We start from the raw sequence: 60,948 nt of genomic DNA on the forward strand, positions 1-60,948 counted from the left end.
CCAGAATTTGAAGATTATTGTAATTGCCATTGTCCACGGTAGCTTCCACCACCTCCAAAATTGCTTCCATCATTACCAACACCATTATAACTATCCCTGCTGGCATCATATCCACCACTATCATGGCTGCCACCAAAGCTGTCACGACCATTGTAGTTTCCGCCATAATTAAAGTTGCCATTCCCTCTAAAATAACCTCCACAATGACTGCTGAAGTTTTCAGAACCACTTTGACCTAGATAAGGCACTTACAATCTCTTGCTTAGCCAGGGATTTTCCTACTTCACGGTTATGGCCATTCAAGTATGTTGTTTCCGAATGACAATCTTATCCATGAACTTATGGTCACCAAAGTTTACAGAAGCAAAGACTCTCCTCTCATCACTGCCCCAGTCTGTAATGATTTCACTTCAATCAATCTTCCTATACTGCTACGTATTATCTGTTATGAGAATGATAGATGCAGTTGCCTGTGTAAGGAAATATTTAGGGGTCGCTTCTGTAGAGCAGGGGTTGATTTTTTTTTTTTAATGAAGATTGAGATAAGGGGATGGAACTTAGGCTTAGCCTGTAATTCCATTAATTTTATTGTCCCTAGGAAGTTTACCTCCATTAACAGGATTTCTGCCTAAATGAGTCATCATTCAAGAACTTTCAAAAAACAACAGTCTTATTTCCCCAACCATTATAGCTATTGTTACCCTACTCAACCTATACTTTTATATATGCTTAATTTACTCTGCCTCAGTGACAATATTCCCCACATCCAATAACATAAAAATAAAATGACAGTCTGAAAACACAAAGCCCACATTATTCCTCCCCCCACTTATCTCTTCTACCCTCCTTTTACCCATTTCCCCATTAACACTATCTATGATCTAGAAATTTAAGTTAAACAAGACCAATGGCATTCAAAGCCATTGAACATCACCTGTCCAATGAATCCCCCCCACGAAAAAATCTTTATGTTTCTATATTAATTATCCCACAGATTTTTTAAATTATAACATTCACAGCCACAGAACTAATCATATTTTATATTCTCTTTGAGGCTACACTTATCCCTACACTAATCTTTATTATCTGCTGAGGTAACCAACCAGAATACCTCAATGCAAGCTCATATTTCCTATTTTGTACACTAGTAGGGTCTCTCCCCTTATTATACTTATTTATACCCAAAATACCTTAGGTTCACTAAATATAATAATGACATTCACTACCCAGGAACTATTAGTCTCCTGATCCAATAATCTCATATGACTAGTATGTATCATAGCTTTTATAGTAAAAATACCCCTATATGGACTTCACCTGTGACTCCCTAAAGCTTATGTAGAAGAAACCCCCATTGCCGGCTCAATAGTACTTGCAGCAGTACTCCTAAAATTAGGTGGCTACGGTATAATACAGCTCACCCTCACCGTTAGCATTGACTTAATGGGCAGAATATTATGCTTTGTTGTTTGGACTTATGTAGTACAGGAATAACTGCTAGAATGAGAATAGAGAATAGAAGGGCCAGTATAACTCCTAGTTTATTAGGAATGGATTGTAAGATTGCATGATCTTCCTATACTGCTCAAAATAATCTCTTACATGTTGTTCTTCAATGTCTTCCTTAATGCCACAAAGATCTTTTTCATAGGTAACTGGGCACCTGGTCTTTGGTAAAATTTTTAAAAAATATCCCTCTTTGATTTCACAACTCTTCCACCACTTTGTGTGGACTTCCAATCATGACTGAATCTGCTTGCACCACCATGGCATATATGACAAACCTAAAGATTCTGGAGTGCTTAGTGTGTGCATCTTTCATTACCACACAATCTGTGTGCATTTCCCATTACTGAAAATGGCTCTTCTATCTCTTATGATTATTTTAATGAAGAGCTTCTGCAGTTCTTTGGGCTCTTTAGGACACTGACTAAGACATGACTGCAACAGGAGGAGACTTTAACTGTGTTTACTCTGTTGTGGCCACAGGCAGAAAATCACAGAGTTTTTCATATCAGTGGTTATATTTTTAATTTCTGGGTAATTCCTTCCTTCCCTCCCTCCTTCCCTTCCTCCCTCCCTCCCTTCCTTCCCTCCCTCCTCCCTCCCTCCTGCCTCCCTCCCTCCCTCCCTTCCTTTTTTTTTTTTTTTTCAAGGTCTTGCTCTGTCACCCAGGCTAGAGTGTAGTAGTGCAAACATAGCTCACTGCAGCCTTGACCTCCAGGGCTCAAGCAATCCTTCTGCCTCAGCCCCCTCAAGGAGCTGGTACTACAGGTGCATGCCAAAACACCTGGCTGATTTTTGTACTTTTTTTTTTTTATAGAAATGGGGTGTCGCCATGTTGCCCAGGTTGGTCTTAAACTCTTGAGCTCAAGCGATTTGCCTGTCTCAACTTCCCGAAGTTCTGGGATTACAGGCGTGAGCCACCACACCTGGCCCTGGGTGTTCTCTTTCAAACATCTTTTAGCTTAATCTTTTTTCTTTTTCTTTTTCTTTTCTTATTTTTTTATTTTTTTATTTTTTTTATTTTTTTTTGAGACTGAGTCTTGCTCTGTTGCCCAGGCTGGAGTGCAGTGGCGGGATCTCGGCTCACTACAACCTCTGCCTTCTGAGTTCAAGCAATTCTCCTGCCTCAGCCCGGCTAATTTTTGTATTCTTGTTAATTTGACCTGTGTAATCAAGTATTAGGCAGGGGCTTGGAGAAAATTCTTAAATTATGACTCATACCATGTCTAAGTTGATACATAATATTTTAGAACCATCATCGACTGTGGATGGATTCTCTACATGACAGAGAAAGCAGATTTTTCATGACCAGAAGTCTCATATTTTCTGCAAGAATCTAAAAACTATTTTATTTTATTTTTTGAGACTGAGTTTCACTCTTGTCACCCAGGCTGGTGTGGAATGGTGCCATCTTGGATCACTGCAACCTCTGCCTCCTGGGTTCAAGCAATTCTCTTGCCTCAGTCTCTCAAGTAGCCGGGATTGCAGGCACCTGCTACCATGCCCAGCTAATTTTTGCATTTTTAATAGAGATGCCATTTTGCCATGTAGGCCAGGCTGGTCTTGAACTCCTGACCTCAGGTGATTTGCACACCTCAGCTCCCAAAGCGCTGGAATTACAGGTGTGAGCCACCACGCCTGGCCAATCTTTTTTCTTTAAATATTATGTACGTTATTTATGCATTGTTCATGTTTAATTTTATGGTTCTAAACAGATTTATTTATATAATCTGTAATAATTTTATTATCTAATATTCTTGGGAGTCTAAGTCTATGATTTGTTTGTTCTATGACTGTTCATCATGGTGGCTTATTTTGTGGTGTGTTTTGTAATTTTGAATTATGAACTCAGGTTTGGTGAAATTTTTATCTGTGGGAATCCCCTTCAACCTGGTTAAAAATGTGAGCTTCAGGGAGGTTTTGCCTTTGCATCTGCTCAATCTAGAAAGTATTTAAAGGTTGATTTCTTAACTAAGCAATTCCTGGCATATACAAATTATGTAAATTCTAACATCAGAATAAGGTGAGAAGAGGATGTCAGCTGTAAATGGTCAGAGGACACATTTTCTCTACTACAATTCTATTTTACAACAGACTAGTTCCTTGCTGATTCCCTGTGGTTGTGTTCAGGTTTTTCCTTTATTAAATACATAGCTCTTTGAAGAGTCTGACTTTAACCTTATTTCCTACACCAGCATGGTCTTCAAAACCCAAACATCTAAACAGAAACATTAGTCAACTTCTATTGGGGTACCGAATCTTGGGTTTTCAGCTTTCTCTTCATTTTGGTCTTTGGAGCTTTCCTATATTAGAGACTGAAGGTTGGGAGAGTTCACTTATACATTTCAAAAGATATTTATTTTACTTTATGCAAAATTTCTAGGCATTTGTAGCCAGGGGCTTTTTTGAGAAATATTTGGTTTGCTGTATTACCAGAAATATTTATGTCTCATTTATTTCATTTATCTTATCCTATGGTGTTTCCCAAACACTAGGGAAAAATGTTTGGCAGATTGTAAATTGTACCAGATATTTGTTGAATAAATAATTGTTGAATTAAGGAATAAAGCTGGATAACATCCACATATTTTAGAAGAAATTTTCAGAAGCTAGATTCTTAACTCCAGGCAGCAGCAGTAAGGATGGGAATTTTAGGCACTATTCAAGGACAATGAAAGGAAAATGATATTTGGAGATGAGTTGTTCCCTGTCATGGGTGTTAATATATTCTACCTAGGGGTCTGATTCTGCTGTAGTTGCTATTAGGAAAAAGGCTTACATGTCCAAGGAATAGAAAAATTTCCTTTGGCCATCATCTCACTCTATTTATTGCTCCAAAAGAATGAATCATTTGAATACAATAAAAGTTGATTAAAAAAAAGAAAGAATCAAATTCTAGGAAGGATTAAACTCCCTAGATTTTATTTACTTATTTAAAGTACCACCTTCTTCATGATCTCACATTCCTTAACAGCTTTCTCACAGATTAAAATGCATATCTAGGGACAGTTTTTTTCCCCATGATGAATAAACATGAGTGTAAATCTATTCCATATACTTTTAGAATAATTATAATAAAAACTCTCCACCCTCTCCTCTGACCCCTTGTTTAAGATTTCATTTATACAAAGATTCCCTCACTTGCCTTCACCCCTCAGATATTCATGTGAGGACTTGTCCTTGGTTCCCCTACTTTCTGAACAGGTTTCCCTTTCATTAATTTGGCCACCATCAGAAACAACCCCAATCACAAGTTTAGACTAAGTGACCAGTCAATTGGAGATCAATTGGACATCAGTGCTGGGAACCTATGTTCATCCCTGCTGGACTGTTTCTAGATTAGAAGGTGTATTAGTCTGTTTTCACGCTGCTGATAAAGACATACCTGAGACTGGGTAATTCATAAAGAAAAAGAGGTTTAATGGACTTACAGTTCCACATGGCTGGGGAGGCCTCATAGTCATGGTGGAAGGCAAAAGGCAAGTCTCACATGATGGCAGGCAAGAGAGAATGAGAACCAAGTGAAAAGGGAAACCCCTTATAAAACCATCAGATCTCATGAGACTTATTCACTACCATGAGAACAGTATGGGGGAAACTGCCCCCACGATTCAATTATCTCCCACAGGGTACCTCCCACAACACATGGGAATTATGGGAGCTATAATTCAAGATGAGATTTGGGTGAGGACACAGCCAAATCATATCAGAAGGGGAGAGTTACCTTTTGTTTCTAGAAGCATTATCCAATAATCTAGTATTGTATAAATCTTCCCAGTTTGCTTTATGAAGAGAAAGAACATCCATACTTCATGTTAAAGGAGGCAAAAATCTTATTGTTAATAGATGCCAATACCATATTTATATGTACTTTTTGCCTTTAAAATATTTTAAAATACATCGTTCCATTTGAAAGCAATTCTGAAAAATATTTCTTAGACATTGTTGCTAAGAAAATTCTTCCTTCTTCAATGAGAGGGCAAGATTACTATGAAAAATATTTTTTAAATTATTGGCATGTTAATTCAACCTGAGTAATCAAGCATTAGGCAGAGGCTTGGAGAAAACTCTTAAATTATGATTCATACCATGTCTAAGTTGACACATAATATTTTAGAACCATCATCAACTATGGACTGACTCTCTACATGACAGAGAAAGCAGGTTTCTCATGACCAGAAATCTCAGATTTTCTGCAAGAATCTAAAAACTATTTTATTTTATTTTTTAAGACTGAGTTTCACTCTTGTCACCTAGGCTAGAGTAGAATGGTGCCATCTTGGCTCACTGCAACCTCTGCCTCCCGGGTTCAAGTGATTCTCTTGCCTCAGCCTCTTGAGTAGCTGGGATTGCAGGCACCTGCTACTATGCCCAGCTAATTTTTGTATTTTTAGTAGAGATAGTGTTTCACCATGTTGGCCAGGCTGGTCTTGAACTCCTGACCTCAGGTGATCTGCCCACCTTGGCCTCCCAAAGTGCTGGGATTACAGGCGTGAGCCACTGTGCCTGGCTTATTTTATTTTAAGGAAAAATGCCTGTTGTGTATAATTCAAAGTTACTTTCTGGTAGAGTTATGTTCAGTATGTACCTACATGTGATTTGCTATCTAAATTTCATATAAATTAAATAAAAATCATGGAAATATTTTGGCCATCCATGTATCCTCTTTTTTGCTTAGAGAATATGATCATTGAACTGGTCATTTTCAATAGCCAGTTGGATGAATACTCATTGAGTTCTAATCACAGGGAGCTCTGGTATACTAGAAAGGACACTGGAGCGAGAGTTAGAAGACAGATACTTGAGTTCAGGCTGTGCCTCTTATATGCTTATAAGTCTTTTATTACCTGGAGCAAATTACCATATCTGAAACTTGCCTCATCTCAATATCCATATCTAAGGGTGGTTCTAAGCACCAAATCCAATCCAAGTACATTACAAAGTGCTTGTCAAGTAAAAGGAAAGGTGTTTGGTGTTAGTCCTTCCAGAAGGTTCTGACCAAGTGTATGTCTGTCTTAGTCACCATTACATTTCCAGTACATAGCACAATGGTTGACTCATAGGAGATGCTCAATACAGCCTTACTGAATGAATAATAACTGTTCTTCCCTGAAGATGATTCAGAGTGTCTTGCTCATATCACAGTTCAAATCATGAAGTTTCTTTTGTTTTCCCATGAATAACATCCGGAGGTTGGAATAAATAATCTGCAAAGTTCCTTCCAAATGTGACATTCTGTGATGCCAGGAATTTTCACTCTCGGGATCCTGAAGTGTCATGTAAACTCACTGCTCTGTTGAAGTCCCATATCCGTATGACAGAACAATAATAATTTTCAGAAACTGTTTAATTATCTGTCTACAATATGTAGACCAGAGAAATCATCTTGACTTGCTCATTCTGTTGGTTCAGAAAAATTAAAAGAAATTTGCCAATGAATAGTTAATAGCCAAAGGAAATATTCAAATTCATTTGTCTGTATAGACAGTCTACTGACTAATTCTTACTCCAGTTACTAAATTCTGTAGAAGAGGAAAATTTCTCATCTGTGAATCATGATTCTAATAAAATCTCCAAGGGCTGGTGTAAATACTTTTAAAAACACAAGTGCTTATTATTTCATGAGAGTTGCTGAGAAGATAAGGTATTGTTTATAGTTACAGCAATATATAGGAAAATTAAACCCGTACTCCCTTCTCCTTCTACTTGTACTCTTAGGCTGGGAATATTTGTCTTGATTAAGCACGATTCCAAAATGACAATTCAGGGTTCAAGGCCTTTCATGAAGCCTTCATTACTATTGGAGAATAATGATCCCGGGGCAGATGCCAAAGATTATATGGGTGGGTAGACTTTTGGAGACACCGAGTCAGATTTTGTTTTCTGTTTTTCCTGCTATTTCTTCGGCTGGTGGGCGACCTCCACCTGTAACCTGAAGCACCTAAACGTTTACAGATGGGTTTGCGACGCTCCCCAGCCTCTGCTTAAGTCACCAGTGTGAGCAGTCCAGCTGAGTGAATCCTGGTTGCATCTTCGTCATTTAATTATTTGAACTGGGTTTACGGGCAGTAATGTGATTCCTCTCGTCTGTGGAACTTAGGAAAGCCTACGATGCTATTAAAAGAGGACTGGGTGAACTGCCTGGGGAAATCCAGGGCCTATGATTCAATTACAGGGGCTTTCATGGGGTCAGTCACTACCCGGAAATTACAAAATCAAGTTAAGGGTCCAAAAATAGTCTGCACGTTAAATTGATCATGTTGATCAGATTTTAATCATGCTCTTATCTAGAACTAGATAATACCATGAAGGAACAGATCACGAGCTATTTGTTCATCCAAGCGGTTCTTGTCTGGTCGTTACTTCATTGGGCAGCATAAAATATAAATTCAGTTTTGCCCATGAATTGTCATGGCAAAGACAAGCTTTCTGATTACTTCTGTCAGTCAGTTGTCAACTGCCCCAAATTCTCCAGCCAGCTGGGGTTACCCTTCTTTTTTTCCTTTGAGACAGTGTCTCCCCCAGTTACCCAAGCTGGAGTGCAGTGGTGCAATCTCGGCTCACTGCAACCTCTGCCTCCCAGGTTCAAACGATTCTTCTGTCTCAGCCTCCTGAATAGCTGGGATTACAGGCTTGTGCTACCATGTCCGGTTAATTTTTGTATTTTTAGTAGAGACAGGATTTCACCATGTTGGCCAGGCTGGTCTCAAACTTCTGACATCAAGTGATCTGCCTGCCTTGTCCTCTCAAAGTGCTGGGATTACAGGCATGAGCCACTGCGCCCAGCCTAGGGTTACCCTTCTTGTTGTCCACCACCTACACTGTTTTTTTTTGTTTTTTTTTTTCTGCACTCTACTTCATTTTACCTCCGGCGTGTGCTGCCCCTTTCCCACCCTTTACTGGTACACATTAGACAGTATTTCAGTTTGTTCTCTGCTAAAATATCAGGTGGACCACACCAAGGGTACATGTGGTGGGGCAACTGGCAGTGAGGAGGGGGGTTTCAATGAACAAACTGCAAATGAGACCCATCCTGACCTTAAACTTGAAATTCTCTCCACTTGAAACCCAGACTTTCCTCATTTTGCAGGGTCTCCTCCTCATTATTACTCTCCCTGCCGATTATCTTGAGCAACTCAAAAGTGTTTAATTATTTGCTGCAGAGGTCTGCTGTTCTCACTCCTCCACCTTTCCGGGCATATGTATCTTGGGGATTTGGGGTTTTCTGTTTTTGTTTTTCCCACTGAGAGTATTGTGAAACTGAAGAATTCCTAAGGACTCTGCCTCCAGCTTCTAAAACCACATTATTGTTTCTCCTTGTTACCCTTCCATCCTTTGTCTGACTCCCCACAGTTAATGCCCATCCTAGAAACCCAGGAGCCTCACGCTTGCACAGACTCCAGGGACACACAGTGCGGGTCTACAGGAGCTTCCAGTCAAGTCTTAGCCTTTCTTATTCTGCCCCATGATGCTGAGGGGTTTCACAACTACCCCTTTTCCTAAAGATTCCTTCCTAGCAAGCCTGACACATTAATACTAAGAAGGAATCCCATTCAACTAATGTTCCTGATGAGGTGTTCCTAACCGAAAGTGGCTTGCATTTTAATAGAGGGCTTAACCCAAAGTGTTAGACCAGTGGTTCTCAACTGGGAACAATTTCGCTCTCACCCCTCCTTCCTTTCCTGGGGAACATTTGGCAATGTCTGGAGACATTTTTGGTTGTCACAGCAGAGTCAAGGGAGTTACTTCTGGCATATAGTGGGGGGGTAGAGATTAGGGTTGCTTCTAAACATCCTACAATGTGTAGGACAGCCCTCTCACTCGAGAAGTTAGCAAACAGGAAAATTTCATTGACAATTTCATTGACAATTTCAGGGCAAAAATATCTGGGGGGAGATGTCCTTTGAAAAACACACACAGACACATGAATCATTACCCCTTTTTATTTTAATTTTTTAAGATATAGGGTCTTTCTGTATTGCCCAGGCTTGAGAGAAATGGCACCATCATAGCCCTCTGTAGCCTCAAACACCTGGGCTCAAGTCATCCTCCCACCTCAGCCTCCTAAGTAGCTAGAACTACAGGTGTGTGCCATCACGCCCAGCTAATTTTATTTTATTTTATTTTATTTTGTAAAATTTTATTTTATTTTATTTTAATAGCAAGACCCCTGTCTTGCTATTTTGCCCAGGCTGGTCTTAAACTCCTGGCCTTAAGTGATCCTCCTGCTTTGGTCTCCTAAAGTGCTAGCATTACAGACATGAGCCACCACACCCGGCCGCTCTCTCTTTTTCAGTAGGTGTGGTAGTTTCCAGATGGGTGGATGGAATCCTAGAGGGACAGCATGCAGTCTAACCACAGGGCTACAATGCGGTGCTTGAAGTGCAGAACCCGTGCCTTAGTCAGCCAGGTCGCCCCAAAATATAGCTCATCCGGGAGGAAAAAGTGGGGAGGGTGGACTTCCTTTTCAGAGGAGAGTTTATTCCCATTTTCTGAGCTTTTACTGCTTGATAGAAGTAGCCCCCAAAATCAGGATGCACAGATTTCAGTAACCAGGCAAGGGATGCTCCATGTTTCTCACCAAGCAGAGAAAATGCTATTTCAGCCCAGAGTCAGCACTTACAGGGAACGCAATAATTTGAGAAGTTGATGGGAGTGAGTTAGCTGCTAAGGAAAGACACCAAATGTATTAACACTGACAAAACATGCTAACATCAAGAGAGGGCAAGCACTCAGATTGGTGCACACAGGAAAACACAGGGCGAAAATGTGGCATAATTTCTCAATTTTTAACCTAAGTCTTACCCATCAACTCACAAGAATAGCTATCAGTGAGGCAAGTCAATTGCCTTCCCTGAACATCTTTACAAACTTGAAAGATGCCTCTTGATTGAGTTGTTTGAAGTATGGTCCTGAGAAAAGACAAGGGAATAGTTCCCATAACCTGCAGGGACTTCTTTTCACCAGTGGGTTTGGCAAGACTACCATGAGTTTAAAATAACAGAGTTAACACTGAAAATTCACTTTATTATGTTTACAGAAAATGTAGACTTGTAAATAACAATAGTTCTTTGTAACAATCTGCATGACACTTTTATTAGCTAGTGGAAGTGGGAGGTTTGGTTAAACAGGAATCCATGTGAATATTGGGGGTAAGAAAGCTAGAGCTGGAACAACTATGATTTAAAAAAATAATAATCATGTTGGGTTTTGCAAACCACCTGTCACCTTGCTGATCCCCAGAAAAATGTAAAGAACAATCTCATGGATGAGTGAAAATTTTCTCAGCCTAGATAAGGAGAAGGTCAAAAGACGCACAGCTTAGCTGTCAGCTCGCACCAGCAGATTGCTTTTCAGAGGCTCAGTGTGGACCTGACAAAAGCTATTTACCAGCTTTGGAACTGGCAAGGTTTATTTGTTGAGTACAACTCTTGCTCTTAAGATAAGGAAACCCATGTTGAAGTACAGTAAATAGACACAAAAGAATGGTTCTGGTCCACTGGACACCCCTCTGAGCCTTTATTTTGAGAGTCGGCAAGAGGAGAGATGAATGTTTTTCAGCTGAGCGAGACAACAGCCCCGGGCCAGCTTTTAATAACCCAGAAGTAATAACAATACCCCAGCCTGAACAAGCCGGCCAGGAGAGCGCATGCACGGTCATGTTGTCCGCTTCTGAGACAGCCCTGCTTTAGGTCTGTTAGAGTTGATGTGAGGTTCCTTCATAAATTAATATGGCCTAGAAACGTCGATGTGAAACTGGATTTTCTGACTTTAAAGCTACCTTCTTTGAAAAAGAAATGTAATGCCTGATATTTTTTTCAGACTTTGTAATAATTCTAGTTAAAAAAAGAATACAATTGTGACCATTTCAAAACACCTCTTGAAATTAATATTGGCTGCCTGGAACAGAGCTACACAATAGGTGTGGACAATCTGAGCCATGGCTTCGGTCCCTGAGCCCGGTGGGCCTCATGATGGCTCAGGAAGTAGGTGCTGAATGTAGGGACACGGAAATGACAGCAGGAAGAAAGGTGGGGGTTACCAACAAAAGCAGAAAAAGCCACCGCCCCCCACCCCCCATTTTGTTTAAGAGACATAGTCTCACTCTGTCACCCAGGCTGGAGTGCGATGGCGCTATCTCTGCTCACTGCAACCTCCGCCTCCTGGGTTCGAGTGATTCTCCTGCCTCAGCCTCCTGAGTAGCTGGGATTACAGGCGCCCGCCACCATGCCCGGGTAATTTTTGTATTTTTAGTAGAGACGGGGTTTCACCATGTTGGTCAGGCTAGTCTCAAACTCCTGACCTCAAGTGATCCACTCTCCTTGGCCTCCCAAAGTGCTGGGGTTACAGGCATGAGCCACTGTGCCCGGCCTGGAAAATGCCACTGCCCTTGATCACCAAGCTTGGCCAGTCACCTGGCAAAAGTTAGCAAGTTCTTTCCCTCTCACGTCCCCTCCCATCATCTGGTCCCACCCAGATGCCACATGATAGATCCCTCTTTTCAGGTGTTTATTTCAATCTGGTGATACCTGGAGAAGGGAGAGCAGATAGCATTCTGGGGTGCCCTATGCCTCTCCTGCTTCCATTCTGAGACATCTGTAGTCCAGTAACATGCCAGAGCTCTCTCTCATCCCTGAGGGGCACAGAGCCAGAGCTTAGTGTGGTCACGGCACTGGGGACTAGTGTGCTTGAGCTTAAGCCACTTGAGTGGATAAATCGATCTCTTAAGGCAGAGCATTAACTCTTTCAGGCCTTGGGGGGCTACCCAAGATGCTGAAACTGAATGCACATTGACAAAGTGTGTTCCGAGAATACAGACGAATATCAGTCAGCACCATGAACCAACTTATAGAACCAAATCTGTTGAAGAAAACAACTTATATGCTCAGTCTCAGGGTCACGTGCAGATTATATTTTTATTGTAGAAAACTCCAGTGAACTAGTCTATGTCCTATTGTGGGAACTTTTTCAGATATTGTAGAAAATTAATGGACATTATCTTGGACCTAGAAAACTTCAATTTATAATAAGATTTTAATAAATAGGGAATTTATAAGGGGATTTCCCAATTATTTTGTTTTGGCTAATTTGTGCCATACATTCCCCTTAAAAGCCTCAGATAATTCAGAGTTTCAGTGTATTTCAGGTTCCTGGAATACTGATCCTCTACCAAGCTCTAAGGCAAAGGAGTTTAAAATTATCTTCATTTGTTTTGTAATTTTTTTCCCAAACAATAGACATTTCCTCTTTCAGAAGTAAAAGCCAGTATCAATATTTCATTCTCTTATTTTTCCCTCCTCAGTGGCAGGACCCACTGCCACTTGGCAATGGTTGCCATAATCTCCCTTATGGATTAGGACAATTTATGTAGGTTCCTACGTGGATATGCCTTGTCCCCTTGCTACTTACCAGGAGGGATATATCTCAGCATAAAAAGAATGTCAGATCTAAACATCCTGGGCATAAAAAAAGCAGCAAACACCCCATTGGAAGCTAAAATTATTTAAAATCCACTGAGTTAATTCTGGGAGAAACTAGTTTCATTTAATGGATAAAGTCCTACACTATCTCAAACACTCAGAGTGTGGTCCTATTTATGACGGAGCATTGGGCACTGCCTGATATGTGCACTGATCCCTTCGCCTCTCTTGGTCTCAATTTCCCCAAACTGAAGGAAGCTGAGATGTCTCCTAAGATCCTTTCCAATTTGAAACACAGCCTGGATTGATGATTTCACAGTTCATCTAGCAGGAGGAAGGGCTGATGGCTGTGGGACCCCCATGAAAGTGCCTTCGCACTCTCATGAATTCACACCAACCTTCAGTGTGACTGAAGACTGAGTAGCTGCCCACGTGCCTGGCCTTCTTCACACCAAGCTCAGAGCAGCTACTGTCATTCCACTGTTCCCACCATCCAAATCCATAGAATAAAAGGAGGAAAGAGAAACTTTGAAAAAGTTAGACAACAATTTGGGGGTTTGGGAATGAGGGAAAGGGGATGAATTCTGACATTTTTAAGAGGGCTGGAGGCAAATGTCAACTATGACCAAGTACTCTGGTAGGTTGTTTCCTACGAGTCTCAGTCTAAATGACCTTACTGTACAGTATTAAAGAATGAAGAAGCACCAATAATTTGATACCAGATGCATGTAATGAAATATCCTGTTAATGTAGCACTGTAAGGAAGTCATATACAGAATAAGAACCAAATTTTTCAAGAAGACGAGAAGTAGCTATTTCACCTTTCTTTCACTTAATATAAAAAAATGGTGCAGGCAGCCTCTCCATTTTCCCTGAATGTCATCTTTTGGCTGATGGCAGAAGCCAACCACTATTTGCATACTGATGCTCCCATAATTACAGTTGAGTCCCTTAAACATAGTCTCCAAGTTATGACTTGTTTGCAATATAATATAACAGAGTTACCAACTTTATAAGCAATGCTATGTGTCATTTGCTTTAGGCTACAGTAGCACATCATCTTGTAAGCATCAAATAAATACAATTAAATATGACAGGTCTTTAAACTGGGCTTGAAGGGTGATGGGCATTAGCAGACGGCGGACATGGCCGACTTCTTTCAGGCATCTGCTTATTGTAAGGTCGCCCAGGCATGAGTTAGCTCTGGAAACCTCTCTGTCAGCATTTTAGTTCACCAATCTTGTATCCCCAAAATTTTCATCCTTCAAGTCATTTCAGTTATGAGATTCCATGGGTCACATGCATAATATGAGATAGGAATTTTATTCTCCCTTTTTTTCTTGATCTGTACAGATATATTTCTGATATTCCATCCACTACATTATTTTCCACCATATTCACCCAATAGTTACAGAATATTGCCAGACCATTCATCTTCTTTTTAATTCCCTTCAGATTCTAAGTGAGAAGGAACTCTCATTCCCTAAAGATTTTTTATATCAAGGGGACAGTAATGCAAAGCAATCCCTTTCTGAGGCTTTTGCTCTTACAAAGATACAACACACCACAGTACCAAAGGACACATGTCCCCACCTTGTTACATCAGATTTTAATATGGCAATAAATGCCTTGAAAAATACACATTTTAAACTTAAAAGGGTATTGAAAGCCATTCTTCTCCAGGTAATTACCAATTACCCCTAGGAGTGGTAGCTGTAAAATCACTTCATCAGACAAAAGTCTTGGTCTTTTCAAAAATTAAAGTTAAGTCGGGGCAGTTGATTCTGCTTTCTTTACTGTTCCCATCTGAGAGAAGTATGGAATTTCTTAATTGGGACCATTTGTGGGAAGACATTGAGAAAGCTCCTTTGAGACACTTTTTTTTCTGCTTGGCCAACTGCTCTAGAAAGAAGAAAAGTCGAGGTGGGTAGAGACAGTGGTCTGGGCCCACCACCCTCCCGGTTGAACAGCCTGTCATGCTATTTCCAAAGAGAACTCACCAGGAAGGGAGATGACCGCAAAACACCAGGAGATGGATAGAATAGGGTAGGCTTTAGGTGCAGCATGTGGCCCCCCGTCCTGGGGCCCCCAGGGAGGAAGAGGGGGCTTCTGTTGAGACAAAGGCCACATGCCTTAGGAAATATCCCCCCAGAAAGAACCCGAAGGTCCAGTGTTCTTGCAGATCCAATGGAGTCCTTGTAGAAGGGAAGGTGGACGGTGACGTCTGCTGGGGTCATGTAGGGGTTGTCCAGTCAGCGTTCTTGGGGGCCTTGCATGTGTGCACGTCCAGAGCTTCCAGGCAGTCCTGACAGCGCACAGCGCAGCACCAGTGGAACTTACACCCACACTTCGTCATCCGGGTGACATGGGAGGTGTCGTAGCCTCTCCCACAGCACATGACTTCGCAGCTGTCCATGCCCCGGGAAGTCAGGTTGCACACACGGCCTGCTGTACCCAGGGAGCCTGGAAGACAAGCCAGGGAGTGTTACTGAAAAGGTCTGGGTGGAATCCAATATGCCTCCAGAGGAGGAGTCACGAGGTCCATCCTCTAGGACAGAGCCCTGACCCTCTCTCCCTACAGCCTCATGCCATGTGTGCAAATCCCATTATGCCAGCTGCAGAGAGTGCAGTGGTGCTGAGAGGGCCGAGTCCCAAAAAGGTGATCATGAAACTTTGGATTTCCTTAGATACCCTGAATCCAGCTCTCCCACTTCTGAGTTGGATCGACTTTTCAGATTATCCTTACCCAGCCTTGAATTTAAGGATCCTTGATCGAGCAGAGCCAGATCAGAGTAAAAGACGGATCTATCCTGGCTCCCTCTCCCTACGTCAAACCACATTAAGGAAGCAGTGTCCAAGGTTAGCTCTCTTGAAATTTGTCAGGGCATGGAGCCCTCAAAGGGAGGGAATTTTATCTCCCTAGACCTGATTACACTGGCTTATTAGAAAGGGAATAGAACTCTGGTTCTGAAGAGGAAACATGGGCATCATTTGTGTGAGACCCTGGGGAAGGAGAAAGGCCCCACCAGGTTTATCATATTAACTGTCTCTCCTGCTACAGTTTAGCAGGACATATAGATGTGTGTGAGGTCCCGGGTGAAGCCAGGATTCAAGGCCTTCAATAAACAAAATTGGCATAGAAAATCTGCTAGGAATTACCAATGGAACATTGTCTTAGTTAATCAGGGTGATGTTTGCTAAATGGCAATCCATATTTAGGTATTTGTTTCTGAAAAATAATTTTAAAGCTAGAAAGCCTATTCATTTACTCTACTTTGGGGACGCACTCAGAATTCTTTTATAAGCACATTATCAGACAACAGAACAAAGCGTGGTAGACATTTTGGGAGAGTATGCTTGGCTTAGCATGATCCTTTCTACTTCCTCCCCCACATAGACGGCCACCTGGCAGCCATGTTGTATAACATCACCCTGCTCACTGGTGACCAATGATTGGACCAGGGGCAGTCATCTGACTTGTGCTGGGCCAATCAGGTAAATTCCCTGTTGATTTGTGATTTTGACAGAGATGGTCACTATTGCCACTTAAAAACTCAGTTGCTGTTGGCAGCTGTACACCATGGTGAGGTATGTGGACGCGAGAAGGTCCACAGAAAAATAGAAATGAAACAAATGTACAGTGACAGTGAAGATAAGACATGGAAAGAAATGCTGCTCAGATCCTGAACTATTTTCTGGTTCTGCTTCCATTTCTTCCTGAGGCATGACTGCATTCCAACATTTGAGTTCCTAGAGACTCTGTATCCTTATAAGAAGCTTCCCCTTGTGGCTTAAACTGTCCCAGTTTTATTGCTTGCTATCAACAATCCTACCTAATTGATAAACCTAGAGAAGCTAAATTCTTATTTAAAAAACAAAACAAAACCACTTATATCAGGATGAAAAAGACAGTGACTTAATTCATTTTTAGTTTCTCCATCATTTAACTAGGAATGTCTTCCTTTTGATATCTCTGACAATGCCTCGTGACTGTCTCTCTGTTTATCACAGTCCGCTCTGTGTTGGAATTATCTACAGAAATGTCATGTTGCCCTGCCTGTTCAGGATGACCAGGGAAGCAGCAAGGTTCAAGCAGGGCACGGGGTCAAGAAGAGGAGAGGGTGGGGCAGCGCTTGGTCAGAATGATTGGCGGCGGAGAGCAGGAAGACTGGCCGGGGAACTTCATGAGGACAGGAAGGATGGCAAAAGGCCGGGGTCAGGGTGGAGGGTGGGTCAGCCAGGGATGGCTCCGAGCCTGCATCGTGCTGAAGAAGCATGGGGTTAGAAGAGGCAGCAGCTCAGCTTGGATTCCAGGCAGCCATCAGGACAGTCCTCAAAATTTACTGATTATGCAGAAAAGACTCACTGCCAAATGCTGCCTCTTCACAGCACACCCATTATTTCATTCAGTAAACATTTAGTGAACACAAACATGTGTAAGACACTGTGCCAGCTGCTTGGGGCTTGGGGGACAAGGGAGAATAAAATAAATAGGACCAAGTTCCTATTCTCAGTGAACCCTCTATATGGCGCAGAGTTAAATATGTAAAGAGATACTTCCACTACTTTGGGTTGTTTGATTTGCTAAGGACCTACTGTAACCCACAGTACAGTCATGTGCAAAGCACCACAGCAAACAGAGCTCAAAGACAGTCAAATGAGGTTATTTAGAGCTTGGACAATCAGAGTTCAAATCCTAGATTTGCCATGTATCAACTGTGTGGCCTTGGGCAAGTTACTTAAACCTGTTAAGCTTCAGTTTCCTCCTGTGCAAAACTGGAATAAAAATAGTTCTTTCATCATAGAGCTTTTGGTGAGAACATAATGAGATAATGCATGAAAGTGCCTGGCATAAAATAAGTGCTCAATAAATGTTAACTATTCATGTCTTCATCTAGCAAGTGTTTATTGAGTGACTACTATGTGCTAGGCACAGTTCTGCGAACATGGGATATATCAGAGAACAAAAACGAAGATCCTGCCCTCAGGAGCTTATGTTCTAAGGGCATGAGCCAAGCATATTATAATAGTGATATTTCTTGGTATTAATAGTAGCAAATAGGATCCATCAACTGCAGTTTTACAGAGGAGGTAGCATTAGAGATAGGCGTAAAGGATGACTAGAAGATTTGCAGGTAAAGAACGGGGTAAACAGCAACCTGGGCAAGATAGAACCTTCTGGCAGAAATTCTGAGGGCAAGTTCACAAAAGACTGCTGATCCAGGGAGGGTATTAGGGACAATGAGCACAGAAAGGGAGGCTGGAGCAACAGGTTAAAGGGTCTGTTGTTGTCGTTTGAGACAAGGTCTCATTCTATCACCCAGGCTCGAGGGCAGTGGCACGAACACTGCTCACTAGAGCCTCGACCTCCTGGGCTCAAGGGATTCTCCCACATGAGCCTCTCAAGTAGCTGGGACTACAGGCACACATGACCCCATCCGGCTAATTTTTGTATCTTCTATGGAGACAGGGTCTTGCCATGTTGCCCAGGCTGGTCTCAAACGCCTTGACTCAAGTGATCCTCCTGTTTGACCCCCACCAAAGTGCTGGGATTACAGGCGTGACTCACACGCCTGGCCTAAAGGGTCTTTATGCCATGCCGCAGGTTGATTTTTATTACAAGGTGGGTGGTGGACCTGTCTAGACCTTTAATTCTGAAAACTATGTCGCGAAGGTAAGTCTGGAAGAGCAGCTTAGGGCAGGGAGGAGGGCTGTTGGAACAGTCTAGACAAGAGATATTGAGTGAAGAAACAAGCAGGACAAATATATGATTGGCTGAAGAGGGTAAACCACTAGAACTTGATGACTCATCGAATTAAGGAGTAGAAGGGAGTGTCAAGTAGGAAAAGACTAAAAAAAAGTTAATTTGGCTGCTCACCGAGGAGGTAACTGGCGCCCTCGATGACAGTAGTTTCAGTGGATGATATAGATGAATGTGGTGGAGGAGAGGACATGGGGACAGCGAGTGTAGGTAAAGTTTTCAAGAGGCTTGGTGATGAAGAGGACGAAAGACAGTAGGGCCGAGAGTGGTGATGAGAGCAAGGGTAGGACTTTAAGATTGTTTTAGGCCATTAAGTTTTCTGGTGGTATGTTTTGCAGCAGTAGATATCTGCACAAGGTTTTCATTTCAGATTAGGTTTTCATGTACATAAAGTACAAAAATGGGAAAAACTAGTCATTGCTATTAAAGTCAGGGAGCTGATTTTACTTGGGGAATAGAGAAAAAGAGCGTGAGACATGCCTCTGGAATACTGGGCCCCTTCAGGTTCTTGATCTGGGCACAGGTCATGTGGGTGTGTCCATTTGTGAAAATTCATTGTGCTGTACACATGGAATGTGGGCACTTTTCTGCATTTCATATTTCAATAACAAGAAGAAGGTGGTAGAGGAAGAAGAGAAGGGGAGGGAGGAGAAGGAAGAAGGGGAAGAGGAAGAAGGGAAAGAGGAAGACAAAGAGGAGGAGGAAGAGGAGAAAGAGGAGGAGAAGGAGGAGAAAGAGGAGGAGAGGGAGGAGGGGGAGGAGGAGAAAGAAGAAAAAGGAAGAGGAGGAGGAAGAGAAGGAGGAAGCAATGGTGGCATGTGCCAAGGCCGGGAAACAAGCAAAGCTCCGCAACTTGTGAGGAGCAGGAAAGTGTTCCCTGTGGCTGGTGTACAGTACTCAAAGGGGAGAGTGTCAGGAGATGGGGCTGGAGGGGTGAGGGGAAGCTGTGTTGGGAATGGTCAAGGGGTTTAAACTTGAACTTGAGGGCAACAGAATGCTATTAAGGGCTTTCACACAAAAGGGCGACATGTTCTGATTTGTGTATCAGAAGGATCTCCAAGGGTGTGGGGCTGGAATGAAGTGGAGGGGGCTGGAGTGAGGACAAGAAGACAAGTTAGAGACCAATACAGACTCTGGGCAGGACATGAGTGGCCTGGATTAAGACAATGGTAGTGGGAATTGGAGCGGTTACTAGAGTCAAGAGAAGGTGAGGAGGCAGGACCTGTGGGACATGGTGACTGAGTGGAGACTGGGGGAGGATGGGAAAAGTCAAGAAGGTTTCTCAGGTTCTGGCCTGAGTGACTGTTGGTGCTATTAATTCCCTGACGTGGGGGACACTTGGTTAGGGGTCAGCTTAGAGAAAAGATAATGAATTCAGTTTTCAACAGGTTGAGTTTGCTGTGACTGTGGGGCATTCAGGTAGAAATGTTTGCTGAAAATACTCTCTGGGACTCTGGAGAGAGGTGGGCATGAAAACTCAGGTTTAGAAATCTTTTGCGCAGTGGTGGTAACTGAAGCCAGGGGTGCGAATGAGACCCCCAGTGGGTGTGAAAAGTGCTCTCACTTGGCATCCCAGAAGTGACTCTTAATTTTTACTTTTTTGTTATTGTTCATATGCCCTGAGCAGCAGTAAACATTCTTCCCTTCTATTGATCTGTATTTATCAAAATGAGAATACTGTACCATGCATTAGAATTCTTTATCTGCTGTAGGGCTTTGGGCTTAAGGGGGCCAGGATAAGGAGGTGAAGTGCCTCGTTCCTGATTCAGACTGTCGGTCTGTCACTGAAATCTAACGTGGTGGTCTTTCTTTCCTGAGTGGCTTACAGCCTAACGAGGTTTGAGCTTGTGGTCTGACTCAGCCTTCTGTAATGGTCATGGTGTCTTTTGTCCCCCATATGCAGAAAACTGAACCAGACTGTCTGAACAGAAGGATTGCTCAGTGTAGTGACCTCAACACCATCAGAACTCAGAGACAGGAGCAGACAAAGCTATGACAATTGACAAAAGCTGAACTCAGAAGTGGTTTCAGTAAAGGGAACAAAGATTCTGGCAATGAGATGTCTCAGTAGTTCCATGTTCGGTTATAAAATGCTGGAAAATGCAATCTGAACATGCCACTCTCCACCAGCTGCCCAAACAGGGCATAATGAGGGCCCAGAAGATGGAAAATGAGAGAGGGTTTTTGAGGATTGAGAGCCACTGATGAGAGAACAGCAGGGAGGTCGCAGCCTGGGGCTGTGACGGGCCCCCCTGAGGCATCGGGGCACCAAGGAATGGGCCAACTGGGAGGGGAAGGGTGGTCCCTGCAGCTGGAAGGGAGGATGAGGCTGCCTAGTGATGGATGACAAATTGGCCCTGTTTGGGGGTTTGGATCTAATTAGATTTAATGACAGGCTATAGGGCAGAAGGGCAGTTTTGACACTTGCTGTCATTTTAGCAGAACATAGAGCCATTTCATAAAAACCCTGAAAAGAGCATTTCCAGAGTGTAGAATCTATACAAAATCACTGGCATTACTTTCCCCTTAACGGATTACAATAAAGACTCATTATTATCAATAGCAGTAGGGCCATACTGTTCCATTGGTCTTTCCAAAACAGAAAGCATCACCATTACGTTTCCAATAAAATATAAGAACCAAGAGTATGCAGGCCGGGCGTGGTGGCTCACGCCTGTAATCCCAGCACTTTGGGAGGCCAAAGCGGGTGGATCATGAGGTCAGGAGTTCAAGACTAGCCTGACAAACAACGTGAAATCCCATCTCTACTAAAAAAAAATACAAAAAAATTAGCCGGGCGTGGTGACTCGTGCCTGTAATCCCAGCTACTTGGGAGGCTGAGGCAGAAGAATCGCTTGAACCCAGGAGGCAGAGGTTGCAGTGAGCTGAGAACGTGCCACTGCACTCCAGCCTGGCAACAGAGCGAGACTCCTTCTCAAAAAAAAAAAAAAGAAAGAAAGAAAGAACCAAGAGTATGTGTTTGTGTGTTTTAGTGAAAAGGAGCCACTGACTTTTACCATCTGCCTATTTGTTTAGTTCTAAATCTTTGGGACACATACTTTTAGATGTTTTTTCTCAAATAATATACAAACTTGTTAACTGAGTCACTCACCCTTGCTTGGGCCACAACAGGAACCACTGCGGAAACAAACCCAGCTACATCTATCAGCCTTAATCCCATAAGGGTGAGTTTTCACGTTTTCCAAGCTGAATGGAGTGAAAGTTCATTCATCCTTTCTCACTTTTTTTTTTCTCATTCCTTCTTCTTCTTTCTTCCTTTCCCTCTATCTTCTTTTCACTCTCTTTCTTTTCTTTCTGTTCACAACTGGAGCCAATATTTATGGAGCACTTATGTGACCTAGGCCCCATGCTAAGCATTTTGCCTGCATTATCTAATTTAATTCTCATAAGCTTATAAGGAAGGTACTATTATTATCACCATTTTGGAAATGAGGAAATGGAGATTCAGGAAGATTAAGTAACTTGCCCAAGATCACATGGGCAGCTGGTGGCAAGGACAAGATTTGCAAGCAGGCTTGCCTGACTCTAGAGCTCAAGCTCTTGACAGTTGTGACATTCTGCCCTTTGCCAAGTGCCCAGTCCTGGTGCCCGGCCAGGCACCAGAAAGCAGACTGCTTTATAACATTATGTGACCAGTGCAGCAGCATCTTTCCCGTACTCTCTTCTAATTCTTTTATCAAATGAGTAACTTGCAAGGGTCCTGACATGTAACTTTTTGGGGAGAGGGCCTTTTTCTTCAGCTCGTGATATACTGTAGACAATTAAAACACATAAAGTTATATAAGAAACTGAAAAAAGGCTGGGTTAACATGGTGTCAGTTGCTCATGCTGCATGTTTCCTATACTAATATTCCTACTGGATGCCTGTAACCTTTAAGAGAAATGAGAATAATTTGTTTGCGATGCCAGGATGCATGTCTCCAAATTATGTGTGCCCTCAAGGTGGTTTTAATATGTCACTCATGTGGCCAAGGCCGAGGACATTGAGCCCTCTCTAGGCAGAACCTTCTGGTTCAGGGAAGCCAATAGCATCAATTCGTATCTCATCAAGAATATAATTACTCAGTCTGATCATCTACCTAACTCTTCAGACTTCATTTGAAGATTCTCTGAGCCATTCCCAACAACCACCTTGATCTTTATAGGACAAATATTTGTACCACGCTGTATCTACAAAACAAGTGTAGCTGGCTCTTAAAAATACTCCAAAAGAGACATTTTAAAAATAGTTTCAATTACTGATCCTATCATTAGAGTCTCCCAAATTGATACTTTAAAAGCATAAACATATATTTGGATGCTTCACATTTAACATGTTTGTTCTACAAATTCATTCATATTGGTTTATAATGTTATTTCTTATTGCAGTTTGATTTACGTAGTTCACCTAAGAGGAAAGTGACAAGTTGGAAATTCATTTCTCTGACTTCCTTTTGCTTTATATTTGTGAAGTGTCCCCAGGATGTGTGGCCTGCCTGAGTCCAGAGCCCAACCCCCAGACACAGAAGGTTGCAGACTAGAAACTTCTTGTCATCTTTATACCAAACAATTGTGAGATCATCGTCCTAAACCCAGTGTCTGTAAGATCCAGGCAGAGTCGTTAAGGTTTGGCAATGTCTGTGCTGTGGGAAGGAGCTGCTTCCAGCCAGATGGAACTTTTGCTTGCCCATATGTATTGTCCTTATCCCGACTCTCACAAGAGCTCACAAATGCATAAGATTAAAAAAAGGACAAAGAATTAGAGTTTCTAAATCACATAAGTTTGGGACCATGTAACACTTTTGGTGAGGCAATGCCAAGGGAACTTTACAGAATTGAGCATCCCATCTCTAGAGCTATAAAATTAATAATGGAGTCAGGGTTCCCAGTGTAAAAACATTTCTGTCTCCACTAACATGCATTTTGCTGACAGCAGAGGAGGAACAGAGGGGTTTTTGCTAATAGTTCCCAGACCCATACCTCTGGGACCTGGAGGAAGGGCTCCCTCCTCTCTCAATCTCCCTCTCTCTCTCTCTCTCTCTCTCTCCACCCTTCTCTCCCTACTCTCTCTCTGTCTCTATCTCTCCCTCTCCTCCTCACCTCCTTCTCCCCCCATCCCCTCTCTCTGGATAGGCCTGTGTCTGGAAATTCCTGCCACTCCAGGATGACAGAGGCCCATATGTTGACTATTAGGGCATAAAGCAAGATTCACTTAAGCCTGTCATCCAATAGGCTGTTTCTCCTCTGGTTGACTTACATGTTGTCATTAATGACACAGATTTATTGAGGGAACAAAAGTATGTTAAAGAGCAAATGTTAGAGACCGCACATTCATCCACCGGTCAGGCTCACCCCTTCCTCACATTTGGACTGCACAGCTTAAGCTACATAGGAAAGACAGTATCTTCACTTAGATGATTTTATTCAGTGTTTTCATAAGTTGGAAAAGTTTGACTGGCACAGGAAAGCATGTCCCATTAAATTAGCAAATCTTATAATGGAATTAAAGTTGTTGTGGTCAGACTCTGTGAGGCTTTCCATGTCTGGCACTATATAGCCTACTCAAAGCTATTTCCCACTGTCCTCCACCTGTACCTGCTAACTAGGGTATCTCTTCACTGTCCCACTGAGGTGACTTTCTGATGTCACAGTCATGTAGACCGTTTCCTCATAAGAGTTACTCTCAGCCAGGCACGGTGGCTCATGGCTCATGCCTGTAATCCCAGCACTTTGGGAGGCCAAGGCAGGCGAATCACAAGGTCACGAGATCGAGACCATCTTGGCCAACATGGTGAAACCCTGTCCCTACTAAAAATACAAAAATTAGCTGGGCGTGGTGGCGTGCCTGTAGTCCCAGCTACTCGGGAGGCTGAGGCAGGAGAATCGCTTGAACCCAGGAGGCGGAGGTTGCAGTGAGCCAAGGTCGTGCCACTGTACTCCAGCCTGGGCAACAGAGCGAGACTCTGTTTCAAAACAAAAACAAAAACAAAAAGTTACTCTCATCTGCTGCATTGGCCTTTCCTGTAACTCCTTCCATCAGAAGTCTTCCCATCCTTCCAGATTCAGGCCTACTTCAGCATTTTCTGTACAGCACTTTCGGTCTGCCAGCCCAGCTAACCTCCTTCATTAGGCCTGCAATGCACATCATGCCACAGGGCTCATGCACTGTTTGGAAATATTTGATCATTTTTCATGCATCTTGTCTCCCCAGGGACAGGGGTTGGGTCTTATGCTTTCTTCTATATACTGTGTAGTGCTCAGGTGGTCAACACATACGTGTTGATTTATTAAATATTACATTAAAAATAGTGTCTTAAAAATTTAGATCAAGGCCGGGTGTGGTGGCTCATGCTTGTAATATCAGCACTTTGGGAGGTAAAGGTGGGCAGATCACTTGAGGTCAGGAGTTCAAGACCAGCCTGGCCAACATGGTGAAACCCCATCTCTACTAAAAATACAAAAATTAGTTGGCTGTGGTGGTGGGCACCTGTAATCCCAGCTACTTGGGAGGCTGAGGCAGGAGAATCGTTTGAACCCAGAAGGCGGAGGTTGCAGTGAGCTGAGATTGGGCCATTGTACTCCAGCCTAGGTGACAGAGCAAGACTCCGTCTCAGGGAAAAGAAAAAAAAAATTAAGATCAGCCTTCCTTTTGCCTGATGAGGGCACATTTCTCCAGGGACTGGTCACCCAGTCTTCAGGTACCATGGTGGCAGCAGACCAGCTAAACCTTGGCTCTGTTCAAATGATCTTGCTTGGTATATGGAAAACACATACCAAAAACGTGGTGCATTTTTAAATGATAGAAATTAAAAATGACAAGAAAGTTTGTGGTATCAATTTAAGGTTCTGTTATTGCAAACTTAATTAAATTTAGTTAATAATTAATTCATTCACTTACTGAATCAAAATAATCTTAGAAATTGTTAGATGAAACAGCCATTTCTTAAGAGACCCAGAGAAGTTAATTTGCCCATTAGTCCAATTGGAGAAATAGTAATATGCAGCAATCTGTGGCACCAAAGTCTCCTTATAGATCACACAGGGCTCTTTCCCTAATAATGTGAAATTTGCATATCTTTAAAAAAGAGATTTACCAGTACAAAATAGGTGTCATGGGGAAAGCTTAAATGGAGTAAGCAAATTTGTTATTTTAAAGTATTTTAAGGTCATCCTTTTGTTTGCAACACATTTAATTGGTAATTTGAAATGAGTAGTTTCTATTTCCAAAATACAAAGATAAAAGGACATCTATTTGGTAAAGTATTTGTCAGTAGTTCAAACTATGTCAAAGAATTAGAAATAAGAAAATAAACATTTTTTTCCTGAAAAAAAAGTATCTTTTTTTAAGAAAAAAAATCCTTTTTTCAGTATTCACAATTCAGTCTGATTACCACTGTCAATTCAAATTAGGGCACATTCTAGTGTATCCTAAAAATATAGTAATTCTACTAAGTTTGTATTTTAAAAATAACACAGATTTATAGATTATGCCTACAACATCAAAGAGCATTGGATGTGAAAACTATTTTTGCTGTGTTAATACGAGAATTAGGAACTACTCAGGGAGGCCACTGATAGTAGTGAGTGAAAAATGCCCCTCCAAGAGTAAAAGAACTGAGTCTCTGCTGCCGGTTAAAAGCGATAGATATAGTCTGCTGATGCATTTGTTCACTTGAGACTTTTTTTCTTTTCTTTTTTTTTTTTTTCGAGACAGAGTCTCGCTCTGTCGCCCAGGCTGGAGTGCAGTGGCGCAATCTCGGCTCACTGCAAGCTCCGCCTCCCAGGTTCACGCCATTCTCCTGCCTCAGCCTCCCAAGTAGCTGGGACTACAGGCGCCCACTACTACGCCCGGCTAATTTTTTTGTATTTTTAGTAGAGACAGGGTTTCACCGTGTTAGCCAGGATGGTCTCGATCTCCTGACCTCGTGATCCTCCTGCCTCGGCCTCTCAAAGTGCTGGTATTACAGGCGTGAGCCACCGTGCCCGGCCCACTTGAAACTTTTTATCTCCAGGGGAATAGCTAGGCAAGCAACATCTGAAGCTCCATAAATGCCTCATGAATGCGCCTGAATATGAGGAAAAATTCCACTGGACACTTAAGCTTAAATGGGAATTTTCATAGGCTGTGAGTTAAAAGCTAAGCAGTGCTGGGTGGAGACGTGCTTAGTAATCCCCTTCAAAGGAACCAAGTTATCTTTAAGCTATGAAGCAGCACTAACACACAGAAGAATGCAGCTAATCTTATGAAACTATTTTTTTTTTTTATAATTTGCCATTCAATTCACTTCAACACATGTTTGTGTACTAGGAGTTGGGGAACTAGTGAGCAAGGCAGATACAGTTCCTGCCGTCACAGGATCCTCAGTGGACTCCAATGGTACAGGCAGGTCACAAACACATGTTTATACAAATTCGCTATACACACTGTGGCACATGCCGTGCACAAAAAACATAGCTCTGTTTGGATCTAGCAGTTGGTAGTGGGGATGGAGAAGCAGATAGGTCCTTGACACCTTTAAGAGGTCCCAGTGGTAGCCGGGATGATGGAGGTGACAAGGAAGGAGTGTAAGGAATGGCTCGCAGGTTTATGCTTGACCCCGGAAGTGCGTGGCAGGCAGTACCATTTTCTGAGATGAGGAGGGCTGGGGGAAAACAAGTTTCAGGGGACGGGGCAAATAAGGAGTCTAGTTTTGAGCAGAAGCAGGTTGATATAATTGTATGAAATCTGGGTGAAGCTGTCAAGCAGGGAATTGGATACAGGATGATGGTACAGAAGGCAGACTAGGACAGGGACAGCATTTAAAACCATAGAAACGGAGAGACCAAACCAGGGAGAAGGTACAGAGAGAGAGCAAAGAGGGTTCAGACAGCCTGGAAGATCTTCAAAATTTGGAGAAGGAGAAACTAGCAACTGAAATCAGAAAGGAGCAGTTACTGGAGCAGGAGGAAAAGCAGGGAAGTGCGTTTATAGAGTCAAGGAAATAAGAGTGTTTTGGGAAGGAGAGAAAGGCTAATTATCCTATATGCCACTAAGGAGTTTGAAAAGAGGGCTCAATGGATGGTAATTAATACTAATTCTACAGCATCATCAATAACTACCCATGAAAATGGTGACTTATAAGCCTCAGTGAAACATTTTTTTCTACAATTCTCTTCTGGTCTAGCTATCTTAGCACCTTTTAGATATCAATTCATGAATTTCTGTAAGTCTCAAAGCAGAAGGAGACGAATAACTTATTCTTTACCTTGTCAAAATGACATATGTAAGATAAGACCTTGTAACAGAGCAATGCAACAAGGACTGAAACCTAAACACCACCACTTTCCTGCCCCAGCGTGAGGGTTCTCCAGCACCTAGACCGTGTCCCAGTGCCTGGCTTACTGCTTCAAGGACCATGAAGTCGATGACACCACAAGAGTAAGGACTGAGTCTGTTTTCCTCAACCCCGCATTCCCAGTGATTATAGGAGTGTCTGGCACATAGGAGGATCTCAATGAATATTTGTGCAGTGAAGAAACGAGGGACTTGAGATGTACTGGTTAGAACTTCACATGTTAGTATCTAAGTAAGAGCCACCCATTGCTATTGGCTGACATATTTTGAATCATGTTTAATCATTAAAAACATGTTCCCTTGCTTTTAATCAGCTGGTGGGACACAATCCCAGCATTCATGAGCTTCTGCAAAGTAGGCCACACCACTGGGCATGAGAGAACACCAGTCTCTGAAAACCATGATTGGGATTGTGTACCCATGGGTTCTGAGTTCTGTTTGCCAAATATGATTTATGTGCGGGAAAAATGTGATACCTCGGTGCTTACACCATTCACAGCCTGGAGTTGTCAACTGGGCTTTTGGGTTTTTTGCAGGCAACAAATTAAACAATGACTGAGCTCCGTTTGTTTTTTGAACTTGACTGGAGAAGAGGTGGAGGGTGGCTTGTTTCCTGCAGTGTGAGAGGAGACCTCAGGGTGACCTCTGGCCCAGGTCAGGGTTTTTACATCATAACTAGTGAAAGTGGCCTGTGATTAGGTGCAGACGCATTCTCTGGAGGGGAGAGCGGCAGCATTCCTCAGTTAGAGATGAACCTATCTCTACCTTAAGGGCTTCTTTGATTTACAGATGCCTGGAGCAGTAACCAGAGTAGATAACTATAGAGCCACCAGGATACTCATCCCAGACAGTCCAGCTTCCAAGATCTAGCCTCCAATTTGGCCTGCAAAATGTCACATGCACAACATCACACGGTTGTACGTACTCTTCAATTCTGAGCTGCATGGGGGGAGTAATTATAGTTGAACCTCAGAGCACTCGCTTTCTTCAATTGAAGACTAAAGGAAAATGTCTTTTGCTGTTGTTCTTGCCATAATAATATCTTCCTTAATTGGTTTTTAAGCTTACTATTTCTTTTCTCTTTTTTTTGAGACAGTTTCACTCTTGTTGCCCAGGCTGGAGTGCAATGGTGCAATCTCGGCTCACCACAACCTCCGCCTCCCAGGTTCAAGCAGTTCTCCTGACTCAGCCTCCCGAGTAGCTGGGATTACGGGCATGCGCCACCACGCCTGGCTAATTTTGTATTTTTAGTAGAGACGGGGTTTGTCCATGTTGGTCAGGTTGGTCTCGAACTCCCAAACTCAGGTGAGCCGCCCTCGTCGGCCTCCCAAAGTGCTGGGATTACAGGCATGAGCCACTGCACCCAGCCAGTTTACTATTTCTTAGGAGCAATCAAAGGCATTGACACTTTTGAAAATTGGAGGGGCTTGTAATTGAAAAGGACTTCAAGGCAACCTAACCAAAATGTGAGTAAAGCTTGATTCTGATTACTTTTGACCTCCCTTCTTTGTGGGCACCTCACCCCATAAAGTTCCCATGTCCTCATGCTGCCTCTTCATCACACAGGACCTACTCCTAACCACACTCACACACACACACACACACACACACACACACACACACACACTGGGACGTAAGTGGCACAGTGAGAAAGGTATGGATTTTTTTTTTTTTTTTTTTATTCTAACTTAAAGGCCATGCCATCTTGGGCAAGTTAAGTAACTTTTTGGAACCTCACTTTCCTTCTCTATAAATGAGGTAATTGCCTTGAAGAGTCAGAGAATATGCACATAAGGTGTGTAGCACAGGGCCTGACTCGCAGCAGGAACTCAACAAATGTTCTCGCATCCTTCTCCAGCTAGGTCTGTCCCCATCCAGGAATAACCTGGGGTCTCAACTCTGCAATTTTTCTCATCAAAGTTCACCAGCCCGGTAGTGTTATTTCAGGACTTCTCTAGAGGCTGACTTGGTAACTGCTGTCAGTAAAAGCTTTGATGGCTGAAATAATTTTGTTTATTTGCGGTCAAAGAGGGTTCCTGAGGATGCTGGCCTAGAAGTGAAAGAATGACTCTCTTACACTGGGCAAGCCATGGTGGGAGATGTTTTTTGGGAGAGGTTTATTTAGAGTTATCTAGTTTTCCTTAGCAAGAAATCAAGTACTCAAAAAAAACAAAACAAAACAAAACAAAAAAACTCATGTCTCCCTGAATTTCTTCTTGCCTAATAATTAGGGAAAATTAGGAATCATAGGCTACCTAAATCACTGATTTTTCAAACTTTGAGGTGTTTAAGTTTGAAAAGCTTGTAGAGGCAGCACCAGTGGACTCAGCCACTTGGGAGGCTGAGGTGGGAGGATCACTTGAGTTCAGGAGTCAGAGCCTGCAGTGAGCCATGATGGTGCCACTGCAGTCTGGGCAACAGAGCAATAAAAAAAATTAAAATGATGAAAAACAGAAAAACTTATATAATTTCGGGAACAGCTCCCTAAGATGCTGGTTCAATAGGTTTCTGAAGAGCCATTTCTTTTGGAAAAAAGTAGACCAGACCTGTAGACTGCATCAGTTGCACAAACCTAATTGATAAAACAAGCCAGCTCACATCAGTCAACAAGCTACCTTGGACAGGAAGCAGTTGCTGACCAGCAAGAGTAAAGCCAGTCAGTTCCAAATACTGATTCCCTAATGATGTTCAACCTGCCCACCACCATCGCTTCCCCAGTGCTGGCAAGTAGAAGGCGCCCACTAAGTTGAATATTAAATGTGCATGATTTAAAAACAAAAGCAATGATGGAAAGCAAAGAAAGAAGCAAAACCAAACAAAACAACCACAACAAAGTAGGGTGAGCAGTATGCGATGTAATGTCAGGAAGGGTTAATGCTGATTTTAAAAGAGAAAATGAAAAACAAGAAATTCTATATTAATTACTTGATTTAAATTTGACTGCAAACTTTTGACTTGTTTTGGAGCCTGGCTATCCCAGGATGATAGCCCATTTTGAACATGTGAGAGTTTCGTTTACCAGAAAACAGGCCTTTCCTAATGCAATAGGATTTTTAGCACGGTGGGGTTGGGGGGCCTTGGTAGTGTCCTTCCTCAATAATGTGTGCATGCTGGTGGCTCTTCAGTGCAGACTGAGAAGATGACACACTGACCCAACACCTTCATTTGGAGAAGAGAGAGGCTCCCAGATCCCACTGAGTTAAAGGCAGAAAGCCCCCTTCTTACAGGTCTTAGATTCTCTGTTACACCCCCTGCCTCTACTAACCAGAGGTTAGAGGACACTCCAGGATGACTCTGTTCTCTCCAGGATGACTAACTTGCTAGAGCACATGCTACAGAAGTTTCTAGTAGAAAATGGCCAGGATAAAACCTCAACTTCATTTATTTTTTATTTTTTAGAGATGGGGTCTCTCACTATGTTACCCAGGCTGAGTTTGAACTCCTGGCCTCAAGTGATCCTCCCGCCTCAGTCTCCCAAGGTGCTGAGATTATAGGCGTGAGCCATCGTGCCTGGCCAAGCCTCATCTTTAAAAAGCCATTGGTCACATAACCAAGAGCAAGACCCTCAGCAGCCATATGGGTGGAAGCGGGTTTTCTCAGATAAAACCTGCATCTCATACATCTCATACATGTGGCTAATTGCATATGACTCCAAATATATACAATAAAAAATTTTTTAACTATCTGGATTTGTGCTTACATAATATCAAATATCCTAAACCATATTTTTACTAAAATAATCATCTGATGGTCAACAGAATTAAAAAGAAATATTGCAAGGTTTGCATCAACCACTTTGGCATTTTCTTAGGCTCAGCCAAAAAGGACATTAACTAAGTACAGTTCAAATAATTTATAAATAATCTAGGAATCTTACTGGAAATCTGATCCAATATATTGGAACTGGCAACTAAAAAAAAAAAAAAAAAAGAATAGGGTAGATCTTGGTTAATCAACACCAACTGAGAACTAATTTCATATTTTTTAAAGTCAGATAAGCTAAATTTGTCTAAGACAGAAGATAGATAAGAGAGAAAATAAGTTATATAGCTTCCTTCAGAAAGCCAGTACCTGCAGCTGTGTGCAGCGAGAGGCAGAGTAAAATGGTTGTTGAAAAGACAGCCACAGCCAGGTGCGGTGGCTCACGCCTGTAATCCCAGCACTTTGGGAGGCTGAGGCAGGTGGATCACTTGAGGTCAGGAGTTCGAGACCAGCCTGGCCAACATGGTGAAACCCTGTCTCTACTGAAAATACAAAAATTACCCAGTCATGGTGGCTCATGCCTGTAATCCCAGCTATTCAGGAGGCTGAGGCAGGAGAATCGCTTGAACCTGGGAGGTGGAGGTTGCAGTGAGCCAAGATCGTGCCACTGCACTCCAGCCTGGCCACCAGAGCGAGACTGTCTCAAAAAAAGAAAAGAGAAGAGAAGAGGAGACGAGACGAGACAAGACAAGACAGCCAGGCTCAGGTTTAAGTCCCTGCTCTGCCTCTTACCAACCACAAGTGGGTAGGGAAAATCTTTAACCTCTTAGAGCTTCAGTTTCTGAAAGAGTTGAAAAAGCAGAGTACGCAAGAATAACTTAGTAACTTGAAGAAGCAGCAGGGATTAGATTCAGAATCACCTCTGTGGGGTAAAAAAAAATATGGTCTATATTTCATTGACAAAAAATGTCATACTTGTTATACCTAAGGCAGTACATATTCCTCAGGTACACCAGCCTGCTTCCCTGTGCAAACTGCTTCAATCCAAAGAACCAGAAAAGACATGCTGGGGAAGAGGGTCCTCTTATATTTGAAATAAGGTTTTTGCTCCCCAAGGCCTTTTCACATATGTGTTCTTGGAGGCAGGCAGGGGCAAGTGTCTAATGGGTCAAAGCACAGGCCAAGGGATCAGACATCCACCCTTTCCTACTAGTGAGATCGTGAGCAGATCATTCACTTTTCTTATCTGTACAATGGAGAAGGTGATATCTAGGGTTGCTTATCTGACTTAAAAATAAGATGTGAATGTGGTTCTTGGTTGATGTTGATCATCTAGGAGCCACCTCTTATTCAATTTTTTTTGGTTAGTAACAAGTTTCAATGTATTGCTGTCATAGGGCTGCTGTAAGGATCCTACTGTAGGGATAAAATAAGACCATGTGTGCAAGGATCTCAGCCCAGTACCCAGTGCACAGGAGTCAATGCATAGGACTTCAATGATCAAGACAGCAGCACCTCCATGCTCAGTGTGAGGAGGCTGAGGTTAAACAGCTAGTGACTGGTAGAGGGGGGTCAGACCCCTGGGACAATCCTGTATCCAAGCACAGGTTTCATGGTGATTTGGCTATAACTTTGGCCTGACAGGTAGGATGACTTGTTAGAGGTCCCAAAGCATGTCAGGAATGCAGTGAGGCACAGCATCTGGTCCTCTGTTCAGTTGTCATTAATCCCTGGGCTGCATGTAGCAACCTGCTCAAATGCTGCAGAGAACTAGCTCATCAAACCATGAAGGCAATTCAACCACTCAGGGGCAAAAAAAGGCTTTGGCTTCCTTGTGACATTCCCTGGTAACCTTGCCTCTTGGTCAATCTAATTGACAGCTGGCTGCCATCCATACCATTTTATTGGTGCCTCTGCAATTATTTTGAAATTTAAAAAAATCAGACACTAAGAGGATTTTTTTTTCTGATAATGAATTCCTTTGCATTCTACCAGGTCTTAGAAATTGACTTGGGCTGTGGACTCCCATCACGTCTTATGAATTTAGACTTGTACTCATTCTTATTTTGCACTAGAATCTTTACAAAGAATGAGCTAAACCTGGAGCTCAGGGTTGATCAGGAGGAGTGAGTGGTAGAGCATGAACATGTGTAAACCAGATAGGTGGGACAGCTGCAGTGTTGAGGCTGACAGCTGTTCTTTGAGGGATGGAGAAGGTACCATCTGGAAGGGAATGGTGTGGCTTTAATAAATGAAGGGCCTCTGACACAGCCTTTATTATACACTGCCCACCTATAGCCAAGAGAGTGGGGATAAATTCTTGCTTTTTATCTTTGGCAATTTCTAAGCATATTGAAAAGGGCAGGGAAGGTGAAGTAGGGCGGATTTCAGAAGAGTCTAAATTTAAAGCCCTGGGACCATTTTCCACAGTCACAGTGGTGGGATTTAATGTATCGTGCTCTCAGCTTCAGGATCACATGAAAGATGCTGGGCTGCTCTCCCTAGTGTGCATAGTCCACTAACTAGGAATCTGCTCAAGCTGAAGAATTTTGCTAATCTGCATATCTTGTCTTTTTGCCCCGTACATTGTGGGGTTTCAATTTTTCCAGAATCAGTGCACTGTCAATACATTTCTCCAGCTGCTTAGGAGAGCTCTCTGTGCAGTTTCTTTTCTTTTCTTTATTCTTTTTTGGAGATGGAGTTCACTCTGTCACCCAGGCTGGAGTGCAGTGGTGCGATCTCAGCTCACTGCAACCTCTGTCTCCTGGGCTCAAGCGATCCTCCCACCTCAGCCTCCTGAGGAGCTGGACCACAGATGCGCACCCAGCTAATTTTTTGCATTTTTGGTAGAGATAGAGTTTCACCATGTTGCCCAGGCTTTTCTCGAACTCCTGAGCTCAAGCCATCTGACCATCGCAGCCTCCCAAAGTGCTGGGATTACAGGCGCCACCGCGCCCGGCCCTGTGCAGTTTCAATAAGAATGATAAGGATCATGAGCTTCGAACCTAAAGAGAGCAGGCTGAAAATACAGAACCTCATTTAAATTGTGGAGTATCAATTGTTGAAAGAATTAGGTGCTATGAAGAAAGTCTTTTGAACTTACCTGCCTCTCGGTCCCTGATACAGTAGTCTGGAGAATTCTCAAAGTACACGAGGTCGTTTTTTGTTGGCTTCTTAAACCTCTCGTTAGCCACAGTGAAACCTGTGCCATCCTGGTTCATGACCACCTGGATGGCCCCATTGTACTTCCTCCAGAGATAATCGCCCGTTTTCCTGAAGTCGGCCATGGCCAGCCAGCATGTCCTGAGAGTACATGAGCCGCTCACCCCGTGGCACTTGCACTCTTGTTTCAAGAACCGCTTTACAGCCTGCCGAAAAAGACGGGCAAGTTCAGTGAGGTGGCTTTGAGCAGGTGACACATGCTACAACTCTCCTTACCTCCCAGCAATCCAGAAGTGACTCTCAGGATGCTGGATCCTGGGGCGAGTGACGGGGAGATGTTGAAGCATTGCTTGTCACTTGTTAGCCACATTAGCCACCTGCCTTGACTGTAGCAGGCAGGGACAGTGGGTGGAGAGGGGAGGGATAGCACCTAACTGTGTACCCCCTGGCTATCAGTATAACAGAAACCTCACTATTTAACAGGGCATGTGGCCAGTTAGAAGAGTGAGAGATTGAATTATTTTCTAAATAAATAGAGCTTTATTATATTAAAAATGTATACTATCCGATTAATGCTGTCCAGTTTAAAATAAAATAATATAAAAATGTATGCTATTATGCAAATTAAATTAACAAAATAACGGCTAAGTCTGAATCCTTCAATAAACCAATCATAGTAATTGTACTACAGCAATCCTGTGCTACTGTATTTATTTTGCAGATGGCCGAGAAGCAAGGCTGAGAGAGGTGGAAGCACTCGCCCAAAGTTACACAGCCAGGAAAAGACAGAGCCAGGCTGTACTGCAAAGTCAGTTAGTGAACCTGAGGCTGACAGTAACTTGGGGAGATTCAGCTTAGATGGCAGGGGTGGGTTTGCTCTGATCTTTCTTAGAGAAGAAGCAAAGGAAACTGGGACAAGCTCATCTCGGCTGGCTCCCAATACGGAGACCCCTTTTCTGTGGGTGCGAGGCGTGTGGAGAGGAGAGGGGACAGGTGGGCCTGAAACTTCCAGGGAAGCTTCTGTTTTGTTTTAATGAGCCAGCAGAGCTGCACTTTCCCCAAAGCAATTTGGTGAGAGTTATCCTGCCCTGGCCCATTTTCTCCTTTGCTCACCCAAGTGAACAGATTATTAGCACTCATGGTCCTCACAACTTTGATCTACTGCTCTTCCCATGGTATAGGTGAGGAACCAGGGATGGGGAAGGCAGGTGACTTGCCCAAGCTCAGTAATAGGAATTCACTCCCACTCTCCCCAGGTCGGGCCTTGACACTAGGTGTTTTTCCCACTTTACCCCCACCTCTGTTGTGGATGGGGCACCCACTGCGTTTGAAATCTGTCCTCCTCAGCACGAGCCAGCCCTGGAGGGCAAGGATGGAGGAGTGAGCAGGAAGCATGTGCTTAGCTTGGCTCTCCCAGTTACAGGGACCTGGGCGTCTTTAAAGGATGTCTTAGAATGAACTTCCTCTTTGGAATTACACTGCCCCGTGCACCCCACCCCCATCTTTATATTATGAGTGTTTGGTAGGAGGCTCACAGGATGGCCTGGATGGCAGACCTCTGCCACAGACACAACCCTGGGAGTGCCATCTGGGCTCCACCACTCTGCCCCATGTGGCTCTCACCTGTCCAGGAGCTGTCCCTCCTAAGATCTTGGAAAGCACCACACAAAACTCACTCCACATCAAGTACTTAGGAATTAAATAAGAATGCTCATTCTTCCAAGTTTATTCTTTTTAAATCTCAGTTATTTAATCATAAGTAATATTCCTAGCTTTTAAAATGACAGGAAATATTACGGATCCTCCTCTTCTTTCTTTTTTTTTTTTTTTTGAGACAGAATCTCACCCTGCTGTCCAGGCTGGAGTGCAGTGGTGTGACTGTAGCTCACTGCAGCCTTGAACTCCTGGGCTCAGGTGATCCTCCTGCCTCAGCCTCCTGCATAGCTAGGACTACAGGTGCATGCCACCATGCCCAGCTAATTTTTAAAAATGTTTTGTAGAGATGGGGGGTCTCACTGTGTTGCTGGGGCTGGTCCCTAAGTCTTGAGTTCAAATAATCTTCCCATCTCAGCCTCCCAAAATGGTGAGGGATTATAGGTGTGAGCCAATGCATCTGGTCTGCCCTCCCTTTCTAGTATTAAATTTCCAGATAGTAAACTTCAAAACTGATATTTTTACATAATTAATTGGAGAATTTACATATCAATTTAAAAATGGATCTTAAAAATAACATTATAAATCCTTAAAAAAATGTGGTGGTAACAGACAGGATCATCTGTGCAACCTCCTCCCTTCCTTGCTAACAGTTTTTGTTCAGGTGTTGGGCAGCCTTGTGTTACAAAGGACTCCTGACCCCAGAGTAGTCTAAATCGCTAATAGTAATTTCACCGTCTTGCCACTAATTTTTTTCCAGCTTGGAGCATGTGCTGATTCAGTTTGGGCCAATCCTATGATAGGAGAAATCTCTTAGGAGTCTTGTAAAAAATGTTTTTTCACTCTTTATTTTTTATTTATTTATTTTGTTTTTGAGACTGTGTCTTGCTCTGTCGCCAGGCTGGAGTGCAGTGGTGCGATCTTAGCTCACTGCAGCCTCTGCCTCCCTGGTTCAAGCGATTCTCCTGACTCAGCCTCCTGAGTAGCTGGGACTACAGGCACGGGTCACCACGACTGGCTAAGTTTTGTATTTTTAGTAGAGATGGGGTTTCACCATGTTGGCCAGGATGGTCTCAATCTCTTGACCTTGTGATCCGCCTGCCTCGGCCTCCCAAAGTGCTGGGATTACAGGCGTGAGCCACCGCGCCTGGCCATGTTTCTTCACTCTTTGAAAGAGACACGTGATGGGGGAGCATGGTGGCTTATGCCTGTAATCCCAGCACTTTGGGAGGCTGAGGCAGGAGGATCACTTGATCCCAGGAGTTCAAGAACAGCCTGGGCAACATAGTGAGACCCTGTTTTTACAAAAAAAGAAAAAACTAGCCAGAGGTGGTGGCATGTGCCTATGGTCTCAGCTACTCGGGAGGCTGAGGTGGGAGGATCGCTTGAGTCTGGTGTTCGAGGCTGCATGAAGCTATGATTGCATCACTGTACTCCAGCCTGGGTGACAGAGTGAGACCTTGTCTCAAAAATAACATAATAAAATAAAAGAGGCACATAAAGAGAAATACCTTGTTTCTGTCTTCTAGATGCTGGTTTCTGTAGCAGCCTCTCTGCAAACTGAGGGCAGCAATGCCGACAGGCAGCAAGCTGCAGGCACACTTGACAGATGTGAAGATCTGGGTTCTGGGGATGCTGCTGAGCTGCTCGATGAGCCCACTTTGGACCTGCCCTACCGCCAGACTTTTTGTGATCCAAGTTAGTAAACTTTCCTCTTTTTTTTAGTGCCTTTGGGATCTGTTACTTGTAGCAGAAAGTATTTCAACAGGTACCATGGTCACTTCTTGGTTGTGGATTAATGACAGGCTTTATCTGACAATTAACCTGGGAGGAAACTGAGACAGCGTCTCTAGTACTGGGCTTGCTCACGTCTCCAGCACCCACTGTTAATGCAGAGCGCGTTCAGTGCTCAGTCGCAGTTTGGGGCTACCTGCAGCTCTTCTACGTACTGGGTTTGCAGACTTGAAATTCAAACCCTTAACCTTGAAGTGGACAAAACTCTACTCAATCAGAGAGGCAGAGGGAAGGGGATGTAAGCTGACGCAGCGTGTTTTCAAGAGTAACTGAGGTAAGAGTAAGGATATGAGGGCAAGAAACTCACAACGAGGATTCCTAGTTTAGAACAACTCCAGTATTCAAATGTTATATAGCATGATAACAATAACAACCACGTATTGAGTGAGTGCTTAACTGTGTGCCAGGCTCCACACCAAGTGGTTTACACACATTATCTAATTATCACCATCAGGCAAAGTAAGTTATCATTCCCATTCTATGCTTCTGAAAACCAGGGCTCTGCAAGGAAAGGAAAATCCCTGGTCACCCAGCTATTTAGAGGTAGAACAAAGATGTGAATCTCAGATCTGTGCTATTTCTAAAAACACTTAAAATTCTACTATAAATCACATTGTGATTTTGAATTATGATTTGAATTGTGATTTTGAATTATGCATTCTGTTTCCCTCCATTCTTTTTTTTTTTTTTTTGAGACAGAGTCTCCCTCTTGTCGCCCAGGCTGGAGTGCAATGGTGCGATCTCAGCTCACTGCAACCTCCACCTCCTGGGTTCAAGTGATTCTTCTGCCTCAGCCTCCCAAGTAGCTGGGATTACAGGTGCATGCCACCATGCCTCGCTATTTTTTTGTATTTTTAGTAGAGACAGGGTTTCTCCATGTTGGTCAGGCTGGTCCTCAGGTGATCCATCCGCCTCGGCCTCCCAAAGTGCTAGAATTACAGGCGTGAGCCACCGTGCCCGTCCCCCTCCATTCTTTTGAGTAATCAAGAATTGACTTAAAATATTACATACCTGTTATAATAGGGCAGAGGAGGAAGAAGAAGTAGAGAGAGAAATAACGGGGGATTACATTGCATCTTCCAAACTAATCATTAAAAATTTATTAGACAATTCACAGAAGAAATACAAAGTACTAACAAAAGGACAAAAAGGTGTTTGACTTCATTAGTAATTGGAGAAATGCAAACTGAAATAATACACCTTTTTTTGCCTAGCAAAAATAGTAAAAATGTCAATTTTTTAAATTTTAAGAATAAAAAATAGTAAAATAGTAAAAAGACTGATAATGTTTGGTGTTAGTAAGAGTCCAGGGGAAGAGATGCTTTAACAAACCATTGGTGGGGGAGTATAGCGATCCATCATTTAAATGAAGAGTGTTTTTGCAATACCTGCAAAAATGTTAAATGTACGTATCCTTGACCTGGTGATTCCACTCTGGAAACATCTGCACAAGCTTGGAAGGATACACACCCACATGGATCTTCATGCAGCTATTGCATAATTAGTAACAGCAAAATATGAGGAAAAACCCAAATGACATCAGTAGGAAAATGGCTAAGCAAATTATGGTATATGCTTAATAATGGAATATTATGTGGTCTCTGAACAATGAAGTAGGTCAGTCTTATAGGTAGGAAAGAAAGTCAAGTGATAAAAGCAAAATGCAGAACAATATATGTGGTATGATCCACTTTTTAAAGGCCTGCATATGTGTGTATAGCTGGCGGAAAAAGGGAAAAAAATGTTATTTTACAATCCGGCTACAGTTTGAGAGATTTCATGGTCTTGAAAGAGGGGGAAACAAAAGGGCAAAATTACTCCACATAGTAAAATAACAGGAATTTGAGGCTTTCTTCCTGGCAACTGGAGAGGGCGGGTCAGTGGGTGTCACTCCTGGCTACATATTAAAATCACCTAGGGATCATTTCCAGCCTCTCCCCAGACTGGGTGAATCAGAACCTAGGGTGGATGTGAAGCCTGGGCCTTGAAGGTACTTGTGGTTCCTCAGTTGATTGATTCTAATATGCAGTCAGGGTTCAGAATCATCCAGACCCAGGGATGCAGAGGAGAAGGTGAGAAACCCCTGCACCGTGGCGGGAGTCTGGGGCCTATGGAGGGTTACAGCAGTGAAGAATTCCTGTGGCAGAAGCTGGCATTACATTTCTAAGAACGGGGAAATCATTATTCAATTAGAGATTGTTTCCTACCCTATGCCACCAAGACATCAGAATCTCGAGGAAAATGTGTCACCAGTGACAATCTCTGCTAGTGCTGCTTTGGAGGGAATGAAAGATGGGTGGTGGCCAGTGTCCAACCCAAATACCAATGGATCAATGGATAGCCACACCAGAGCAACAGGCTATAGCGGCAGGATACTCCCCCTGGGGTCTTTGGAGGCACTGGGCAAGGAGCTTGGTTAGGGTGGGAGGGCGGTTTCCCATGCACAGCCGCTGATGGTGGGACTGGAGACATTTTATTTGGATGATAAAAGAATGAGTGACTAAAGTCGAGGACCTCTGTTCTGTAACTGTAAGTAAATTTTGATTCTAAAATTTTAAAACAATAAACATCTACATAATATTATTAACTGCACAGCCAAGAACTGTGCCAGGATTGCAGTTCATTATCTCTGATCCAAGATCACAAACCTTCGTATCAATGAAGGATGTTCTTAAAGTGAAGTTGGGTGTTTTCTCGTTCTATTTGCTACCAATTGCATTGGTTATCACCTCATGTTTTCCACCCTCACCATTGTTCCACCTGCTCGTCACTTCTCCTTATTTCCTGGGGGCAGCCACAGTCTTCCGTCCTCTTGTGCCAGCCAGGACTGGCTGCACAGCTCAGACCTAATGTCATGCACTGCTAGCCTGGACACGCTGTATCCTAGATGCCATGTTTTCTCTTTGGATGTATTCCTCCGAATAACTCCTTTAAGGTGGATGCATTTTCTGAATTCTTGCATGTCTGACATGTCTTCAGTCAGCCTTCACACTTGATTAATAGCTTGGCTGGGTATAGAATTCTGGATTTAAGACTTTGAAAGTATATCTCCACAGGCTTTTGGCTTCTAATGTTGCAGATGGGAAGTCTGATATGGGAAGTCTGGTGGATTCTTTGAAAATGGATTTGTTCTTATTTTCATTTTACTTTGTATTTTTTCCCCTATGAAAGCTCCCAGAATCATTCCCTTATTCTTGGGTTCTGAAATATCACAATATTATTCACTATTAATCTTGTTCAGCACTCAGCAGGCCCTTTCAATCCTCTCCTCCATATTTTTTTTTTTTTTTTTTTTTTTTTGAGACAGAGTTTCACTCTTGTTGGCCAGGCTGGAGTGCAATGGCGAGATCTCTGCTCACTGCAACTCCGCCCCCCGGGTTCAAGCGACTCTCCTGCCTCAGCCTCCCAAGTAGCTGGGATTACAGGCGTCCGCCACCACGCCCAGCTAATTTTTGTATTTTTAGTAAAGATGGGGTTTCATCATGTTGTCCAGGCTGATCTTGAACTCCTGACCTCAGGTGATCCACCCGCCTCGGCTTCCCAAAGTGCTGGGATTACAGGCGTGAGCCACTGCACCTGGTCATTTTTTTCTTTTTTAATGGCATTCTAATTAGCCGGTTGCCAAATTTTGGAATTGGTCCTCTATGTCACTTATGTTTTCTCTCATCTGTTTTCAATACTTTCTTCCCAATTTCTTGAGGAAGAAGTTCCATCAGAGTAACACTCCTTGCTCTTTCCACCCCCTTACTCATGTCTCCCCAGAGGAAGATAAATGATTCGTCCAACTGGTAAGTTTAGAGGAAGGAGCAGAGCTTGTGTGCCTGGGTTCTTTCTCTTTGGGGATCCAGTAGCCTGTGGAAATGAGCTGTGATAAGCTCCTACCATCTAGCATGTGGCTCCCTTGCTGCAGGGGCTCTGAGGGCCAGCCTGTGGCAGGTGAGTCTGCCTGGCTCAGGGTTGGGCTGCCGGGAGCTCTGTGCTTCCAGCCCGCGTCTTCTAGGGCGCATTTTCTTCAATCACGAAACTGACACTTTTAGTCCATCCATTTGTCCATTTTTCAGTTGGTTTCAAACTCAAGTGGAAAAGAGCGGGGGACGTTTATGGACCTCCTTAAACATTTATCTTTTGGGCTTTTTGATGTACTTTCTGAGAGGTTTATTTGGCTTTCTCTTCCAGATTCTTTCTTTTTCTCTAATCGTCACTTTTTCAAAGCTTCCATTCTTTTTTTTTTTTTTGAGATGGAGTCTCGCTCTGTCGCCCAGGCTGGAGTCTGGAGTGCAGTGGCACAATCTCGGCTCACTGCAAGCTCCGCCTCCCGGGTTCACGCCATTCTCCTGCCTCAGCCTCTCCGCGTAGCTGGGACTACAGGCGCCCGCCACCACGCCCGGCTAATTTTTTGTATTTTTAGTAGAGACGGGGTTTCACCGTGGTCTCGATCTCCTGACCTCGTGATCCGCCCGCCTTGGCCTCCCAAAGTGCTGGGATTACAAGCGTGAGCCACCGCGCCTGGCCTCAAAGCTTCCATTCTTATTTGTGGGTGTCAATATCATGTTTCTGTGAGGAGACTGATTAGGCTATAAAAATGTTCTTTTATCCTTGAATTACTGCTTTTTCTCCTGGAGTAATTTTCCTGCAATTTATTTGTCTTTTCCTTTCACGCTGCTGCATTGAATCTAATATATGATAATCCTTGGATAGTCTCTTCATATTTAAGAATGAAGTAGTAAAAAGGCATTTAGGAACTCTGGTTGTAGAGGTGGGGCTTGTGGACCGAAAAATGTTGCTTTCTGGTGAGTTGGCAGGGCAATGACTATTTTTTTGAGATGAGCTCTTGCTGTGTTGCCCAGGCTGGAGTGCAGTGACTATTCATAGGCACCATAATAGGGCACTACAGCCTTGAACTCCTGGTGATCCTCCTACCTCCACTTCCCAAATAGTTGGGACTACAGGCAGGTGCCACTGCACCCAGGACACTGGCTCTTATGCTGAGGACTCTTACTTCAGAAAGCCTGGGATGTTAAATGCCAGACTTCCCCGGAGTTCTGCTCATGGGGAGAAGGGAGGGGTTGGGGTTCCCTATTCCATTGATGGAATTTTCAGTTATTCCCAATTTTCAGGCCTATGTGTCTCTCCAGGGCTTATTTATATCTGAGGCATTCTCAGGGCTTCTTCCCTCCCATGTTGGCAGTTGCCCCATTTGCTTTTATTCTTCTAGACTGTGGCTTCTCCATCCTTCTTTATGAGCTACAATCTATTCATTTGCTTTCCACTTTCCAGAAATTCATTAAGCTCTTTCATTTCTTTTACTATTCTTATTATTGTCAATTTAAACCATTTTTTTCTATTACTATAATTTTAATGAAATTTGGGAGGAAGAGGGGAAACAGTACATGTCCCATTCACATCCTTGAGTCAGTTTGCACTTTGAAATGTTCTGGAAGGAGACAAGGACTGTGAGGGGAGAAAATGGTCCCAATTTCTGATACACATTTCTACACTGCTCAAGCTGTTGCTTTTGATACTATGTGCAAGCACTGCTTTTACAATGGGAAGAGAAAGAACTAGAATGTGAATCAACTACAATGACTTGCTGCCTCTCGCTAATGTGGGATACTGAAAGCTTCCTTCAGAACCTCAAGGCCATAGCCCATGACACAGTCACATCCTGGTTTCTATTTTGTCTCTTGAATCTTTCCTGAAAAGTCTCTTGTTCTACTTCCTTCTTCTTTGATTCTTAATGCAGGTCGCTGTCAAGATTCCATTTTCAGCCTTCTCGTATGCTCCTGTTCTCAATTCTCCCAGCCCTCATGGTTCTTAATATCACCAACTGGCCAGCACAATTCTTAATCAGTCCCCGCTCCTCCCCATGTGCCTTAATCCCATCTAAGTTTTACTCCGTGGCATCCTGTCAATAAATAAATACTTGTTCATGTGACATGGCTATGCTAAAAAAGTAGTTTTTTGATGACTTCTAAGGACAGCAGGACTCTTTTGGTATTTAGCTTCATAGAAACCATTTTTAGCTTAATATATAACTATTCTCAACAAAAACTCTTCAATAGGCTCATAACTGCTTCAGTGCTAAAATCTTAGCAGATTTTTTAATGTGGCCCTTCATTTTTTATTTATTTTGAGCATTTTAAGCCTTTGACCTGCAGAGGCTATTTTCTAATTTTAAAATTTAAGAAACTTCTATTTTTTAATGTTCTTTTTTTCTTTTAAACAAACTTCTAGATATTAGCATTCTATACCAGATGCAGAAGTCTGTTTTAAAAAAAGAGCTATGGAAGAAGAAATTACATGCATTGTGTAAGCTAGAACAATTCTATTTTATATTTCTCTGCTCTAACTTTGTGTCAGAGTGTAATACTGAGGCATCACATTCTTTAAGTTCTTACCATATATCAAACCATGCTAAGCACTTTATATTCACTATTTTATTTAGTCCACACTACCACGCAAGGTATATACTATTATTATCCCATTTTATAGATAAGGATATTGAAACACCCAGGAGTAGAGGAGCTTGCCCTGGATCTCACAGGCTGTAAGTGAGATAACCCAGGCAGGCACGATATAAGCCAAGCCTGTCTGACACCAAAGCCGACATCACTCTGCTGGTGTTTTTCATATTAGGGTTTGCCAATCTCTGGGGCTCATGTTCCTTGGATTCGGTGAGTTCTATAAGCTTTTACACTTAGTGTTTGCGTATCTAATTATAGTCTAAAAGGAATTATATTGCCAGTTATAAAGACAAACTTCTCCTAAGGAAGTTTTGGTTTCTTAAGTCAGTTCTTCTGAAGACTGAGCCCAAGCAGCCCTTACAGTGTCTTTGTAAAACTTCTTTGCAGAACATGAGAATTTTTTTCTTGTAGGTACCTGCATTTTGCAAAGTTTATGAACCCTGTGTCATGTCATACTGATTTTCTTCCTATCAGAAAGAAGGCAGTCCATTTTATGCTGTGTGAAATATTTGCCAGCTTAACAACTTGTCTGAGAAATCCTAGTTAGAATTTATTTTAGGTCCCCATATACTGTGTTTTCACTAAATTATTTAGTTAAACTTGAGCATTTGAAGAAGTGTTAGTACTTCACTTTTTAGTTGGGTATATTCTACGAAGTCACTAATATATTTCTGGTTCTATATCAGTTTTCCTGAGGGAAACTCTCATTAAAAACATATTATTTAATTTTCAGCTGCTGGCTTGAAGCCAAGTACATTTATTAACAATTGAATCCTTTTGACAGGTCCACATCTCTAAGATAGAAGTTACTGAAAATTGGGCCAACTCATACCTTTTAAACATACACACTCTGGAACTAAGAAAAAAATATTTATTAAAAACTGTGCAGCTGATTTGCTTATGCAAACATTTATGAACTGAAATAAGACATTGCGATTTCTTGAGCACTGTCATTCTTTAAAAACAGTGACTGTGGGTGGGCTTAGCTAGAAAATATAAGGTGTGGAATTCACATATGTGGAATTCAAGAACATTACCATTGACTAACCATATATATAATAATTCTTATAGACTAATGAGGCAAGTCTAAAAACCATTTTCCACTAATCATAGAACTTTACATGGAACTGTAACAATTTTGTTAAGAGTTATTCCCTGTCTTGGGACTTGCCTTCTGGTTAGTTTTTGATTCATATGATAAATAAAGATCTCTAATATCAAGCACATATTATTTTGGGGTCCAACAAGACAGAGGTGAGGCTGGCAGAACTGATATAACTTTTAAAAATGCTTTCCATTTTATGAACTAAGGAGACCAGTAAGTATAGAAATACCTACTAAGTGAAATTTATGCCCCATAAAGATGCTCAAGATTGTTGAAGGGAGGGTCAGGATGAATAGGAGGTTAAAGCAACGTGGCTCTGCAGTTCAGTATGGCTTTGGCATTTTCTTTCCTATTGATACTCCCTGCTTTCTAAGAGTGTGATTTCTTTGTCATCATGCCCCAGTTCTCTTAGGTCAGACCCATTATTTGTTTACTATTATTTATTTTAAGTGGCATCAAGGGATCAATTTTTTAAAGTCTTGGCCAGGCACAGTGGCTCATGCCTGTAATCCTAGCACTTTGGGAGGCCATGGCAGGAGGATCACTTGGGCCCAGGAGTTTCAGACCACCCCAGGCAACATAGTAAGACCCTGTCTCTACGAAACATAAAAAAAAAAAAAAAAAATTAGTCAAGCACAGTGGCATATGCCTGTAGTCTGAGCTGCTTGGGAGGCTGAGGTGGGAGGATCACTTGAGCCCTGTGCAGTGAGTCATGATTGGACTACTGCACACTCCAGCTTGGGTGACAGGGTGAGACCCTGTCTCAAAAAAAATTTTTTTTAAAGTCTTTGTTAGAATTTAGATTTGCTTGCTTGTAAAGTTTTACTTACATGTACTACAATATCCACTTCTGTTTACTTTGGAGGCACTTTCTGTAGGTGGAACTTAGAAGTATCTGGTCTATCCCAGCGCCCAGGTAGGCCATGCTCAGGGGCAGGCCCTAGTGCTCCACAGCACTGACCTTCGGTGGCGCTTGTTTAGATAGCAAGTGAAACTAGAAATTTTGGACCCCCTCACCCTCTGAGCTTCTCCATAGGAAATACAGGATGCCAAGTCAAGTTTGAATTTTAGATGATTTCAATGAGCAAACATATTCAATTTAGTTGCTGATTCTGGCCACCCTGCTAAACCTCAGTCTCCTCATATGCAAACTGTGTATAATAATGGTACCTACCCCTGAGGCTTGCTTACCACCTGGTGTATATGCATAAGTATTTTATTTTATATGGCAACCCTAGTTTGGTAACTTGTGCAAGATTTTGCTCAAGTATTAGAGCCAGTTTTCTGACGCCAGGGCCTCATCCTCCATAATGCCTTAATCAAAAACTCCTAAACTAAGAGCTCCCAATGAGTAGAGGAGCCAATAATAACATTAACTATCATGTTGAAAATGTAAATAGCAACAGTTGCCATATGCTAATTTTTTAATATTAATAAATACCCAGAAGCTTACCATATCAGTACTTATATGTATACTTAAGGCTAAAAATAAAATTCAAAGAGATGCAAATTTCTCACAATTTTCCTAGTAAATCTATTTTTTTTGATATGGGATCTCACTATGTTGCCCAAGCTGGTCTCAAACTCCTGAGCTCAAGTGATCCTCCCACCTCAGCCTCCCCAGTAGCTGGGATTACAGTTGCATGCCACCTTGCCCAGTTAATTTTTTAAGTCATGAACTCAAACATATTACAGAAGGTTTGAACTTTGATAGCTATCACTCTTTCAAAGTGGACTCTAGAGAAATTAACAAATGCATGAAAATTAAACTTAAATATTTAACTTTCTCTCCCACTGTTCAATGCCTTCCTCTTGTCTTCCCAGTGGCAGCCATATGTCTCTGCACAGTATTTGAGACTCTCCAGGCCGGGTGCCATGGCTCAAGGCCTGTAATCCTAGCACTTTGAGAGGACAAGTTGGGCAGATCCCTTGAGCCCAGGAGTTCAACACCAGCCTGGGCAACATGGCGAAAGCTCATCTCTACCAAAAAACAAACAAACAAGAAACACCCCAAATTAATCAGGCATGGTGGCATGTGCCTGTAGTCCCGGCTACTGAGACAGGTGGGAGGACTGCTTGAGCCCAGGAGGTCCAGGCTGCAGTGAGCCGAGATTGCGCCATGGCACTCCAGCCTGGGTAACAAAGCGAGACCCTGTCTCAAAAAAAAAAAAAAAAAAGGACTCTCCAGATCTGGCTGGGACTCAAATTTCAAATTTTCAGCCTCAGTTCCTATTAACTCTCAGTCTTGAACTCCACCCTAGAGTTCTTGTATTCCTCAACTTTATGATACACTTCCTGCTCCAATATCTGTCTTTGTCTTGAAGTCCCTTCATCCTGGAAAGTGCTTTCCCTATCTCAACCATGGGAAATCTTTTATCTCCAGCTCAAACACCCAGTTCTTTTTATGATACAACCATTATCTCCTCAGCTAACTGGCCCTGTGGCTGATTATGTTATAATACCACATAGCATTGCTTGCCTTGCAGTTATATTACTCTTGTCTCCTTGACTAAAATTTAGTTTCTTATGGTCAGGGGCTGCTTGGTTTTATTCTTTTCCACATGGATTTAGTACCAAAACTGATGCCTTTCCCAAAGTAATTCCTTAATAAAATAACTGTTGAACCAAAGTTAGTCCCAAAATACAAGAACAGAACTCTGAAAGTTGCAGTGCCGTTTGTTGAAATTTTGCAAATCCTCCAAAAAGAAGAATAAGTTGGTTTGGGTGTGCTCACAATGACTGGCAGTTAGGTTTTCGGCACTTAAAACAACTTTTCCTTGTTGTTAAAAACCAATACACATTCATTTTAGAGAATGTGTGAAGACACACACAAAGAAAAAAAAAATCATCAGTAAACTACCTTCCAAAGGTAGTAGCTGCTGGTTTTCCCCCCCTACATATAGAAATATTGTTTGTTTTCTCAGAAATTCTCAACAAAGGCAATATGGAAATGTAGACGAGGGCACATGGGACAACAGGAGCGGATGTGAACTCCCAGGATCTAGTACTTCATGACTCTATGACCCTGCTTTAGTCTCTCCATCCCTCTCAGGCCCAGTTGCTCATCTGAAAAGTAGAAATATGAATACTATTTTTTATTCCTACAGGGGTTTTGGAAATATCAAATTATAAAACATTTGACAGTATTTCCTAAATTAAAAAATACTATATGCCTGGTTTTATTAGTATGTTAACTGAATAGAAGATGACTCTGTAGATAGATGGAGTGATCAGATTGAATCCTAAATAATAATTTCAGCTGGATGGACTTCTGCCTAGCTCCGTTACCTGAGTTACGAATAATCTTAACTTCACAAAAGGGAAAGGAACTTTTATTAAGCATCTATTACATGCCAGGTTCTGTGCTATCTGCCTTACACTTGTCTTCCCGTAGCACCACAAAATGCCCTTTCATACATGAGAAAAACCGAGATTCAATGAGCAAAGCCACTGGTAATATAAGGTTAAAACAAAGGTGCATCTGATTTGAAGTCCCATGTTCTTTTCTATTTTTAAGTTAGAGGCACCTTTTAGGGAAAGTATTTTCATGAAATTCCTCTTATTCTTATGGAAATTGCTACTCTTATAGAAACTTTCAGAGTGATGGAAGGGCAGTAAGATTGGAAACATGAGTTATTTTGATACAAATTCCCTTAGGAACATTTAAAGAAGTTGTGATTATTTCATTATTTCATCTTAAAAGAAACAGTGAACTAACTTTTTTGTTTGTTTGTTTGTTTGTTTGTTTTGTTTTTTTGAGACAGGGTCTCGTGCTGTCACCCAGGCTGGAATGCTGTGGTGCGATCAAGACTCACTGCAGCGTCAACCTCCCTGGCTCACGTGATCCTCCCACCTCAGCCTCTTGAGTATAGCTGGGAATAGTAGCTGAATAGCTGTGGTAGTAGCACTGCCACACTTGGCTAATTTTTTGTATTTTTCTGTAGAGACAGGGTTTCACCATGTTGCCCAGGCTGGAAGAGTGGACAAATTTAAAAGGTGCTTGTTTGCAAGCTCATCAAAGGAAATAAATGGCAGATACTGACCTTTTGCATGTAATTTACCTAAAAGTATCTTAAAATGTAATTTGGAAGTTTTTATAGCATGGCTTCTTTAGACCTAAACAGAGCTGCTGAAGGATGCTATAGAATTTCCTTCTTGATAGAATATTTGTTTTGAACAACACAGGCTTATCTTTTTAGTACTTATTCATAGTCCTAATTGGAGGTGGAAAACTAGACTCAATCAAGGACGAGCATTTAAGTAAACATGGAAGAAAAAAATCATTATAAATTCTGCTGAAACTGTGATTAAATGATATAGCACAGAGGATCTAAAATGACATTACAGTACAGAGACACATGAGGGTGCTCTAATCAACTGCTATAGTAAATAAATTGTTCAAATATTGGGGAAAAATTAAGGCCCGTTGTGAATGGCAGTGATGAATTCTGACTTTTAACATTAGCTTAACAGAGCAATCTTAGAATAGATGGTTTTAAAAAAAATGAAACATATTGCTCTCCCCTACCCCTCCCAGTTTAAAAAGTAGATGTTCATATTGGCCAATTTGGAAAATGCTGAAAAGCACAAAGAAGAAGAAAAAAAGTGGACTGATGTTACCGTCAGCCCTGGGAAGTGGGGGCTTTCTAGAGCCTTAGAGCCAAGCCAGTTGGAGGCTTAGCTCAGGAGGCCTGCCTTCAAACAAGCCCAGCCTGTTCTCATTTTGATTCCACAGACCTTCTGCTAGTACAAAGGGGGAGTAGAGACTGGGGGTCTAATGACCGCAAGAAGAGAATTAGAGACGCATGTTTATCTCAATACATTTACTCTCATTAAAGTTCATATTCACTGACATCATGCATCTCCTTGAAAAAGTCTGCCCACCCACCATTAATTAAAGCCACATTTTAAAAAGTCAGTGTGTGCACTTTTATTCCAATCAAAAGTAGCCTCCTAAGTTTTGCAGAGCAGGCAGGAGAATATCTGAGGCCTGACAGCTGTTCACCTCTACATGGTGAAGAATCATGTGATTTACATTAAAAGTTGTGTTTATTCCGGGCCTAAAATATAATAGCTATGATCTATTGTCTTGAAGAGTTGAAACATTCAACATCTAATGACCTATTTAGTGAAATTAACATTTATTTTGATAAGTCAATATTCTTTTGGATACAATATCTTTTATCTTTCCAAATAGAGAAATCTAACTATATACCCCGTTTGAACAATTAAGCAGCACACTCCTATCAAAGTCACCACACTTTATAACTTATACATGCACTATCAATGTTAGGACAAGGGTCAGTGTAAATTTTTTTATCCAAATCATTGCACAAACAGTAATTACCAATAGTTGTAGGATTGCACAACCATCGTCTATTTTCTTGGCAGTAGTGACTGTAAGTTCATAAATTCATGAAAATTAGGAATGTTGATTTTTAAAGTTCAAGAAAGGTACTATTTGTAAACAGTTCAGGTCACACTCATGTTATACCATGTGCTAAGCAGGAGTTCTTTCCTTCCAACTTCCTTTAAATGAGATTTGTTCTCTCCAGGAGCCTAGTAAAGGGGTTTTCATCCATTCTTTTCTATTATTTTTCATATTAAAGCCCCCCCAGGGACCTCTCAATTTTATGCTGATCTTTCTTTATATATTAATATCAAACACATTTTTATGTTGTGTTGATAAAAGACAAATTATGGTTATCTCTTCCTATTGGCAATTAGATTATTCTAGAATAGTTCTGAACAAATATTTGATTCACCCAGCCAGTTAATGCTTTCCACACAAAAGCATCAAGTACAGCATTAAATTCTCTAGTTATTCTGGTCATACCACAGTACCAAAAGACATGGGTCATCAATGGGTCTGAACATTGGCATTGAAATGGTTTAATCCTAGGGTAAAGCATCCCTGGACTAGGTGTTGAAACCTAACTTTCTAGTCCTTTCTACTAACTTCCTTGTGACCTCGAGTACCTTGAGAGCTTCAATTTCCTCATTTAACAAATGGTGGTTAGAGGGTGTACACTGAGTGGAGCCCAGGAAGTTAATGAGGTCTAGAGGAGAAGGGGCCAGAATATCCTTTGGGGATCATGTCTTCCCCTCGTCCACTTACTTATCCAGCATCAGACACAACAAGGTGGGGCTTTTATGAGTGAGACTTGGGTCAGGTTCCCAAAGAGGGCATCCCTAAATCTAGAAGAAGCCAACAAACCATGCTTGGTGAGTTGTTTTCATGATACATGTAAGAAAAGATGCTCTGGGTCTTTATATCCCTTAGATATAAGCATTCAGTGTACCATTGCTATGTGGGATGAAGCACTATCCTAACCCACAGATCATATCTTCTGCTTAAATGATAGTGTCCAGAGAGACCATAAAAGACTTGAATCAACACAATGCCAAACACAGTGGGTGGACTCCTTCAACTAGCTGTAGGAAGGAAGATGGAGTGTGGTTGGGAATATTTCAACCTAGTTGTTAGTATTCTTCAGAGCCAACAGCTAATGGCTGGGGGACAGTAGGAAGTTATGACTACACAGCATTTTATCAATTCTAGGAAAGTTTAAGATAAACTCTGCCTAAGTGGTTTATAAAGCCATGCAGCCTACAAAATGAGCACCGTTGCATTTCCATACCTTCCTGCCAGCTCTGTTGTTGTGAAGATTCATCAGGGCTCTGGCATCCTTTCCTTTCCTTTCCTTTGCATCCACAAACGCGCGGGCAAACTTGATCCCATAGTCAATGTTATCACTGCAGCCACCCCAATCAAAAATGCCCTTGCTGTCCTTGGCGCTTCCCATCTTCTTTGGATCACAGGAACAGGATTTTACTTCTCCTTGGCTACAGGCCCTGGTGATGGCAAATACAACTCCAGCTGAGGAGATGGCATAAACAAAGGCAGATTCCCGACTACCTGAAACAAAAATGCTTTTCTTAAAACTGGTCCGGTAGCACTATTTCTGAATAACTTTCATATGATAATTGTTTAATACTTGCTCTGTTTCAGACAACCTTTGCCACTAGACAACAAGGTACTGATATTCTTGAAGGGTTCTTTCCTAGAGCCCAGGCTCTTTCTTTAATATGAACCATCTCCATCTAATATAGGTTTTTGTCAATTTAGATATCTGTGTGGCAGCTCTTCTTAAATAAGCAGTATCAAAGAAAAAGATGGCCTTGCCCAGCTCCTGGCTTCACGTTAGTCTCAAACACAGGCTTGCCCTGTTTCAACAGAGAGCTCTAGATATCCTAGAAGAGAGGAGCAGAGCATCTCTAGGCCTTTTTCTTTACAGTCTGAATGCTACAATTCTATCATTCCGCAATATAGTTGGGTACTCATGACACCACAGCTTTCCTCAAAAAATCCTTCCAAACCTCCAGGACTTACTGAAGATACTCGTATGCATTTAAATTATTGAGAATGAAATACTGAATTCAAAGAAATCTAGGGACTAAGGTGGGAAGAGAATTCTGGCAGTAACCAGCCCCTTGCATTAACATTGGCGAGCTTGGGCTTGGCATTGACTTTCATAAGTAATTGAGAGATTGCTGAAGGCAATATGCAATATCCTTGAGTTACATACTACATGTCTAACTATTAAGGTGAATTTACTTTCTTCTGGAACACCTGCACTAATCACTGGTATTGGGTAAAAGACAGTGAAAAGTTTTTCTTTGGTTTTTCTGGAAGGAAACAAATTTACCGCCTATAATTAGACTTGGGCAAGAACCCTTTGGGGTGCTTTCTTAGAATTGTTCTTTATTAGAGCACAGGCTACTTTCACTTACAGGCTGAAAGGTACATATTTCAGTGCAATAACTACATTAAATTATTTTAATAATCTGTAGTAACTCATAACACGGTGTCGTGGTATAGTGACAGATATAAGGCTCTTTAGGGTCCATGTGCACCTCATTTTTCAAGTGGAGCTGTATTTCATTGTTATTAGCATGCCCTTTTATTAATGGTGCTGCGGCAAATATATTAACAATCAAAATAGAAGCTGGATAACCTAATGCCAATGCAAGGCAGAAAACAGAGAACCATTCGGTGATTCAATATGTCAAGAGGAGTGTGACTTTTTGAACCACACAGCTGGGAGAGCAAACCACTTTTTCGCACTGAAGCCCTGCTTGTTTCCGTTTGTCATTCAGTGTTAAAATTTATTATACATCCCTTGCAATATTTGCTCTGCTAGTCTCATTATTAAAAATCAGGAAATCATATCTACACCATATTAAATGGCACTTACCTCAGCCTTCAGAAAATATTTACCCCCCAAACCTCTAACCATCAAAAAAGGAATCAATCATGCCCTGTAGTTAGGTAAAATCAATTATATGACTATTTGCCACAGGTAGCAGATAGTGCTCTCCAGAGGGAAATATGATGGTTATGAGAGCTGTTTTAAAGAGTCCCAGCTTATACTATATAGATCACAGATATTCTAAGTGGAATTGAGAAGTTTTGTAAAAGAAGGCGACTGATACATGCTAATGTGACTTAATCTCAGGTAGTGGCTTTCAGATAAATAAAACTTTTATTATATCCATTTTACAATTTAAGAAAATACCTTTTCCATAGTTACCCCATTTATCTTCTAAAGCTTGGTTTGGGATTTAGAAGCCAGCGCCCATGTTTAGAGAGATCACATAGGGGAGGAAATTCCCAAAAGCTTAAGGATGTAGCACTAGTCTTATTTTTTAAGAAGAAAGAAGAGACATTTTATGAGGTGGTCTATTATAGGAAAGGCATGGAAGATGGGGATGATAGCATATCAGGTAACCAGACAGTATTTTTGAAAGCAACAAGAGAAATAAATTGTCTAGGTGCAGAATTCATCCTGGTATAACTTGGAAACAATTACATTAACTTGTTGACTGAAAGAAAACAAATCACAATCTGCTTCATTTCAGAAATAATTTCCAAAGCAAAAATACAACTTTTCTAAATATTTGTCATTTATTATTCAAACACATTACTAAATAGCTAGATGTTCCTTTATTTAAATTAAAAATTTAGCACATTGACTGGTTTTTCATTTTAACTCCAGATGGTTTGGTACCGTGTAGATATAGCCCTAAAATGTTTTCAGTTAAGTGTTTAGATGAATCACTAAAATGTTATGTGTGAAGTAGTAGCACATTTCAAGAGCTGGCTTTGTAACAAAACAAATTTTGATCCTGGGCCTCTTCTTAGAAAGATCCTTTTTAAAGCTATCACAAAATGAAACAAAATCCAGATCTAAGTGGTGACATCTATATTTCCTAATGTGTTGCTATTGAACTTTCTCTAATTTTTGTATGTAGATAAATCAAGCAATGTCCATTAAGTACATAGGCACAGTTTTTATTTGGGGTAGAGAGACTGTTACTTAGGAAGGCAAAACTCTAGAAGCTAGGGTTTCTTGAAGGTTATGGATTGTTCAATTCTCTTTAAAGTGTTTGCTTTACAAAAAATATTTATAAAGATGAGAGCTAATTACCTTTGTGTTTTCTAAGGCTAATTCTAGAATTTTGGAGGTGTATTCTTGCAGGAATATTTTTAGATTTGCTAGTTCTGTCCTTGTTTCTCTGCCTGTGACTGGTAACTGTCTGTTGAATGAGTAAATTACAAATGTTTCTAAAAATTGTACTGTCTTACTCTGACTCTCTAAAGCCAAACAGGCAAATGTTCTCCATTTCTCTATGACCATGGGACATTTTGGTAATTTTATGTTCTTCTTATAAATGGTCTTGCCCTTTGCCTTTCCTATTCATCTATGAGCATATTTAGGTATCCACAACTCTAAGATGTAACTTTTTCTCCAAGCAACTAATTGTAGAAATCTTTGGATAGCTTCATTGGAATTTCTTGATTATTTCCAGGATAAGCTGCTTTAGGCCAAATTCAGCCCTCCCATAACCAACACAAAATCATCACTGACAGTCACAAGAGTTTGCATAAATGTCTGAGAGGGAACCTGGCCTTCTGTGAAGAATGGAAAGAAATGATGTAGCATGAGTGGTTTAAGTTCTGAGTACTTTGGCAAAGCATTCTGCTTCATCTGAAAAAAATCTGAAGGAAGTACAAGTTAGAATCTCTTATTTACCTGAGGCCTAGACTAATTTAAACTAGTTCTGTTTCCTCCAGTCCTGTCACCCAGGCTGGAGTGCAGTGGCAATATGTTGGCTCACTGCAACCTCCTCCTCCCAGGTTCAAGTGATTTTCATGCCTCAGCCTCCCAAGTAGCTGGGATTAAGGGCATGTACCACCACGCCCCTGGGGTTTCACCATGTTGGCCAGGCTGGTCTCGAACTCCTGGCCTCAAGTGATCTGCCCACCTCAGTCTCCCAAAGTGCTGGGATTATAGGAGTGAGCCTGGCTGTTACCTCTAGTTCTAACCTCCTTCCTCTCAGCAAGTCTACAGCTCTGAAGAAAATAATAGTGTCAAGATTAAGTTACAGTATTTTATAAATGAATCCCCGGCTTTGGTGGATATATTTTCTTTAGGATCACTGGTCAATATTGCTTCCTTTGATATGTGATCTAAAGGTTTTATTCAAATATGTAGACATCTTAATAGATCCAGAGATGATCATTTCATAAATGAGATGTACATCTAATTTGAAATCATTGCAAAATGGTTGTAAGCACTTTGAAAAAAAATCCCGATATGTTTTAAACACTGAGAGCCATGCATAATATATCCAAAGGTTACTCGTGCTAGATATTTGCAAACTCTCTTTAACAAGGTCCAGTTTCTTTAATTGATTCACTGGCAAGATAATCTAGGTGAAGTCTTAAAATTCCATGAAGCTGAAATTTATTATTAACCTTTCAAAAATTTGCGATGTCATATCGAAACTCCAAAAGGAATGCAGAAGAATATAGTTCTTAAACTAGAGAATAAAATTGCAGAATATCGCAGTAAATTAACTTTAGGGATACTCTAAGAATGAGAGTACTACGCCCTTGGGGGATTTTAGAGACATTCAGTTATGCATTTGGCCTCATAAAACCCTAGGGCTGTGATGATTACATGATAGAAACACCCTCTGTTAAGCATTACCAAGTGCACAGTCTGGATGATTTTCTTAGGAATTGGGGGGGGGTAGGCAAAAACAAGTATAAAGTTTCCTATTTTTGGGGTTTGCACATAAACTGCTGTGTTTTCAGTCAGATTTTCTAATAGCAAATGGACTGTGGTGTTTCTTGGAGAATGCTAATAATGCCAGGTTAGCAGATGGGTATTATTTGAAAATGAAATATGATTTTCAATTAATTTGCTTTGATTGTGTCCTAGCTAGTGAGCTACTTTCCATATTCAGAACTTTTAAGAAGTTTACTATGTAATTAGAAAATGTTTACGGTTCCTGCTAAGGAAGAAAAAATCCTCTATGTATTCATGTTTCCCACCTCTATCCTCCATAGCTATCCTTATTGCTTAAAATGTAGCTGGAAAATAATAGGTACCCACTACAAGTTTATCCACTCATTCATCATAATGAATGAACAGGGCCTGCAATGCACAAGGCACCAAGCAAGGTGCAGGGAATATAGGTTAGTTTCTGCCCTTATAGAACTTACAATCTGTTGGTAGGAAAAAATGTTGAATTTAGACACAGAGTGACCCAAGGCTGAGTAGCTGAATGGAAGGTGAAAAGTGATGAGTAGAGATTTGTCTCTGCTTCTTAATATCACTTACGTGGTGTTTTTGCAAGACTGATAATCCTTTGCTGAGAAAAGATTTGAAGATTCTATCCTGATGATCTGCTCAAATTCTTCTGGGGGAAGCCCCAGAAAGCCAAGGAAAAAGTCAAAAGAGACTTGTGGCTCCTCCCTCTCATCTCTTAGAGACGAAATCTGAACCTGGAGGATGTGCCCTATTGGAGTGATGGACAGAGCAAAGAATGAAAAGACAATAGCCTGGGGTTCTACTTCTTCCTTTTAATTCACCTCTTACAGCCTCTAGACATGTTCCTTGATTTCTCTAGTCCTCACCTGTAAAACAGGGACAATGACACCCAACAGAACAAACTTCTGATGGAATAAAATGCAATAGAAGATAAGCAGGGTCTCTGAAGATGGAGTGAGGGAGCTGTGCATGAGTGGAGAGCCACAGGGCTGGGTGAAGGCAGGAGACTTACTTCGGAGTAGGACCCTGCCAAAGAGGCTGTGATCCCTGTCCAGGGTGTTGCAATTCCAGCGGTGCTGGCGGAACTGGTACTGGCATTCCGCTGTCCACTCGGCCACGCCCTGGCTAATGGCACGCATCACATCTGGATGTCGGTGACACAGCTGCCGCTGGCTGCTCACCAGGCCTGGCACATTATCGCACATCACCCTGGAGGAGCCACCTGTAGCTCTCATGTACCTATAAGGGACCAACCAACACAGAGGTGAGGGCAACGTGAACAGGGAGGCCTGGCTCGGTGTTCCTGGGAGACTAAGGGTTCAAAGCACTTTTCAAATATGAATTCTTTATCCTTCTGGTGATATTAGAAAGCAAGGGTATTTACTTTTTATTTTAGTGGAGAAACAGGCAAGGCAGGCAGGCATAGTGAGTGATCTTGCAGAAGTCATCCCCAAAATGCTGTGATGACTGTCTGTTGGACACGAAGCTAGGTCCACCAGATGATGCTCTGGGCAGGGGGACAGAGGCAAGGTTGGCATTTGGGGAAGTGAATGACGGGTAAGAAACAACATGTCTTGCGGAGAATGTGTGGAAGACTGTTCTCAAGAAGGCTCAGATCTCAGTGACACAATGTGTCTGGACTTGGCTTTGGGGGAAGCTGACCTTAGAAGCTCTTCATTCCCATTATTTGACAGAATGTCTTAAAAACTGTCTGTATCTGTCTAATCAACACCTGCTGGTATCTGATGTTACACTCTCCTCACAGACAGGCTGTTCTTTCCTTACTGAAGAGCCTTTTAAATATTTCCATTTTGTAGCTCTTTTTGGCTTTTATAAAGATCCTTTGGAAAAAATTCTTTCTATTGTTATTAAGGACACTAAATGTTTGGAAGAATCAAACAGTGTTATAGCTCCATAAAGTACTTTTTGAAAAGAAACTTTAACAAAAAATTACATCATCATCTCTACCCAGATGTTCTCTATTAGTCGTGAAATGTTTAGAAAGGTACCTTTTATATAACCCAAGCTGCCATAGGTGTCTTTTGAAGCGATCAAACAAGGAGAATGTCTTTTTCTTGTATTTTCATTATTTTATATGATCATAAAATCGTTACAGCTGTGACTTCCAAAAAATATATTTAAGTGACAGCTGAGAGACAATGTGACAAAAAGCCTGAGCAATAAATAATGTTTATACACCCATGGAAACAGAAATAGTCATTTTATTGAAAAATGGTCAGTCTGATAAATCAATCTTTGATCCTGTGTCAGCAATGTCAAGGCTAAACGCCTCCCTGTTCAAAGCCGGCTTAGGAAGGAATTGAACTCCTCTTCCCATCAGCACATTGCCTTGCTCCTTTGAAGAGCTCCAGTGTCTTCCTTAAAATTTCTCTGCTCTAGTCTGTACTTTAGCTGAGACCCCTTACCAGATTCTTTAAAAATTAGCCCACGATAACGGGTCTCTCTGAATCAATATTTTAATATCTGTTCTGAAACTTTTAGGTGCAAGGAAATTACAGGGCTATCAACTCTATCTCTTTCCAAGACCAGAAAGTTAGCAGACGGAGAAGAGTTTCTAGATAGGGAGGGAATCTGCCTTTGGAACTTTTAGCGACCTGGTATGGTTCAACATTCCATCACTATGCAAAAATAAATAAATAAATTGCAGACCAACGTACAAAGGAAAGCAGCAAAGTTACTCTTTGCGGGGACGGCTGTGAACAAGGTAACATCTTAGAGACAGACCCCAGGGTCTGTAGCTTTGCATTAAAGCCATAGTCTCTAACTGGAGGCAGCAAAATGTTCTTCCGCCCCACTGGGGTGAACCTGGAATGTGGAAGGACGGGAAATAATACAAAATCACACGCTTTAGGTTCTACAACTCCTGACTGGCTGAGTTGGCCCGTCGACTTACCTTGAGGCAGTTTTGGCGAGGTGGGGGCTTGGGGCGGGGGAGGCGGTTGTAGTTTTCAAGGTGAATTTACACACACACACACACACACACACACACACACACACACACACACACACACGTGTCTGTGCTAGAGCTGGAGACCAGGCTAGCACGTCTCTCAACAGGATAAGAAATTGGCTGATTTTGCTGTCGCTCAGCTGGATCCAAATAAACCAAACATCGGAGCTCTCATTTGAGGGGGAATGTGGTTTTATCGAGTTGTCAAAGCTGAAATGATCTTCTGGGAAAAGAGAAGGGGCTCACCATGGGGCGATAAGAGGGCAGTAGCCAGGGTTCGGGCCCGAATCCGAGACTGCTGCGGCCGCGGGGGAACGCAGCCAGGAAGGGTCTATGTGGCCAAATCGGTCCCCACTCCGATCTCCAAAATGCCCCCCGCGCCCGTGCGCGTGGACTTACCACCATGAAGAGTTGACCTCGGGGGTGAGCCAGGTCAAGAGCAGAGGGAGCCAGAGCCAGATTCCACCGAGAGGGGCGTTCATATTAACCCCCTTGCGTCTGCATCAGGTCAGACTCCGTGTGCGGGCGCCATGCGTGCCCAGAGCAGAAGCGCTCAGCTCCGGGAGCGCCTCGTCACGGCCGCCGGCGCCTCGCCGCGCCCCCGCCCCCCGCTCGCGTCTGCGACGAGTGGCGAGACTCGCTGATAAAGTTTCAAACGATGGGCCCGGCGAGCGATAAAGGCCAGCCCGGGCCGCCTCGCCCACAGCCCAATTCCCCAGGCGCAGCGAGCGCCTGCAGCCCGAAAGCTCTGCGCGCCTCCCGCGCGCCCCTGTCCGCTCTACTCCCCTCCGGGCGCAGCCGAGGGAGGGGGTGCTGCGCCTGACGGGGGTGGGGAGAAACGCGGGGTTTTAGACACGGGTGCATGAAATGATGGCAAGAGATGTCTGGGGATGAGGTGAGGCGGGGAAGGGGGAACACCGCTGCATGGTTACGAGCACACGCGAATATAGGAA

General features: G+C 42.2%; 1 protein-coding gene across 1 annotated transcript; it reads right to left on the bottom strand.

The window, feature by feature from the left end:
• Positions 1–12,405: 12,405 nt before the first annotated feature.
• WNT2 (Wnt family member 2) lies at positions 12,406–60,738 on the bottom strand. Its single transcript, XM_032761546.2, has 5 exons — positions 60,395–60,738; positions 58,037–58,263; positions 52,543–52,820; positions 34,827–35,091; positions 12,406–15,389 (listed from the first exon to the last, which is right to left on the bottom strand). The coding sequence occupies exons 1-5, from the start codon at positions 60,475–60,477 to the stop codon at positions 15,160–15,162; spliced, it is 1,083 nt and encodes a 360-aa protein (XP_032617437.1). The 5' UTR covers positions 60,478–60,738; the 3' UTR covers positions 12,406–15,159.
• Between the last annotated feature and the right edge of the window lie 210 nt (positions 60,739–60,948).

This window comes from Hylobates moloch, unplaced genomic scaffold (assembly GCF_009828535.3).
Source record: "Hylobates moloch isolate HMO894 unplaced genomic scaffold, HMol_V3 SCAFFOLD_1, whole genome shotgun sequence".
Classification (NCBI taxonomy): domain Eukaryota; kingdom Metazoa; phylum Chordata; class Mammalia; order Primates; family Hylobatidae; genus Hylobates; species Hylobates moloch.

What these genes read in the sequence shown, in the direction of transcription:
- WNT2 (XM_032761546.2), bottom strand. Translation starts at nt 60,477, where the DNA reads ATGAACGCCCCTCTCGGTGGAATCTGGCTCTGGCTCCCTCTGCTCTTG. An exon ending in GAGGTCAACTCTTCATGGTG is followed by an intron (nt 58,264 to 60,394) that starts GTAAGTCCACGC and finishes GGTCCCTTATAG; the next exon opens with GTACATGAGAGCTACAGGTG. An exon ending in TATCAGGGACCGAGAGGCAG is followed by an intron (nt 15,390 to 34,826) that starts GTAAGTTCAAAA and finishes CTTGTCTTCCAG; the next exon opens with GCTCCCTGGGTACAGCAGGC.